At 44.3% G+C, this 71,816-nt stretch overlaps 2 protein-coding genes and 2 pseudogenes across 3 annotated transcripts; 1 reads left to right on the forward strand and 3 right to left on the reverse strand.

The window, feature by feature from the left end:
- Positions 1–1,203: 1,203 nt before the first annotated feature.
- LOC118726754 lies at positions 1,204–1,733 on the reverse strand (annotated as a pseudogene).
- A 19,327-nt stretch (positions 1,734–21,060) lies between these two features.
- On the reverse strand, positions 21,061–22,825 carry LOC118727043 (proline-, glutamic acid- and leucine-rich protein 1-like). The gene is given in 4 exon segments (XM_036452496.2): positions 21,061–21,203; positions 21,379–22,643; positions 22,646–22,697; positions 22,772–22,825. Coding segments are annotated over 4 exon segments (1,464 nt in total). The 3' UTR covers positions 21,061–21,110.
- Positions 22,826–24,710: 1,885 nt separating this feature from the next.
- LOC118727044 lies at positions 24,711–33,212 on the forward strand (annotated as a pseudogene).
- A 6,637-nt stretch (positions 33,213–39,849) lies between these two features.
- Positions 39,850–49,097, reverse strand: LOC118726749 (polyunsaturated fatty acid lipoxygenase ALOX15). 2 transcript variants are annotated; one of them, XM_036451873.2, is made up of 14 exons: positions 47,426–47,461; positions 47,037–47,241; positions 46,662–46,743; positions 46,424–46,546; positions 46,167–46,270; positions 45,823–45,983; positions 45,060–45,203; positions 43,462–43,671; positions 41,773–41,859; positions 41,506–41,675; positions 41,209–41,330; positions 40,536–40,636; positions 40,230–40,397; positions 39,850–40,123 (listed from the first exon to the last, which is right to left on the reverse strand). In XM_036451873.2, exons 1-14 carry the CDS (start codon positions 47,444–47,446, stop codon positions 39,944–39,946), a joined length of 1,878 nt encoding a protein of 625 aa, XP_036307766.1. In that variant the 5' UTR covers positions 47,447–47,461; the 3' UTR covers positions 39,850–39,943. The 2 variants fall into 2 exon arrangements, with proteins under 2 accessions (XP_036307766.1, XP_036307765.1); XM_036451872.2 differs by lacking the exon at positions 47,426–47,461 and adding an exon at positions 48,897–49,097 and having other exon boundaries at positions 39,851–40,123.
- Positions 49,098–71,816: the final 22,719 nt, after the last annotated feature.

Raw genomic sequence — 71,816 nt, forward strand, 5'->3', positions numbered from 1 at the left:
TTATTTCTGTTGTGAAGTTTTAAGTGTAATTCATCCTACACAAAATATTTGCAAACAGCTGTAACCAGCCTTAAACAATACACAGCAAAGCACCAAGCTTTAAATTGTTGCTTGAAGATTGAGCACAGAAAAATGTGGAGAAGGTCATTAACTGTGCAACAACAAAATGTAAGAAAATATGCACTTACATATGCATTGAAAAGGGAATCAATGTCAAGAAAGAAAATAATACATTTTTAAGAGAATTCAAAGTATGAACCCATAGCTTTTCTTACGATGATTTTTTAACTTTTAAGTTTTGAAATTTGCTGGCATGATTATGTAGACAAAGTTTAAATAAGAGAAAATGTCCCTGTCTCATTGTTTTCTAGCCATGATTATTATTTTTTATTTGTAATTACTAACATTGATTTAAGGGTGTTAAAAATTATCTGCCTTGAATGTCAAATAAGCAAGGTACACAGCTGCCCTTTGGTGTTGGCTGCAGCTAGAATGGCCCCTGTGACTCAAACTTCCCCTGGGACATTGTGACACAGTGACAGACCCTGCCCTATGACCCATTTAAGACCATAGATCTTCTACTAACCCACATAAATTTCCACTGCTCACCCCTCCCAACTCTAAGTCTATTTCAAATATGGCCACACCCTATCTGAGGAACAGAACATGTTGTACGTCTGGACCCCACAGATGCTAGCTCCACCCCAGAGCCCCACCATAACCTAACTTTATCAGGCAACCAGAGGCAGCTGCTTGCTTCATCCCTGAGACCCCCCACCTTAACTTTTTTTTTAATTGATTTCAGAGAGAAAGAAGGAGGGAGAGAAAGATAGAAACATCAATGATGAGAAGGAATCATTGATCGGCTGCCTCCTCCACGTCCCCTGTTGGGGGATCGAGCCCAAACTCAAGCAGTGCCATTGGGACCCTTCAATCTGCAGGCCCACGCTATATCCACTGAGCCAAACAGGCAAGGGCCCCACCTTAACCCTTAAACCTCAGTCCCTCACAGAGATAGGGCCATTAGCTCTCTGTAGCTCTCAGCCCCTGACCTCCCTTACAAAGTGAATAAACCTTTTTGGCTCAGTTACTCTTCTATGTGAATTCTTTCACAACCCGTGGCTTAAATTGGGAAAGCCATCAGAGCCCACATAGCACACTGCAGTTTCTTTTCTTTTCTTTCTTTTTTTTTTTTTTTTTTTAATAGAAATGAGATCACCTTTATACAGGCACAACCCAGACAATCAGCAAGCCCAACAGCAACAGAGGTCAGCTAGTCAAAAAGACCAAAGCCCATGTCATCATCAGACTCCTCAGATTCTTCTTTCTTTGCTTCCACTTTCTTCTCCTCAGCTGGGGCAGCGGCAGGACCTCCTGGTGGTGCAGCACTAGCTGCAGGGGCAGGACCACCAGCCCCTACATTGCAGATGAGATTCACAATGTTGACATTGGCCAGAGCCTTTGCAAACAAGCCTGGCCAGATAGGCTCAACATTTACACCAGCTGCTTTAATGGAGGCATTGATCTTATCCTCCATCACCGTCACTTCATGTCATGCAGGATGAGGGCCAAGTAGATGCAGGCGAGCTCTGAGATGGAGGCCATGGCGAGGGTGGGTGCTGGGTGAGCACTGCCAGGAGCAGTGCTAGTCGCCGGATGAAGTGAGGGCCTCACCCCAACACTACCTTAGCTTCCTCGGAAGAACCGAGCACCTTACCAGCAGCTGGGGGAAGGGGCCACACTATAGTTACAAAACACAGCTGCCTTGCTGACTTTCCTCCCCTTGAGTGACCCACTCTGTGTTCAGTCTCCTCCCTCTTAAGTAGACCCTTGTGTCTGCCTCAACCAAGTGAGTACAACAGAAATGATATCTGTGACCTCCAAGACTAGGTCATAAAAATATACACTCCTTTCCACCTATTCTCTTGGCACCCAGCCACCATGCTGTGAGAAACCCCAAGCTACACGGTGAGGCCACATGTAGGTGTTTCAGCTGATAATCAACCACTGGATGTGTGAGTAATGAAGCCTGCAAGATGATTCCAATTCCAAGCACAACCTAACTATAATGAGAGATCCCAAATGAAAACCACTTCACCCAAGTAACCTCCAGAACCATTAGAACACCGGAATTCTGGAACCGGGGTAGGTAAAGTTGACATTGATCCTGAACAAGAGGCTAGAACAGAAAGTTTTAAAATTTACACTGTATTGTGAGTAGGATAACATATTCACAGTTCAGAACCCAAGAGAGAGAAAACGTAAGTTGAAAAGTTTCACCATGTTAATGTCACCTAGAGCAGCCAGTATGACCTGTTTTTATCTGTTTTTATCTGTTTTTATCTGTTTTTCCAGAGATAATGTAGCGTATATCAGCAATTATGTACAAAAGTCCCTACTTTTCCCAAGAGGGTAGTATCGATATGTTATCACTTAACATAAGTCAATTTCACTAAGTCATGGGATTCACTCAGTATTGAGTATCAATTAGGTACTTGGCACTGATTTCTCATTAATATATGTATTTTTAAATAATGATTGGCCCACAGGAGGTTGCAATGATAGTATGAGAGGAAGGGAGTGACGAGGCACCTGTACCCTGTTTCCCACAATGCTTATATCTTACATGACTACAGTACAACATTAAAACCAGGAACTTGATGTTGGTACAGTGATTGGCATTTGTCTTACAAGAAGTAGAACAGTGAATGAAACAAAATCCTTGTTCTGCCTCTAATGGGGTTTAAATTTGCTGTGTTGTGTGTATGGTAGACAACATTGAAGACACTGAAGCATGCAAGAGACTGACATATTTCAGAGGGAAGGAGGGGTGTGTGGGAAGAGATTAACCAAAGAACTTATATACATGCTGGAGGTTCGGTGCATAAACTTTATGCATGGGTAGGGTCCCTAGACCTGGCCAGCAATCAAGGCTGATCTGTGGGGTGACTGGTGGCAAGATCAGGGGTGGGGGTGGGGGCCCCATTGGCACCTGTCTTAGAGGCGACTGGTGGGGCAATTGTGGGGTGGTGCTGGCCCGTTGGCTGGCAGGCCCTGCCACCTGCTCACTGGCTGGCGCCACCATCTCCACTGCCATTGCAGATCACCACTCACTGCAGGGCAACTGGTGGGGCGAAGTGGGGGGGTGAGAGGAGGGAGTGTACGATCCCCATTGGCACCCGCCTGGGCTGGCCTGGGGCCTGCAGGCTGGGGGAAGCTTCTGTGTTGGGCACCTGCCCCCTGGTTATCAGTGCATGTCATAGGAACAGGTTATTCCACTGGTCATTTTGCCATTCAGTCAATTTGCATATTAGGCTTTTATTATATAGAATATGCATAACTCATGGACAGACAATAGTGGGGAAAAGGCCTGGGGAGTGGGCAGGAGCAGGGTAGAGAGAGTTGATGAGGGGGGAAAAGGGGACATCTGTAATGCTTTTAACAATAAATAATTTTTAAATGGCACATCAATGCATTTTAATTTATATTCCTCTCCTGAGAGAGTTTGAGCTCTTTTCTCTTTTCATATGTTTTAGATCGCTGACTTTCCTTTCTGAAATGTCCATATGCTTTGTCTATTCCAGTGGTGGGCAAACTCATTAGTCAACAGAGCCAAATATCAATTGTACAACGATTGAAATTTCTTTTGAGAGCTGAAAACTGACTTCTGTGCATGGGCCACAAAGTTTCAATTGCACTGTATGTGCGCGCCTGCGCGTGGTATTTTATGGAAGAGCCATGCTCAAGGGGCCAAAGAGCCACATGTGACTCATGAGCCACAGTTTGCCGACCACTGGCCTATTCAGTTGTTGATTTATCTCCTTGTTTCATAGCTTTTTCTATAGTAGGAAAATTTGTTCCTTGTCTATATGTGAGTTACATTTTTTGGACAGTTTTCTTTTGTTTTTTTACTTTTTTTATTGTCACCAGAGGGTATTTTATTTTTAGAGAGTGGATGGATGGAAATGGGGGAGAGAGAGATGTGAGAGAGACACATTGATTGGTTGCCTCCCGCACATGCCTGGACCTGGCCAGGTATCCAATCTACAACCCATGTTTGTGTCCTTTAAAAAAAAAAAATCATGTTGCATTAGTGTTAGGACCAGGGGTTGGTCAGAAGCCTAAAGGGCCTTAAGCAGGAAGTTCGTGATGGCCTCAAGTGCTTCAAGAAAATTGCTGGGGCCCTAACCAGTTTGGCCCTAATCAGTTTGGATAGAGCGCCAGCCTGCAGACTGAAGGGCCAGGTTTGATTCCAGACAAGGGCATGTGCCTTGGTTGTGGGCCCATCCCCAGTAGGGGATGTGCAGGAGGCAGTTGATCAATGTTTCTCTCTCATTGATGTTTCCAACTCTCTATTCCTCTCCCTTATCTCTGTAAAAAATCAATAAAATATATATTTTTTAAAGATGCAATGGTATTGCAACTCCCTTTTCAAAAAAGTTGCTGCTGAGGGCTTAAAGGAAAATAGAAAACTGTTCTTGGAAACTGGAGGAAAAGAATTATTCATGCATGCCGAAACCAGTTCGGCTCAGTGGATAGAGTATCAGCCTGCGGACTGAAAGGTCCCAGGTTCTATTCCGGTCAAGGGCATGTACCTGGGTTGCGGGCACATCCCAAGTAGGGGGTGTGCAGGAGGCAGCTGATCGATGTTTCTCTCTCATCGATGTTTCTAGCTCTCTGTCCCTCTCCCTTCCTCTCTGTAAAAAATCAATAAAAATTTTAAAAATTAAAAAAAAAAAGAATTAAGCATGCAGGTGTTATGTCTCTACTACTGTTATGTGATAGTGGAAACTTTGTCCCCTGCAGTAACAAGAAAAGTGGGAAATATATCTAATAAATTCAGTGATCTAAGGAGATTTGCAGGCAAAATATTGAAAGTATCACCTGACTTCTTGCTGCCTATGATAAAATGCAAAAGAAAAGAGATAAAGATTAAATATTGCCTATGCACGATCCAGGACTTGCTGAGATCAAAATAAAGTTGTTTCTTATCTTAGTCACTCCAAATGACTGGCAATGCCAAAATTAAGAAATGGTTTTTGGGCAGAGTCAAATGCAGGACATTTTAAGGAAAGCATAGTCTGAAAATTGAGTGAAAGGTATAACTATTATTATAAAATTATTTTTTAATACCTCAGGAAGATTTAAGGTGGTGCTTCAAACAAAGGCCTTGTAAGGTTCTCAGGTATACCCAGAAAAATTTATCTATTAGAACAACAGGGCATTTCAGAATTTCAGGACAAGGAGTCCAAGCTAAAGAAGGGGTTATTGCAAAGAAATTTATATACAGATTTTTGTCTAATGGGTTGTATGATAATTAATGGCTACAATACCCACAATACCATATTTGGCCCTGACCAGATCTCTCAGCTGGAAGCAGATCCAGCCTGGTCTTTACAGTAATGATGATGATGTGGCTACGTACAAAGGACCTCCCTTTGAGGTGAAAGAGAAGGAATGCGTAGTGCTCAAGCTATGGCCAACAGGGAAATAAAATAAAATTTAAAGAATAAGGCTAAGAAACTAGTTACCTATACACATGGGCTACTGTTTATTGAAAGGAAAGGATGGTTTAAAAGAGAAAGAGCCTAGAACAGTGGTTCCTCGGAACATTGGTGGTCCATGAGGTCCAAAAGGTTGGCAACTGCTGGCCTAGAGGATAAATCCAAAAGCCACAGTGAATTCACAGGCAGTAAAACTAAACCAAATCTCATTAGCTATGCCTGAGAAACCACACCCAAGAAGCCTCATCCACATCTGGATGAGATCCTGGATTTTTAACTGATGCCATATGGAATGTAATTTGGGGAAAGAGTTGAATGTACTTTGCATATGGGAGGGATGTGACTTGTGATCAAAACATGGACTGGGACAGATTGTGTTTTCCAAATATTTCCGCAATAATATCCAAGATTTCACATGCTCTTTTGTAATACTGACACTACTGTCATCAAATGGTGGAATCTAGATTCCCCCGTCTTGTGTCTTGTCTGGACTTCTGTGAACGCCTGAACCAATGGACTACAATGGAAGTGATGCAATGTGACTTCCAAGGCTAGGTTAAATGTCATGCTCTTCCTTGCACCATGTTATCTTGGGCAACTTCCTCTTAGAACCTAGCCACCATGCAGTGAGGAAACCCAAGCCACATGAGAAGGCCACATATAGATGTTCCAGCCAACAGCCTACACTTGAGATACCAGTGAACAGGCAATATCGACCACCAGGCATGGAGAATGCAGAAGCCTTTGAGATGTCTCCTTCCTCAGCCACTGTCTGACTACAACCACAGGAATTCCCTAAGTGGGAATAATAGCTGAGCCACCAGAACTGTAAGATAAATGATAGCTAATGTTTTAAGTCACTAAGTTTTGGGATGATTTATTATCCCAATTGATAACAAACTTGCAGAAGCTAAGGAGAGGAAGACCTGGAGAGAAGTACTAACCTAGTCCTTGTATAAAAAAGGTTTGACAGAGAGGATAGGCCCCTTGCCTTATAAGAGACAGAACTATATAGGCACAAGCATATGGGGTCAAACCGCATTTGTCCAACAAATGGCATTCTACTTTGTGGATGTCAACATATAGGTGGGCCTCTAGCAAATCCAATATGGTGGTGGTGGGGGGGAATATCTTAGGTCTATGTTCTCCAAGTCACCCTCAACTGATATTTTTCCCAGTTTCCATCCAATATGAACAAATATATCACCATCAGAGATATATACTAATGCAGGTAATATAGATTTTGCAGAGGAGACATCATGGAGAAGAGTTGAAAAAATTTAACCCATTTCTAAACAACCATGAGGATCCAGGAAATAACACCCAAAAGTAAACCTTGGAGAAGAGTTCTGTACAGATCTTTAGGGGAAAAGAAAAGGAGTATTGGGCTGAGTCGAATAAGGTCCAGGATCATAGGTAAATATTGTGTTCTGTCTTCTCACCTACCTCTCAAGTGAAAATTTTGTGTAGTAAACTTGTAGTGAGAAAAAAAACTATTTTTTCAGGAGAGGATGTAACAGGATAAAGAGGTAAAGATTTTATTCTTATGGCAGCTGTGTAAATTTCTTATAAGGAATTACTTAAGAAGGTACATTCAGACTCTTACGTCCACAGATTTTTAAAGAAATCTTGAGAAGAACTTTGAGCAAATCCAAACCTTGGAATCTGGGGGGTGATCATAGAATTATAACCTAAAATACAAGTGGCCAGGAGGTTTCAGCAGACTCCCAAGCTACAAATAGACACAAAATAAATAAATAAATAAATGAATAAACAGATGAATTAATAAATCATTACAGCACAGTTATTGACACCTAGTCCCTCTTTTTTTTTAAAAGAAAATTTGACTCAGATGGTGTTGAATGGCTTGGAAATGAGGTAAAACTAGTCTTTATTTGAGCAGAGACTGTCAAAGCTGATAGTGCTAGTACATTCAATAACCAAAGCATTGTTTTGCCTCTATCGGTTAAAAGACAGGATACTTTATTTATTCAGTGAAACATTTAAAATGCAGGGGAAATTAAATACTTTTCTGTATAATTATAGAGAGGCAGAAAACTGAGGTTTCAGGAGATCTTAAGGTTTGGAGAGTCACAGACAATCAGATTTTAGAATCTGATAATACCTATTGGGCCACACACACCCAAAGTCACAGACTCATATACATATATACACATACAAACAAATGCTTAAAATATTGCTTACAATTTCAGCCTTGAACTCTAGGTTAAGCAGCCCTGTGGGACACAATAGTTAGAGGTTTCATCAAGCCAAGTTGCTATCTTGCGAAGCAATTTGTGTCTTATATAATACTGTGGTTAAATCATCTGCCAAGCCAACCTTTGTTAGTCGATCCCTTTAATATATTCCAAATAGAAACATTTATGAACAAGAATATGAAGGTATTTCTCCTGTATTGTACTACTGTTCATATATGGTGTCACCCTGGGCTTAATTTCCATTTCCTAAGACACTATATCACCGAAATGTAAAATTTAATGAAAGAAGCAAAAATAACATGAAAATACAAAATAAGGAGAAAGAAGATAGAGAAATGCTTAAACTGAAAATCAATGTTAACCAACTTAAATGTAAATTTTTAAATATCAATTTTTAAAATAAAAATGTAAAATAATTAAAATAAAATAATTTTAATATGTTTGTATTGATTTGAGAGAGAGAAAGAAGATGGGAGAGAGAGAAACTTCAATGAGAGAGAAGCATGGATTGACTTTCTCCTGCACACCTACCAATGGGGATTTGAGCCCATAACCCAGGCATGTACCCTGACCAGGAATGGAACCGGCAACCTCTCAGTCAACTGAGTGACACCAGCCAGGGCAACACCTTCCTGCTTTTAATTTTTATGGTTAAAAAATTCATGTTTTGTTTGAAATTCAGGCTATTTTTTAGTTCAAAACCTTTCTAAATCAAAAGAAAGTTAACTATTTAACTATAGAATATTAAGCTTAGACTTAAAGCTGATACCTAATAATTGGGTCTCTTGATTTAAAAAAAGAGGAAAAAAAAGAAAAACAGGTTCAGAGATTGAGAAAATAATCTGAACCTGTATTTTATTATAGAAGACGTCCTAATTTAAAAATCATCAAGAGAAACCAAGATGGCACCATAGGTAAACACCTGAAATTGCTGCTTCACACAACCAATTCAAAACTACAGCTAGCCAAGATCTGTTTGGCTCAGTGGATAGAGTGTTGGCTTGAGGACTGAAAAGTCCCAGGTTCAATTCCAGTCAAGGGCATGTACCTTGGTTGTGGGCACATTCCCAGAAGGGGGTGTGCTAGAGGCAGCTGATCAATGATTCTCTCTCATCAATGTTTCTAACCTCTCTCTCTCCCTCTCTGTAAAAAAAAATCAATAAAATATATATATTTTTTAAACTAGAACTAAAAGACAATATGGACTTTTTAGAACCAGAACCACAGGAAGGCTGACTGAGTGGAAATTCTACAACTAGAAGGAAAGAGAAAAGCACACTGAGACTCGAAGAAGGTGTGGAAGTAAAGTGCAGAGGTATGGAAGCTTGCATGCAGAAAGGGCTGGCAACTGAGTACAAGGTTGTCTTTCTCACTCCAGAGGGAGACATAAGCTCCTGACTGCTCTGAACTCCAGTTCCAGGCAAGACTCTGGGGACCCAGATTCATAGGGGGAGAAACTGGACTGTATGGCATCGGGTGGAACTCGAGGGAAGCTTTCTCTCAGAAGTGCTTGCAGTGATTACCATGGGACACTGAGACCCAGGGGCCTCTTAGGGCAGGGATGACTGGAAGCCATTCAAGTTTGCTCCACCCTGTTGATCCCCTGAGACTCCATCCCACCCAAGCTGTGTGCAGAGGCTTTGGCATATGAATGGTTTGGCTCTTTGCAATCTAAAATTACCTAACAAACTGCATCTGGGTCAGAGAGACTCAGAACATCCAAAAGAAGGCCCAAGGCCCCATAGAAGCTTGCATTGCTTCACAGCTGGGCCTCATCTGGGCACCTCCAAACCCCAAACAAGGAAGAAGAATATGCAGATCTCTCCATATCTCCTGCTGGGTGGCCTCTTAATAGCTCCTTAGAGATCCAAGAGCCAGTGTACCAGATGGTCAGAGTGGGACCATCCAGATTACAACTCCTCAGATCTATAAGGGACACACTCAGGGGGCAGACTCTGTGAGCACCAAAGCCCCACTGAAGCAAGTCTTGCCCTATAAGGGTGTCTCCAACACAGAAGTTCTCCCATTATAGACACAGCTGATTCTCACAGCCAATTGGTCTGGAAGTCAATTCCTCACAGTGATGCCAACAACAATCAAGGCTTAACTACAACAAAAATATGCACATATCCCACAAAGGGGTGCACCAAGAGTGTCCACCTCAGATAAATGGGGAGGCTGAGCCACTGGGCCCTATAGGACACCTAGCACACAAAGCCACTCTATCAACACAGGGAAGCAGCCAAAATGAGGAGACAAAGAAACAAGTTACAAATGACAGAAATGGAGGAAAACAATAAGGTGATAACAGCCTGGAAGCAACAATGTGATAACAGCCTTAATAGATTAAAGATTAAAAAAAAAAAGTAGCCCTGGCCAGTATAATGCCTCAGTTGGTTGGAGCTTCCTGCTGTTTACCAAACAATGGCAGATTGGATTCCCAGTCAGTCAGGGCACATACCCAGGTTGCAGATTTGAATCCCGGTGAGAGGCAACCAATCTCTCTCTCTCTCTCTCTCTCTCTCTCTCTCTCTCTCTCTCTCTCTCTCTCTCTCTCTCTCTCTCTCTCCCCCTCTCTATTTTCCTTTCTTTCTCCCCCTCTCTTTCTCCCTCTCTTTAAAATCAATTTTTTTAAAAAGATGAAAAACTAGATACATGGAGCAGGACAGAGCTGGGGTTATGAAATTCCCACCAGCAACTGAAGGCCCCAGCAGTTACCTGTGAAGACACAAGTGCAGAAGAGGACTGGACACTGAAGAATTCACTGACAATCCTCAAATGCAGAAGATCTTTCCCCCATCTGCACAGCCAGGCCATTGCCTCTGCCCAGCCCTGGAGGAAAGTAGAAGTTCACTTCTTAGGAACTCCAGGCAAGACTGAGCATGAACGAGAGTGCAATATGATCCTGAAAACAGCATACTGGGCAGGGAATTCCCAGCCCCACCACCCACCCAAGCCTCAAATGACAACATTTGCTGACATCTCATCTCTGACTGTCTATTATTGTGGGGGTTTTATGCAGGGTGAGCAAAAATAGGTTCACAGTTTTCGTATGGAAATAATGCAGTAATTAATAAATAAGAATAAACTGTGTTCTGTATATTCACAACTGTAAACCTACTTTTGCCCCAAACTGAATGAAACAGCAGAATCCAGGCTGAGATAAATGAGAGATAAGAGGACTCCTGTTTGGGGAAATGAGCATAACTTTGTGATCCCCGTCCAGCGTGATTCCATGTGTCTCCACACTATCTCTAACAGCTCTCTATTGGAGCTCCCACTGCATTCTATAACAACATGATTTCACTGCATTGTATTCATCTATTTACCTTTCTCTTTCCCAGGAAACAGAGATATCCTTGGAGATAGACCCTGTAGCTTTCATTTTTGTAGCCTCCAGCACGTAGCATAATGTGCAGCCTACAGGAAGTACTATTTCCATGTTGTGGAAGCAATCAGTGAACAGGTAGACAGATGGTAGGTGGAATATGACAAGTGAAAGCAAGCAACCTCCAGACTGGTTGACAGGGACCGAAATGATCAAAGTGTTTAAGAATTTAGATTCTTGCTGTCTGAGATCCTAAAATGTGATGAAAGCACTATGCCACCACATGGAGTTGACTGAGTTCTCACTATCAACCAGGAATGTGGTGGGAAAGAGATTCAGCAGTGGGCAGCCCAGAAATAAAGTCTCTGCTCTCAAGGTGCTTGCATTCTTTGGGAGGAGACAAACTCTAAAGAAATGCATATCCAACAGTATATATCGGGTGGTGATGTGTTAAAAGTCAAGGGGCAGGGAAAGGGCTTCATAATGGGAGAAAGGGGCAAAAGGCATGATTTCCAACAGCATGACCAAGTAAAGCCTTCAGAAACCTCACATCTCTGCCTCCCTGAGAGATGGCCCAGCCAGAGCCTGGCTTGAGTCTGAGGAGCACTGTCTCCCCCTAGCGGTTAAGACAGGAATCACATGCCAGGCTGAGGAAAGGCTGAAGAGCGACCCCTGCCTGGCAGACAGAAACCAGTCAGAGAACAGGCCAGGAACTGAGCTGAGCAGAAAGGGTATGAGGGCAGCTGTGGGCAGTGGTACAGAGCCTGAGCCTGTGCCCTCCTCTCTCCTCAAGGGCAGAATCTTTGGTTTGCCTCCCAATCCTCCCTCAGCTCTACTTCCCCCCCACCACCGCCCTTCTGAGCCAGCTCTCCTTGAGCACACTGATTGCTGACAAACACCCTGCCTTTTCTAGGCAGCACTGAGGTCCCCCTCTTACTGGAAGCTCTTCTTTTCTGGGACAACACGCTCTACACGTCCTCCTCACTCTTCTTCACAGGCACCTCTGGGTTCTCAAAAGGTGGTGTTATCTGGGTTCCATACTCAGTCACTTCTCTTTTCATTCCAGTCATATTCCCTGGGTGCCTTGCCCCCTCCCAAGTTTCTCTGCAGTCCTAAATCCCCTTTGCAAGCTCCAAACCCCACCTATCCAGTTGCCTACATGTTCTAAATTACTGTCAGTCTGTGAATTCCTTCTGAGAAAGATCTTAATTAATGTATTATTTCCCAATGCCTGTACCTGCTGGTACACCATCAGCACTCGATAAAGCCTAAAACTACTCCTATTTGGGCTACAGATCCTGCCATTTGGGGGTTAACCCAAAGGCCCATCTCTGGGAACTTATAAGCAAACAACTAGAGGCCTGGTGCACGAAATTCATGCACGGGGAGAGGGGGGTTTCCTTCAGCTCAGCTTGCACCCTCTCCAATCTGGGACGCCTCGAGGGATGTTCGACTGCCTGTTTAGACCCTATCCTGGTAGTATCTGGCCTAAACGGGCAGTTGGACATCCTCCTACAATCCAGGACTGCTGGCTCCCAACCACTGATTGCCTGCCCGATTGCTCCTAATTGCTTCTGCCTTCTAGCATGATCACGACCCTATTCACTCCCCTGCCAGTCTGATCAATGTCTAATTGCTCCCCTGCTGTCCTAATTGCCCCTAACTGCCCTCCCCTGCTGACCTGCTTGCCTCTAACTGTCCTCCCCTGCAGGCCTGGTTGCTCCCAACTGCCCTCACCTGCAGGCCTGGTGCCCTCCAGTTGCCCTTCCCTGCAAGCCTGGTTACCCTAACTGCCCTCCCTGCATGCCTAGTTACCCCTAAATGTCCTCCCCAGTACACCTGGTTACCCCTAACTGCCCTCCCCTGCTGGCCTGGTCACCCCCAAATGCCCTCTATTGCAGGCCTGATCTCCCCAACTGCCTTCCCTGCAGGCCTGGTCCCCTCCAACTTTTCTCCTCTGCAGGCATGGTTGCCTCTAACTACTCTCCCCTGTCAGCCTGGTCATCCCCAACAGCCCTCCCCTGCTGGCCTGGTCACTCCCAACAGCCCTCCCCTGCAGCCCTGGTCTCCTCCAACTGCTCTTTCCTGCCCGTCTGGTCCCCCCAACTGACTTCCCCTGCAGGCCTGGGATCCCTCCCAACCACCCCACCCCCCGCCAAGTATCCTCCCCTGCTGGCCTGATCACCTACAACTTCCCTCCCCTGCCGGCCATCTTGTGGTGGCCATCATGTGTCCACATGGAGGTGGCAATCTTGTGTTGGAGTGATGGTCAATTTGCAAATTACTCTTTTATTAGATAGGATAAGGACACTGACACAACCTACTGAGTGACATCAGGCAAAAGGCCTGGGTGAGGCAGCCAGCTCTTCCTCAGGAGACAAAGTGCCCAGGTGAGGCCCCGCCAGCTTTCAGCAAGGGTCCCCAAAACTGAGGCGTTCAGGACGGGGTGGGTGGAAGCCCTGCCCCAGACAGTAGACCTCCCCATGCCCATCATGGCTGCTACCAGCCCAGGGCACATTTCCTCCCTGTTCTCTTGGGCTCCAGCTCTCCTCCACACATTCCAAAGCTGATGGAAAACAAAACTAGTTCCTTCCTTTCTCAAAGTTAAACTTGAATCTCTGCTACTTAAAGAACAAAGCCCTAACTCCTGAGCCACAAACCCGCCCAACCACACCCTCTGCCCCCTTTGATCACCACCTGCCCACTCCAGCTCCAGCTCCAGCTCTTAACTGAAGCAGCCTAGAGGAGGCAGGCTCTCCTGAGTCCCGCACCTACCTCTGAATCCCCTTTCTGCTAAGCCACAGAATACATCTAGCATAACAACTCTGTGTCCCTCAGAAACGTAATAAACAGATCACCAAGGTACTTACAGTTATTTTTGAGGTAGGTCTAGAGCACACTCCAAGAAATCTCCAGAATAACCCTGATCTACTAACCTTTGAGGGTAGTTATTAACTGCGTGAATTATTTATTAAGGATCCTAATATAGGATGGGGCAAAAGTAGATTTTTAGTTATTTGTATGAAAAATAATGTTTCCTAGACTCACAAGGGTAAACCTACTTTTGCCTACCTGTATTCAGCCAACATTCTCATATTGTGAGAGTGTTAGAAAGCTTGTGCAGGCAAATGCTATCCCATCTCCATGACTATCAATCCAAAAACCCAGAGGGCAAATCTGACAGACCCTGTTCTGAAATGTGAACACATTCTGGCTACTACCAATTCTTTCTTCCCAAGGTTACGTTGAAACCCACCTTAATATTTTACTGTTGCCTTGACAGGTTTGGCTCAGTGGATAGAGTATCGGCCTGCAGACTGAAGGGTCCCAGGTTTGATTCCGATCAAGGGCATGTACCTTGGTTGTGGGCACATCCCCATAAGGGGGTGTGCAGAAGACAGCTGATCATGTTTCTCTCTCATCAATGTTTCTAACTCTCTATTCCTCTCCTTTCCTCTCTGGAAAAAAAATCAATAAAATGCATTTTAAAGAAATATCCTACTATTCCTATTCCTATCAGATACTGAAATATATCATAAAGCCAAAATAAGTCAGTACAAACAGGCAAATAAATGGAATAGTACACAAGGTCAAGTTATAGATTCAGCCCAGCTGGGTGTAGCTCAGGGGTTGTGTGTTGACCCAGGAACCAGGAGGTTACCAGTTTGTTTCCCAGTCAGGACATGTGCCCAGGTTGTGGGCTCGATCCCTAATGGGGGATGTGAAAGCAGCTGATCAATGATTCTCTCTTCCTCTTCCTTCCTCTCTAAAATATATATATTAAAAGATATAGATCCAGGGGAGAAACCAAGATGGTGGCATAGGGTAGACACCTAAATGCAGCCTACCACAACAAATTTGAATTTAGAACTGAAAAACAGGGGAAACATCACCCTCAAGCACCGGAAGGCTGGCTGAGAGGAGGCTCTACCATCTGGAAAGGAGAAAGAAGGCACGCTGAACCTCAGGAACTGTGAAGGTGCAAAGAACTGTGCGCACGAAAAGGCAGCCGCAGAGTTCGCTGCCGGCTTGCTTGCAGAGCGCAGAGAGGGAAGGCCGAGTTCGCTACCGGTTTACTCCCTGTGCTCAGAGAGGGCGGCCAGCTTTCTTGTTTGGGACGAAAACAGAATCACCCTATTGCACTGATAGACGACCCCAGACAGGGAGAGGCCAGACTGTTAGGCAGTGGGCAGAGATCTCTCGGAGGTGTGTGAAGCCAGCGGCCATTACTGCGGGACTCAGAAACCAGACCCTCATAGGGAGGGGCTGAATAAAGCTTGTCTGCACCACCTGAGACTCCGCCCCATCCAAGGGGAGCACAGAAGCCCTTCCAGTGGCTAGCTTCCTCGTTCGCTGCCAATAGGACTTTCCCAGGGAGCGGCAGACAGGAATTTAAAGCTTGTCTGCAATCAATTGTGAGGGATTCAACAAAGCTTGTCTGTGCCACCCCGAGACTCTGCCCCATTCAAGCGGAATACAGAAACCCTCCTAGCTGAGACACTTCTGGTTCTCATAGCCAATTGACTTGGAGATCAATGCGTCCCAGTTATATCAACAACAAGCAAGGCTTAACAACAAGACTGCACACACAGCCCACAAAGGGCTACACTAAGACTGTCCACCTCAGGTAACTGGGAGGCTGACTCACTGAACCATATAGGACAACTTAGCACACAAAGCCAGCCTACCAATTCAGGGAAGCTGTGAAAATGCCGAGAAAAGGAAATAGACCACAAACAAAAGAAATGGAGGAAAAGAAGAGACTGGATATAGAGTTCAAAACCATGCTTATAAGATTTTTCAATAATTTCCTAGAAAAGGTCGATAAGACCTATGAGGAGCTGAAAAGGGATCAACAAGAACTAATAAAAGATCAACAAGAAATAATAAGATATCAACAAGAAATAAAGAATGCATTGTCTGAAATAAAAAATATTATACAGAGTTCTAAAAACAGAATGGAAGATCGCAAGAATCAAGTCAAAGATTTGGAACATAAAGAGCCAGAAGACACTTCTCCACAGAAGCAAGAAGACAAGAGAATCCAGAAAGTTGAAGATAATGTAAGAAACCTCTGGGACAACTTCAAGCGAACCAACATCAGAATTATGGGGGTCCCAGAAGATGAGAGAGAGCAAGATATTGAAAACATACTGAAAGAAATAGTGACAGAAAACTTCTCCCACCTGGTGAAAGAATTAGACTTACAAGTCCAGGAAGCGCACAGAACTCCAAACAAAAGGAATCCAAAGAGGACCACACCAAGACAAATCATAATTAAAATTCCAAGAGCAAAAGACAAAGAGAAAATATTAAAAGCAGCAAGAGAAAAGCAAGTAGTTACCTATAAAGGCGCACCCATACGATTGTCAGCTGATTTCTCAAGAGAAACTATGCAGGCCAGACAGGAATGGCAAGAAATATTCAAGGTGATGAATAACAAGAACCTACAGCCAAAAATAATCTACCCAGCAAAGCTATCACTCAGAATCGAAGGCCAGATAAAGAGCTTCACTAATAAATAAATAAAATAAAATAAAAAGCTAAAGGAGTTCATCACCGCCAAACCAGAACTGTATGAATTGTTGAAGGGGGTTCTTTCAGAAGAGGAAGTAAATAAAGATAAAAACTATGAACAACAAATACATAACTATCAACAAGTGAATCTAAAAACCAAGGGAATTTTTTAAAAATCTGATGAACAATATTAACTGTTGAATATAATAGAATCAGAGGTATGGAAAGGGAGTGAACTGACGATTCTCAGGGAAAAGGGGAGTGGAGGGTGTGGGAAGAGACTGAACATAAACTGTGCACCTATAGATGAGGACAATGGGGGGTGGGGAAAGGGCAGAGGGTGGAGTGGGAACCTAGTGGATGGGAGCAATGGAGGGAGGGAGGAATGAGGAACATTTGTAATAATATGAACAATAAAGACTTATTTTTAAAAAAAAAAGGTATAGATCCAAATACATATAGGAATTTAGGATATGACAATGGTGGCATTTCAAAGTAAGAAATGATAGATTGCTTAATAAATGACAGTTACACAAAATAGTAAAGTCGGATCTGTACCTCATGCTTTGTACTAGGATGAGTTCCAAATGGATGGAAGATTTAAATGTAAAAACTAAAACCATATTAGAATTAATATTATCAAAGTATGGCATCATAAAAATACCAGAAAAAATGTTACCTCTTTCTAACAATCTCAAAATGGTGAAGGCTTTTAAAAAATATTACTCAAGCCAAAACCAGTTTGGCTCAATGGATAGAGCTTTGGCTTGGTGACTGAAGGGTCCCGGGTTCGATTCCGGTCAAGGGCATGTACCTTGGTTGTGGGCATATCCCCAGTAGGGGGTGTGCAAGAGGCAGCTGATCGATGACTCTCTCTCTCATCAATGTTTCTAAGTCTCTATCTCTCTCCCTTCCTATCTGTACAAAATCAATAAAATATATTTTTTTAAAATATATTACTCAAAACCCAGGAGTTTAAAAAAAACTTATAAATTCAATTAATAAATATAAATAGATCCAACATGGCAAAAAACCACATAAGAGTCCAAAGACAAGCCCTCCCTGGCCAGTGTGTTAAGTGGTTAGATTGTTAGCCTGCACACAAAGGTTCACGGGTTCCATTCCTGGTCAAGGGCACATACATCACTCTAAACAGTTTGGCTCAGTGGATAGAGCATCGACATGCAGACTGAAGGGTCCCAGGTTCAATTCCGGTCAAGGGCATGTACATTGGTTGCATGCACAATGTACATGCCCTTGACTGGAATTGAGCCAGTTGGAGATGTGCAGGAGGCAGCTGATCAATGTTTCTCTCACATCAATGTTTCTAACCCTCTTCCTTCCTCTCTGAAAAAAATCAATAAAATACATTTAAAAAAGAGGACACATACATGGATTGTAGGTTGGATACCTGACCCAGGTCCAGGCATGTGGGAAAAGCAACCAATCGATGTGTCTCTCTCACATCTCTCTCTCTTTCTCTCTCTCTCCCCCCTTCCTATCCCTCCTCTCTCTCTAGAAATAAAATACCCTCTGGTGACGATAAAAAAAAAAAAAAAAAAGTCAAAAGACAACAGAAAACTGTCCAAAAAATGTAACTCACATATAGACAAGGGACAAATTTTCCTAATATAGAAAAAGCTATAAAACAAGGAGATAAATCAACAACTGAATAGGCCAGTAGTTGGCAAACTGTGGCTCATGAGTCACATGTGGCTCTTTGGCCCCTTGAGCATGGCTCTTCCATAAAATACCACGGGCAGGCGCGCACATACAGTGCAATTGAAACTTCGTGGCCCATGCACAGAAGTCAGTTTTCAGCTCTCAAAAGAAATTTCAATCGTTGTACAATTGATATTTGGCTCTGTTGACTAATGAGTTTGCCCACCACTGGAATAGGCAAAGCATATGGACATTTCAGAAAGGAAAGTCAGAGATCTAAAACATATGAAAAGAGAAAAGAGCTCATACTCTCTCAGGAGAGGAATATAAATTAAATTACATTGATGTGCCATTTAAAAATTATTTATTGTTAAAAGCATTACATATGTCCCCTTTCCCCCGACCCCCATAACTCCCTCCACCCTGCTCCTGCTCACTCCCCAGGCCTTCCCCCACTATTGTCTGTCCATGGGTTATGCATATCCTATATAATAAAAGCCTAATATGCAAATTGACTGAACGGCAGAATGACCAGTGGAACAACTGGTCCTTATGACACGCACTGATCACCAGGGGGCAGGTGCCCAACACAGGAGCTTCCCTCAGCCTGCAGGCCCCAAGCCAGCCCAGGCAGGTGTCATGGGGACCTCTCCTGATCACCCCGCCAGTTGCCCTGCAGAGAGAGGTGACCTGCAATGGCAGTGGAGATGGTGGGGCCAGCCAGTGAGCAGGTGGCAGTGGGGGGCAGGGCCTACCAGCCAGTGGGCCAGTACCATCCCACAATTGCCTCACCAGTTGCCTCTAAGACAGGTGACAACAGGGCCCCCACCCCCACCCCTGATCTTGCCACCAGTCACCCCACAGATCAGCCTTGATTGCTGGCCAGGTCTAGGGACCCTACCCATGCATAAAGTTTATGCACCGAACCTCCAGCATGCATATAAGTTCTTTGGTTAATCTCTTCCCACACACCCCTCCTTCCCTCTGAAATATGTCAGTCTCTTGCATGCTTCAGTGTCTTCAATGTTGTCTACCATACACACAACACAGCAAATTTAAACCCCATTAGAGGCAGAACAAGGATTTTGTTTCATTCACTGTTCTACTTCTTGTAAGACAAATGCCAATCACTGTACCAACATCAAGTTCCTGGTTTTTATGTTGTACTGTAGTCATGTAAGATGTAAGCTAGGGGTGTCGAACTCAATCAGAGAAGTGGCCAAAATCTAAAATCCAGCCTAAATCGCGGGCCGAATGGTTTACTGAACAGTCATAAACTGTCATTGTGATGGAAACGCAGCAGAGTGCAGTGATGACAGTGCAGTGCGGGCCACATTGCAAGGCCTGGCGGGACGGATTTGGCCCGCGGACCTTGTGTTTGACACATGTGATGTAAGCATTGTGGGAAACAGGGTACAGGTGCCTCGTCACTCCCTTCCTCTCATACTATCATTGCAACCTCCTGTGGGCCAATCATTATTTAAAAATACATATATTAATGAGAAATCAGTGCCAAGTACCTAATTGATACTCAATACTAAGTGAATCCCATGACTTAGTGAAATTGACTTATGTTAAGTGATAACATACTACCCTCTTGGGAAAAGTAGGGACTTTTGTACATAATTGCTGATATACGCTACATTATCTCTGGAAAAACAGATAAAAACTGGTCATACTGGCTGCTCTAGGTGACAGAGCAACATGGTGAAACTTTTCAACTAACATTTTCTCTCTCTTGGATTCTGAACTGTGAATATGTTATCCTACTCACAATACAGTGCAAATTTTAAAACTTTCTGTTCTAGCCTCTTGCTCAGGGTCAACGTCAACTTTACCTAGCCAGGTTCCAGAATTCAGGTTTTTTACATTTTTAAAAAATCAATATTGCAAAGTTTCACACCTCGTGCCTGTCCTTGCAGTGATCCATAAGCCTTAAATGGCCCTCTCTACCTAAGAAAATAACAGCCCTGAAATTAAATCAAAGGGTGGGGAGGTGGAGGAGAGTCAGCTATCAAAAACATTTTAGAGATAAATAGGAAACTGGAACCTCACAATATAATACATGTAATATTTTATTGCTGTGACTTTTCTTAGGTCTGATAGTGGTACTGTGATAATGTAGAAAAAATGTCTTAACCTTGGGAATTAAGGTTGAAGAACTTGGATGTGAAGGATCATGATGTCTGAAAATTTTTACATAGCCCCACACAAAACATGTATAAACATATAACTGTGTGTTGATTACAGATTCAAGTACACATATAAATACAAGTCTATAAGTAGATACAGACATTATAAATGCTGACATGAGAAAATGTTAACAACTGCTTAACCTATGCAAAGGTATTATACTGTTCTATTCTTCTAACTTTTCTGCAGCCTTGAAATTTTTGAAAAAACAAGTTGAGGGAAATTTTAAAACCCCTAAGTTTCCCCCAAATTAGCTCAAACATCACCCCTCAGATTACACATACTTGGGACGTTACTCCCTTTTCTGCATTTCCAAGATCCTTCCCTTATGCTCACCCTTCAATAGACTGAGTGAGTGAAAATATCATGGGGCACCTACCTCCAGTTCATAGATTTCAATACCCTCACGTCTACACCTCTGGTTCATGCTCACACACGCACCCCAGCAGGGCCTGGAATATGTAGAACTGCTTAAAGGGATCAGACACAGGCCAGGAATGTCCAAATCTCAAGAATGGGTAGGAAGGCCTGGGGTGAACTTGTCAAATTCCTGCCAGGGAGGTGGTGACGCAGGCAGGAGGTGTGTGGGGGGGTGGGGGCAAGACACAATTATGGCAAAAGGCAGCAGCAGTGGTCCATGTCAAAGTACATAACTTTATTGGAAATGAGTGGGGGTGTAGGAGACGGCTAGGAATCAGGCTCTGTGACAGGTGGTGGCTTCTCGTCATCAGGGGGACAATCAATGAAGTCAGCCAGCATGGCAGCTGTGTCATCCTGCTCCTTTGAGGGACAAAGACATAAGATTCAAAACAGTCTCACACTCATACAGGAGTGGGGCAGACTTGGACACAGCCCTTCTCTAACACTAACAGCTGCAACCCCCTCTTCCCTCAGCCCGCCTCCTCCCTCTCTCACCTTCCCCGCCCAGAGATGCCTCCCAGTCCAGCCCACTCACCTTTTCCTGGGGAGGGGCCGTCTCAGTCTCCATTTCTTCAACTGCAGATGTCTCTGATTGGGGGCATACCCCATCACGCCCACTCTCAGTCCCCTCATCCAGCATGGCTGGCGGAGGAGCACAGGGCTCCTCTTCCACTAGCTCCTGAGGAGGTGGCCCTGCTGTGGGGCTTCCCCCTTCCTTCTCCAGCTCCTCCTGGGAGGTGAGCACCTCAGGGGCCAGTGTAAGTACAGTCTCAGCCCCACGCTCTTCCTTCGCCCCCTGCTCCTCCACTTCTAACAGCAGCCCAGGCTCTGGCTCTGGCTCAGGCTGCACCTTGGGGGACTCGGCAGGAGGAAGATCTGGAGGCACGCTGGTGGGTGGAGGTCCTCCTTCTTCTACCACCCCTCCGGCTGAGCCAAACTCCAACTCTTCCACCTCTTCCAACTCTTCCTCCTCCTCCTCCTCCTCTTCCTCTAATTCATCCTCCTCTTCCTCAAATTTCTTCTCAAACTCCTCCTCCTCTTCAAAATAGTCTTCCTCATCCTCTTCTTCCTCCTCAAAATCTTCCTCCTCTTCTTCCTCCTCTCCCTCTTCCTCTTTCTCCTCTTCTTCCTCTTCCTCCTCCTCATCACTGCTGTTGATATTAATTACTGTCAAGTCTTCTTCCAGGGCTGAGGGTCCTCCCCCACTAGGAGTTCCTTCAGGCACCAACTGCGGTGGTTGGAGTGTCACAGGGCCAGGAACAGGAGGGGGTGGAGGTGGAGGGAGAGGCCCCAGGACTGTAGGAAGCTCTTCGGGCTCCTCCTTGGCCAGTAGAGGAGGGGAGGCTGCTGGTGGCCCAGCTGGGGCAACAGGAGGTGGGGTGGTGTCTGAGGGGGGTGGGGGTGGCAGGGGCGGAAACCCCTCAGGCACAATCACCACACTGTCACCAGAGTCACTTTCTAAGGAGATCTCTACATCAGACGCCTCCTCCTTATCATAGTGCACAAAGGCTGGCCTGGGCACTCTCCCCCCGAAAGTTTCCTCTGGGGGTATCACCGGTGGGGGAGTGCCACTAGAAGCAAGGATGGGCTCCTCATTTGAGCCTGCCCGGTGGTTCTCAGGGCCAGGAAGGAGCCACGGGGGTACAGACACCGGGCCTGGGACAGAGAGGCCTAAGTGGTTGGCTGTGGCTGGAGGTTCAGGACGTGCTGGAAGCACTGGGCCTACCAGGGGCACAGGGCCAGCTGAGGGCATGGGATCTGGGAAATGAAAGGTTTGGGCCTCCGGAGGAAGAACTGGAGAGGTGTGAGGTAGGTGGGACCCATGGACTACAGAGGAGGATCCCGTGGATGGATCTGCCAGGAAACAATTCCAGCATGTCAGCAGGGCTGAATCATCTGGAAACTGCTAAACCACACCTCCCCCAAACCTGAATAGGATAATCCTTAACTGCCAGGCAGCTCAGAGCATCTGAAATCTGCATATTATTGCCTCCTGTTGGCCAAACACCTGAACAGCTGTAGATTATTCCCCAAACTGAAAATACTTCTGAACCCTACCCTTTTTTTTTTTAATTGATTTTGTACAGAGAGGAAGGGAGAGAGATAGAGAGTTAGAAACATCGATGGGAGAGAGTCATTGATCAGCTGCCTCTTGCACACCCCCTACTGGGGATATGCCCACAACCAAGGTACATGCCCTTGACTGGAATTGAACCCAGGACCCTTCAGTCCCCAAGTCGATGCTCTATCCATTGACCCAAACCGGTCTCAGCTGAACCCTACCCTTTGATGGATGACCCACTATTCTGCCTAGAAATCAACGGTCCCACTCCTGGGGCCACCCTCCTGGTTCCCTGCTGCCACGCTCCCCAACCATTCTGCCACTGACTACTGGCCATGGTCCCTACCTGGTTCTGCTCCCTCATAGAGAGCCCCTAGCAGACTGTGCAACGAGGCCAGCAGACTGTGTAGCTCCTGCTCCCAGCTCTCAGTGTGCTTCAAGCCCTGGGAAAAGCCAGCCCCTAGGGAGGGCAGCCAGGAATAACACTCACATGCCAACTGCAGAAGAAAGGTCAGAAGCTTGGTCAGATGGGAATGCAGCCCAGCCAGACACCCCCAGCGCCACCAATGCCAAGAAAAGATCAGACAGCTCTTAGGGAACATAGAAAAGGGATGAAAGGGCAGAAGGACACAGACGTTGAGCCTCTTGAGTATGCCAGCAGGGAGGGAATTGGGAACATGGTCCAAGCAGTACCAAGAGAGAATTGCTGCCCGGCTGGCATAGCTGAGTGGTTGAGCTTCAACCTATGAACCATGAGGTTATAGATCGATTCCAAGTCACGGCACATGCCCAGGACCCGGCTCAATCCCCAGTTGAGGGCTGCAGGAGGCAGCCAATCAATGATTCTCTCTCATTGCTGATGTTTCTATCTCTCCCTTCCTCTCTGAAATGAATTTTTTTTAATTTTTTAAAGAGAGAGAAAAATGCTAAGAATGAGAAGATAAGTTTCAACTCATGCCCATGCTTTCATCTGCCTCTTTTCCTTTACCTGCTGCAGCTGAGGGCTCAAGGCCTTCACCTGAGACCTGTCTTGCCCTAGGTTGTGGAAAAGAGGAAAAGGCTGGTGAGTCAGCTCCAAGGGCCAGAGACATCCACCTGTCCATTCCCAGTAGCAGAATCTAAACCTTGGTCTTTTCTCTTTCCTGCAGACACAAGCAGCAAAGCATTCTACGAGGTATCATCCTGGAAGCAGACATGGTCTCATGGTAGAAAGACATCCTAAAGGTCAGCTCTCAACCTCAGCCTCCCTGTCTGGTGGAAAAAGGTCTCCCATCCTCCAGGAGGAGGTCTTCTCCTCTCGGCCTCAGCAGCCCCTTTCACAGCGTGAGCACCCTGTCCAGCAGGTGGGCACGCTGAGCTGTGCGGGGCCTTCAGGAGGTTTCATCCAGGGGCACCCCATAGTCCTGGGTTGTCTCATACCCAGATTTGTCATGAGTTCTCTTGAAAAGACATCACACTCGGGGTTTGGGGCAACATCGGCTGCAGATTTATGAACATTAGCTACTTCTCCTTCCTCATCACAAGGAGGCAGACACCAGAAGTCAGGCAACTGTCACTTTCAGTTCTCCCTCAACGCAGGCACAGAAAGAGCGCTGTGCTCAGTGCCAAGCCTTCAAGTTCTCCTTCAGCTGCCTCAGGCCTGTGGCTTTGGGGGAAGTAGCTCAGCTCCCTGGTCTCTGTTAGTCATCTTTAAAATGGGAATAATGCCACCACCACCACCACCATTCCCATCTGTGGGAGCCAGGCCAGAGTCACAGGATACTCAAGGTCAATTAGAGAATGAAAGCCTTATTGTTACCATACCGATGGCCAAGGCCACTCTGATTATGGGAATCTTAATCAGTATATTCAAGGCTAAGATGCCATCTATACACAGGTGCAAGGACAGCAATCTCACTGTACACTGTGCACATGTGCCTTTCTGTAGCCAAAATATGATGTTACTATTGTCAAGAGTCCTTTTTGTCTAAGTACTATAATCCATGTGACTGACCAGCTAGAGTGGTTCAGAAAAGAGGAAAAGGCTGGAGAGGCTAGAGAGAGGCTCCTGAGACTGCTGAGGTTAGGAGCTCAGGGGCTGCTGCTATGTGAGGCAGTAGGTCTAGAGGCAGTGTATGGCTGCTCAGATAATGACTGGGTACAGAGGCTACAACCACTTTGTGAGAAAGATGTATTTATTCATCAACTTGTGTGCAGCTGCCTATTGAGACATGGTTGTGAAGAACTGTTTTGTCTGGTGGCCATATGACCACTGTCTCCTACAATAAAGACACACTCTTATACACCCACAACTTCTCATGGCTTCTTTGTCTACCATCCGGCATCCAAGAAGGTCCAGCCCCTGGCAGAGGGGCTCAGTCCTGATAGTTAGCATAGTAGGGCAGGATCAGGACCTGTGCTCCTACACTTGGACCAGCAGGCATAATGGAGCAGTGAGTGCTCTACACCTGGTGCTGTGAGCAGGATTTTGGAGTAAGTACTCCAAGAATTGAGTCCTGCTTTGATAGTTGGCGTAGCTGATAGCAGAATTCAGAAGAATATACGGACTCAGAGCAGCTGTGCTCTGACACCATCTCAACATGCCCCAGGATCCCTGCTTCCCACCTGGGGTGTTAGATCCTCAGCTTCCCTTCTCAGCCCCTCCCGGAAAAGAGAGGGTCCACTCGGTTCCTCTTCTTGGCCTTCCTGATCCCCAAACCTTCAGCTCCCAGTCTCAGCTCAAACCCAGTTTACCTGGAGCCAAACAGGGAACTCCCTTCAACAGCTTATGGTGTCTGAGAGTTAAAATAATGCATTGTTTCATAAATGGGAACATAATTATTTCCTCATCTTTGCATAGCCTTCGCCTTGAGCATCTCACAGAAACCACACGAGGGAGCGGGAGAGAGTGATCTTCCCCATGTCCTGTCCTGGCTAGCACGGGAGGGATGCGTGGGTGACTGTTCTTTCCAAAAGACCGTCTTCAAATTGAGGAAACATTCGTTCTGAAATAGCAAACATGAACAGAAAAAGGGAGAGGTGTCAACAGAAACTAGTATGTTTGGTGGAAAAAGAGCAGATATAACCCAAGAGAAAGCCTCGCCTACAAGTTCTGCCGAACCAGAGTGAGCAGAAGTGTGTGTGTGTGTGGGGGGGGGGGGGGGGGTGTAGATAATAAAAACCAACAAAGCAATCACTTTTTTAAAGCTTTACTCTATTTCAGACAGTGTACAGAGCTTTTAAATTAGAAAAATCCCATGTAATCTTCAAAACAACCTTATCAGATAGGTGCCTGTATCAGTTAGGAGTTTAAGGTTGGAAATGATAATATTCTAAAGAAACTGAAAATGGTTTAAACTGTACAGAAGCCTCCAGCCAAGATGGCACTTGAAGTCCATGCTTTGGGCTCTCCCTCTAATCCATGGCACTCAGAGAAAATATAAATTGTGAGAATGAATAGGACATAGCCACTGTCAAAAGCAAGACAGACATCTTTCTGGGCTCGATATAGAAGACAAAACCAAGAGGAGGTGCTGGCTCAATTGTAGGTGTGCTGGGATTGGTCCCAAGAGGCAGGCAGAGGTGGCCAGGAGCTTTAGCCTGTGGGGTACAAGGAACTACAAGTGTCACACATAAAGCAGGGGTTTTCCTTCAAACTCACTGGGCCTGGCAGGCCATTGAGAAAGGAGTTAAAAACCAACTGTGATGTACCCCGGCCCAGGATTGGGTTTGTTAAAGCTCTGTGACTAGGAAGGTGGAAGGAGGGAGGTGTAGTCTTCCAGCCAGGACCTGGGTAATCCAGGCAGGCTCTTAAATCCCTCCTATTCCATCCCCTCAGAGAACCCAAGCCTAAACTACCCAAATGAGACCAGGTCCTTTGATGGGGCCTCAGTGGCTGTTGGAGATGACTATAAAGGATGCGTGTAGGGGAAATGGATGGGCTTCCCATTCAAGATAATCCTTCAAAGCCAAGTTCCAAAAGACATGAGGCAGTCTAACACTAAGAAAGAAAGCCAGTTCTCAGGAGGCTAATTCACCCAAGCCAAGGTAGAGCAATAGAGTGACCACCAAATAACTGTTCTAGTTAGATAGGACCCACAAGAATAAAGGAAAAATAACATGAATCATAACAATAAGGAAATTTGGAGCCAAAGAAAATGGAAATGAAATAAGGGCAGGTATTGTACTTAAGCAACAAGATGTAAAATCAAGGAAATGAATGTCATGCAAGAAACAAAGGTGAACTCAGAAATTGGTAAAAACACATGGACAGATTTAATTGTTTGCTAAATAATTCTATTTAATTCTAATTATTGTATAATTACTAAATAATAATAATTTCTAGACCAAAAGACATGAGGTTCTGTGATTAAAGTATACTATCTGACAGAGAATAGAAATAGTAAATGATCTTTGATTTTCTCAGAAAAATTAATAGCAAAATAGAAATGCCAAAAAGTTAAAGGTCATTGCTAAAAGAACAATAATATAGTTTCCAAGTCAATGGGAGTAGGGAAGAATGAAGAAAAAAAAAAAAAAAACCTAACCATCTAATGACAGTTTAAAAGTAGGAAAATAATTCTTGGGGAAAAGGGGAGAAGGGGATATGGGAAGAAACTGAACATAAACTGTGCACATATGGATGAGGACAATGGGGAGTGGGGAAAGGGCAGAGGGTGGGGTGGGAACCTGGTGGAGGAGAGCAATGGTGGGGGGGGGGAAAAGGAACATTTGTAATAATATGAACAATAAAAATTTATTTAAAAAAATAAAATAAAATAAAATAAATAAAAAGTAGGAAAATAGCAGTAAAGAAAAACATAAATAATGTGGTAGACATAGTACAGCAATAATCATACAAAAAGGTTAGCAGGTTAAACTTATCCATTAAAGAACAGCTACTAGTTTAGATTTTTTTTTAATCCAACTACATGTTGCTTAAAAGTGGCAGAGAAAATCTGAAATAAAGAGAAAATAAATTAAAAAAACAAGACTAGGTAGATATTAAAGGAAAGCAATATTAATATGAGACAAAATTTGAGGCCAAAAAACAAGAGAAATAAAGAAGCACAATACATCATGATAAAACACACACACACACACACACACACACACACACACACACTTTCACTAAAAAGATATAACAACCATGAACTTCTATCATCTAAATATCCTGTCTCAAAATATTTAGAGAGTAGCCGAGACTGGTTTGGCTCAATGGACAGAGCGTCGGCTTGGGGACTGAAGGGTCCCGGGTTCGATTCCGGTCAAGGGCATGTACCTTGGTTGCGGGCACATCCCCAGGAGGGGGTGTGCAAGAGGCAACTGATCGATGACTCTCTCTCATCGATGTTTCTAACTCTCTATCTCTCTCCCTTCCTCTCTGTACAAAATCAATAAAATATATTAAAAAAAATATTTAGAGAGTAAAAACTGGAAGACTTACTAGAAAATATTGATAAATACCCAAATGCAGAAGATGAGTTTAGTGCATTCACCAGAAACAAATAGATCAGGCAATAAGAATATAGGTCATTTGAACCACATATTAAAAGATTGATCTAAATATATGATACCTTAATCAATAAAGAAATTTAAACAAAACAAAAAAATAAGATTGATCTAGGGAAGATTCAAGACAGCGGTGTAAGTAAACACCTAAACTGCTGCCTCGCACAACAATTCCAAAACTATAACTAAAAGACAAAATGTCTATCACCCAGAACCACGGAAAAGCTGGCTGAGTGGAAATTCTACAACTAGAAGGAAAGAGAAAAGAGCATTGAGACGGGCACAAATGCTAAAAACCTGAGGTATGGAGGTGCATGATCTGGGCTGGCGGCAGGCATTGCTCTTTTCAACCTGAAGGGAGACAAGCTCCTAATTACTCTGAAATCCAGTTTCTGGGGAGATGCGGGGGACCCAAACTCCTACAGGGAAAAGCTGGACTGTCTGCCATTGGGTCAGAAAGTGAGGGTGGCTTGCTTGCAGAGCTGCTTGCAGAAATAATTGTTTACTGCACTGGGGTTCAGGACACGGGGACGCAGTCTGAGACGCAGAAATGGCTGACTGGCAGCCATTGCTTTTGCCACGCCCTAGCCTAGTAATGCACTGAGATCCCACCCTGCACAGCCTACAAACCCACCCAAGCTCCAAGCAGTAGCTTTTGCATATGAGTGGCCTGCCTATCGCAGCTTAACCTAGCAAACTTGCACCTCTGGTCAGACAGCTCCAAAACCTCCAAACCCCAAGCAAAGAGGAGAAAACTGTAGTTTTCACTGTAGCTCCTGCTGGATGGCCTCAGACAGGGGCTGACCTGCACCTCATTGGAGATCCAAAGCCAGTGTACCTAGTGATGAGTGTGAGACACCAGATTGCAACTCCTCACATCCATAAGTGACACATTCAAGAGGCAGACTCAGTAAGCACCAAAGCACCACTGAAACAAGTCCTACACCATAAGTGTGTCTCCAGTGCAGTAGTTCTTCCATTATAGACACAGTGGGTCCTCACAGCCAAATGGCCTGGAGGACAGTTCCTCCCAGTGTATCAATAGCAATCAAGGTTTAACTACACCAAGACTTTACACTCAACCCACAAAAGGGTGTACCAAGAGTGTCCACTTCATGTTATCAGGGAGGCTGAGCTACTGGCTTCTATAGGTCACCTACCACACAAAGCCACTCCATCAATACAGGGAAGCAGCCAAACTGCAGAGACAAAGAAACATGTCGCAAATGAAAGAAATGGAAGAAAGCAAACTACTCGACAACATAGCGTTCAAAACCACATTTATAAGGTTACTTAAGAATCTTCTAAAAACTGCTGAGAAATTTGATAAGATATCCAAGGAGCTTAGTGAGACCTTCAAGGACCTTAATGAGAATGCCAAAAAATGGAAAAGAGCCAGTCATAAATTAAGCATACACTGTCTGAAATAAAGAATGTACAGAAACTCAACTGTAGATCAACATACCCCAAGAATCTAACTCAGCCCACAAAGGGGTGTACCAAGAGCATCCACCAAGAATCAAACCAAAGATCTGAAAATGAGGAGACAAAAAAAACAAAAGAAAAAAAGAATCCAAAAATATGAAGAACAAAAGGAAAAAAGAATCCAAAAATATGAAGATAGTGTAAGTAGCCTCTGGGACAACTTTAAATGTACCAACATCCCGATTTTTGGGGTGCCAGAAGAGAGAGAGCAAAATATTGAAAACCTATTAGAAGAAATAATGACAGAAAACTTTCCCTACCTGGTGAAAGAAATAGACTTATAAGTTCAGGAAGCACACAGAATCACAAACAAGAGGAATCCAAAGAGGACCACACCAAGACATATCATAATTAAAATGTCAAGGGCAAAAGACAAAGAGAGAATCTTGAAAGCAGCAAGAGAAAAGCCATTAGTTATCTACAAGGGAATACCCATATAACTGTCAGCTGATTTCTCAACAAAAACTATGCAGGCCAGAAGAGAGTGGCAAGAAATATTCAAAGTGGTGCAGCCCACCCAAGCTGCAGAGACTGACTTGCCTGGTGGCTGTGGGCTTCTCCACAACTCTCGCAAGTACCTGAAGTTAAAGAACTTCGAAGAAGATATCTGAGTGCACCGAGACCTAGATGGCTTCCTGGCATGGGCCAGCATCATCCTGAACAAGACAGCCACCTCGCTGGCTGAGGTACTGCGGGCCATGGTGCTCCTCATAGTCTACAACCCCCATACCATAGAGTCTGACTGCAATGTGGACATGCTCATGGCCATGCTCTTCACTGATGCTGAGGCTTCCATGGAAGGTAAAGTTCACCTGCTGTCAGATATCATCCAAGGAGTCACTTCCACAGTCACAGGGGTACAATACCAGCAGTCATGGCTCTGCATCATCTGCACCTCCAAGACCCTGCATAGGCGGCACGTGTGCATCAGCCGCCTGGTTCGCCCGCAGAACTGGGGGGGGGAAATTCCTGTGAGGTGCACTTCGTCATCCTGGTGCTGGCCCCACCCAGGATGGAAAGCACCAAGACTGCAACGGAGGTGGAGCACACCTTTGCCACCATGTTCTTGGACATCACTTTCCGCCAGAAACCCCTGAAGACCCACACAGAGAAGAATTCAAGGACGTCTTAGTACATCAGAGACAACTGCTCACCATAATGGGCCAGGGTCCAAACCCCAACACACTGAGCTATAGCAGAAACTCCAGCTTCCAGAAATCCCAGCATCCCCTGCAGCACAACGATTTTTTTCCCTGTGGGGAAGGGCATCCGTGAGGATCTCGCCTGCAAGTTCTCTGTGTACTCACTGGACTTCACTGATGGCATTATCGGGAAAAACAGGACTGTGGGCAAGTACATCACCACCACCCTGTTCCTTTACTTTGCCTGCTTCCTGCCCACGATTGCTTTTGGGACCCTCAACGAAGAGAGGGCCATCGGTGTGCAGAAGAGCATGGCTGGGCAGAGCATTGGAAGCCTCCTATATGTGCTCTTCTCTGGGCAGTCATTGGTGGTGCTGCTGACAACTGCACCTCTGGCCCTCTACACTCATGTGATCCGTGGCATCTGTGATGACTACAGTCTGGACTTCAACACCTTCTATGCAGGGGTAGGCCTGTGGAACAGTTTCTTCCTTGCAGTTTATGCCCTCTTCAACCTCAGCCTGATCATGAGTCTTTTCAAGAGTTCAATAGAAGATATCATTGCCTTGTTCATTTCCATCACATTTGTGCTGGATGCTGTCAAGGGCATGATCAAAATCTTCCAGAAGTACTTCTATGGCAAATATGGGAATCACAACATAGGTCACAATTCCCTGCTTAGCCTGCTGACCCTAGGCACCAGCCTCAACACCAGCTTCCAAACTGTCCTCAACACCAGCCTGAACTTAGAGAGCAGCCAATTAACTGAGCCACCGCACCAGGACACTGCCATACTCAGCCTCCTTATCATGCTGGGCATGCTCTGGCTGGGCTACACCCTCTACGAACTCAAGAAGAGTCCATACCTGCACCCCCACATGCGGGAGATCCTATCAGACTGTGCCCTGTCCATTGCTGTGCTCACCTTCTCCCTCATTGGCTCCTATGGCGTCAAGAAAATTAAGATGAGCCGAAACCAGTTTGGCTCAGTGGATAGAGCATCGGCCTGCGGACTGAAAGGTCCCAGGTTCGATTCCGGTCAAGGGCATGTATCTTGGTTGCAGGCACATCCCCATTATGGGGTGTGCAGGAGGCAGTTGATCAGTTTTTCTCTCATCGATGTTTCTAACTCTCTATCCCTCTCCCTTCCTCTCTGTAAAAAAATCAATAAAACATATATTTTTTAAAAAAATTAAGATGAGCAAGTTCCGCTACAACTCCCATGAGAGCCTGTTTAAGATGGCTGAGATGCACTCGCAGTCCCTCGGAGCCATCTGCAGTGCCATGGGCCTCAGCTTCCTGCTTTCTATGCTCTTCTTCATCGAGCAGAACCTGGTGGCTGCCTAAGCTAATGCACCAGAGAACAGGCTAGTGAAGAGCACAGCTTACCATTGAGACCTTCTGCTCATCACCATCATCAACACGTGGCTATCTCTGTTTGGGATGCCCTGGATCCACCCTGCCTACCCCCACTCCCCATTGCACGTACAGGCACAGGCTCTGGTGGAGCAGCGTGTGGAGAGTGGGCATGTCCATGAGACAATCATGAACGTTAAGGAGACACGGCTGACCAGCCTGGGCTCCAGCATTCTGGGAGGCCTCTCCCTCCTGCTGCTGCCCGTCCCTCTGCAGTAGATCCCCAAGCCTGTGCTCTTTGGCTTCTTCCTCTATATTGCCCTCACCTCCATTGACACCAACCAACTCTTTGAGCGTTTGGTCCAACTGCTCAAGGACCAGGCCTCAAACCCACTCACCCATTATTTCAGAGGAAGATACACTGCTTCACGGGCCTGCAGGGCCTGCAGCTGCTGCTGCTCTGTGCCTTTGGCATGAGACCCCTGCCCTACATGAAGATGATCTTCCCCCTCATCATGATTACCATGATCCCCATCCGCTACAAACTGCTGCCCCTAATCATTGAAGCAAAATACTTGGATGCCATGGATGCTGATCACTGAGCTGCAGACTGGCAGTCCCTGGCCACACCCTGTTGGTTGGTCCCTCGTAGTCTTCCTAGCCCAGCTGTGGCTTTTGTGGGGAAGTGTGGGTGTCTTGGAGTGCTGCTCTATGCTGTTCCAAAGGCCTAGGGCATGTGTGCATTGTGGGGGTTCCACGGAGCGTGCCTGCACTTCCATTCCTTTTGCTTTGGGTCAAAACACTGCTCAGGGCAGTTTCTGCCCAGGGTAGGACTAAGTAAGATGTATTTTTTTTTCCTTTTTTTTTTAATTTAGTAAATCTTTATTGTTCAGATTATTACAGTTATTCCTCTTTTTCACCCCGTAGCTCCCCTCCACCTTATTCCCATCCCACCCTCTTCCCTTACCTCCCCACATTGTCCTCATTCATAGGTGTATAACTTTTGTCCAACCTCTTCCCGCACCCCCCTCCCCATACTCCTTTTCCTCAGACAGTTGTTAGTCCACTGTCTGAGGGATCTATGACCCTGATTCTATTATATTCACCAGTTTTTTCTGTTCATCAGATTTTTAATTCACTTGATTTTTAGGTTCACTTGTTGATAGATATGTATTTGTTGTTCAGAATTTTTATCTTTACCTTTTTTTTCTTCTTCCTCTTCTTAGAGAATACCTTTCAGCATTTCACATAATACTGGTTTGGTGATGATGAACTCCTTTAGCTTTTTCTTATCTGTGAAGCTCTTTATCTTCCCTTCACTTCTGAATGATAACTTTCCTGGGTAGATAATCTTGGTTGTAGGTTCTTGTTATCATCACCTTGGTACTCCCGTCTGGCCTGCATAGTTTCTGTTGAGAAATCAGCTGACAATCATATGGGTGCTTCGCTTGTAGGTAACTATCTGTTTTTCTCTTGCTACTTTTAATATTCTCTCTTTGTCTTTTGCTCTTGGGATTTTAATTATGAAGTGTCTTGGTGTGGTCCTCTTTGGATTCCTTTTGTTTGGTGTTCTGTGCACTTCCTGGACTTATAAGTCTATTTCTTTCACCAGGTGTGGGAAGTTTTCAATCATTATTTCTTCAAATAAGTTTTCAGTATTTTGCACTCTCTCTTCTGGCACCCCCATAATTCTCATGTTGGTATGCTTAAAGTTGTCCCAGAGGCTTCTTACACTATCTTCAAATTTTTGGATTCTTTTTTCTTTTAGCTTTTCCAGTTGAGTGATTTTTGCTTCTTTGCATTTCAAATCTTTGACTTGATTCTTGTGTTCCTGTAATTTTCTGTTGGGTGTCTGGATAATATTTTTTATTTCAATCAGTGTATATTTAATTTCTAGTTAGTCCTTTTCCATATTTTTGAGGGTCTATTTCATATTCTCAAGGATCTCGCTAAATTTATCAGCCTTTTCTAGGAAATTCTTGAAAAACCTTATAATCGTGGTTTTGAACTTTATATCCAGTCGCTTGTTCTCCTCCATTTCTTTCGTTTGTGATCTGTTTCCTTCTCTCCTCATTTTCGCTGCTTCCCTGAGTTAGTAGGGTGGCTTTGTGTGCTAAGGTGTCCTATATGGTTCAGTGGGTCAACCTCCCAGTTACCTGAGGTGGACACTCTTGGTGCACCCCTTTGTGGACTGCGTATACAGCCTTGTTGTAGTTAAGTCTTGATTGTTGTTGGTGTCACTGGAAGGAACTGATCTCCAGACCAATTGGCTGTGAGGATCAGCTGTGTCTATGCCAGGAGACAGCCTTATTCGACTAGACTTGCAAAATTACAAAAGCCTCTGTGCTCATCTTGGATTGGGTGGAGTTTAAGTTGGAGCCTACAGACTTGGCTTCCCATCAGGCCTGCCCTATGAGGTTCCTGAGTCTCAGTGTTTCTCAGTGTCTTTTGGTACTCGCTGCAAGCACCTCTGAGAGAAAGGCACCCTTGAGTTTTGCCCACTACCAGATAGTCTAGTCTCTCCCCTAATGAGCTCAGAACTGGGGTTCAGTGCAGTCCAGAGCTTTTGTCTCCTTCCTGCTAAGGCAATCCAGCAGCACAGTAAACAGTCCATCCTCTGCACGCATTCACCTGTGTGCCTCCAGAGCTCTGCCTTTAGCACTCCCCTGAGTTTCCACCTTACAGCCCAGATTCCCTCTGTATAAGCCTGGGTCCCCAGGGTCTGTCCCAGAACTGGGGTTCAATGCAGTTGGAACTGGGGATCAGCACAGTCCAGAGCTTTTGTCTCCTTCCCGCTAGGGCAGTCTAGCAGCACAGAAAACAATCCATCCTCTGCGCACATTCACATGCATGGCTCTGGGGCTCTGCCTTTCACCACTTTCCTGAATTTCGACCTTACAGCCCAGATTCCCTCTGTATGAGCCTGGGTCCCCAGGTTCTCACCCAGAACTGGGGTTCAGTGCAATCGGAACTGGGGATCAGTGCAGTCCAGAGCTTTTATCTCCTTCCCGATAGAGTAGGGGTGTCGAACTCAATCAGAGAAGGGGCCAAAATCTAAAATCCAGCCTAAATTGCAGGCCGAATGGTTTACTGAACAGTCATAAACTGTCATTGTGATGGAAACGCAGCAGAGTGCAGTGATGACAGTGCGGTGCGAGCCACATTGCAAGGCCTGGCGGGACGGATTTGGCCCGCGGGCCTTGTGTTTGACACATGTGCGATAGAGAATGCCAGCCAGTCACTCAGCTGCCCCCTCCTCTCCAGCTCCATCCTCTCTACACACGCACACCATGTCTATATACCTTAGGCTTTTACAGCTCCTCTGATTTTCCTTCTGGTTTTCTCGTTCCTTCTAGTTGTAGAATTTCCAGTCAGCCAGCTTTCCTGTGGTTCTAGATAATGTCCATTTTGTATTTTAGTTGTATTTTTGGAATTGTTGTGCAAGGCTGCAGTTAGGTGTTTACCTATGCCACCATCTTGGTTTCTCCCCTGGATTTTTCTTTTGATAAGAGTCAGATGCCTGAAAGAGAAACCATTTCTTTGATTGTATAAGGAATTTGCTGTATGCATATTAAAGAATAAAACTCCTGCTATATATATATATATATATATATATATATATATATATATATGTATATTTTATTGAACGGGGGTTGGAGAGAGAGAGAGAGAGAGAGAGAGAGAGAGAGAGAGAGAGAGAAGCATCCTAATATATAAAATCCCTGAGTCGTGGGTAATGGAAGCTAAAGAGAAAATAAACAAATAGGACTGCATCAAAATAAAAAGCTTTTTTACAGCAAAAGAAACCATCAACAAAATAACAAGAAAGCCCACTGTATGGGAGAACATATTTGCAAATGTTATCACTGATAAAGGCTTAATCTCCAACATCTACAAACAGCTTATACAAGTTAATAAAAGGAAGATAAATGATCCAATTAAAAAATGGGCAATGGACCTAAATAGAATCTTTTCAAAAGAAGACAGAAGGAAGGCCAAGAGGCACATGAAAACATATTCAAAGTCACTAATTATCCAAGAGATGCAAATCAAAACGACAATGCAGTACCATCTCATGCCTGTCAGAATGGCTATCATCAACAAATCAACAAACGACAAGTGTTAGCAAGGATGAGGAGAAAAAGTAGCCCTCATGCACTGCTGGTGAGAATGCAGACTGGGGCAACCACTATGGAGAACAGTGTGGAGTTTCCTCAAAAAACTGAAAATGGAACTCCCATTTGACCCAGTAATCCCACTCCTAGGAATACTAGAAACACCAATCAAAAAGGATATATGCACCCCTATGTTCATAGCAGCACAATTTACAATAGCTAGGATTTGGAAATAGCTTAGGTGCCCGTCAGAAGATGATTGGATCAAAAAACTATGTACATCTATACAATGGACTACTATGCTGCTATAAAAAAGAAGGAATTCTTATCATTTGCAGCAACCTGGATGAAATTGGAGAACATTATGCTGAGTGAAATAAGCCAGTATATGAAAGAAAAACACCACATGATCTCACTCATATATGGATAATAAAGAACATTATAAACTGATGACTAAAAAGATAGCTACAGAGACAGTAAAGCAACAAACAAACTGTCAAATTATAGTGGGGAGGGTAGGGAGATAATAGATCAACCAAAGGACTTGTATGCATGCATATAAGCATAACCAATGCACACAAAACTCTGGGAGGGAGGGCATTTATGGGAAGGGGGGGGCACAATGGTAAGATATGTACACATATAATACCTTAATAAAAAAATAAATAAATAAATAAAATAAAATCCCTAAGTTGTAACCACAGGTCACCACTGAGGCTCAACCAACCAGAAGTCAGTCCTAAAATCAGAGCTGGGTTGCCCCAGCACTGACTGCTGAAGGGGCTGCGAATCAGGGCCAGAGAGGCCTGAAGAGGGAAGCAGGCACTGATCTGTTGCCTCTGTGGCAACTTTTGATCATCACTTGCCTCTCTCTTTCTCTCCCAGTCTGGCCAGCAGCCACTCCTCCATTCTATCCAGGCCTCCACTCAGGCTGCTGATCAGCCCTCCCTTTCTGATCAGGCCCTGTTGATAGGCCCAGAGATGCTGACTGGCATAGGAACAGACCAATCAGAACACAATTTGGGTGCTATGAGGAGCAAATGGCTGCCTAGGAGATGTAGGTTTTGATGTTGATTGACATAGGAACCAACCAATCAGAACCAAATGTGGGTGCTGTGAAGAACCAATGGCTGTCTAGGAGGTGGAGCTTTTGACGCTGACTAGCAAAGAAACCAACATATCAGAAACAAATTGGCCAGCAGCGGAGAGCCATTGGTGGCAAGATCAGGCCAGCAGGTGAGGGCAATTAGGCATGATCCAGCAGGCAGGCAGAAGCAATTATGCACCATCATGTAGGCAGGCAGAGAGGTTAGGGGTGATCAGGCAGGCAGGCAGAGGGGTTAGGGACAATCAGGCAGGCAGGCAGAGAGGTTAGGGGCAGTTAGGAGGCAGCAGTCCCAGATTGTGAGAGGTATGTCCCCAAATGGAGAGGGTACAGGCTGGGCTGAGAGAAATACCCCCCTCTATGCACGAATTTGGTGCACCGGGCCACTAGTTAATGATAAGAGAGAACAATCTATCAGCTTCCTCTTTCACATTCCCCACTGGGAATTGAGCCCACAACTGGGACATGTGCCTGACTCAAAATTGAACTGTGACCTTCTGGTTCATAGGTCAACAGTTATCCACTGAGCACACCAGCTGGTCTGGAATATAAATTTTTTCAGGCACATAAAACATATTATAAAAATTGACTTTGGCCCTAACCAGTTGGGCTCAGTGGATAGAGTATTGGCCTGCAGACTCAAGGGTCCCAGGTTTGATTCTGGTCAAGGGCAGGTACCTTGGTTGAGGGGCACATTCAGAGTAGGGGGTGTGCAGGAGGCAATTGATCAATGTTTCTAACTCTCTATCCCTATCTCCCATCCTCTCTGTAAAAAATTAAAAAATTAAAAAATCAATAAAATGTATTTTTATATTGACTTTGAAAAAAATAAATAAAATAAAAATAAAGTATATATATAAGGCAAAGGTAGTATTGATAAATTGGAAATAATTCATTTCACAGACAATAGGGTGATTACCCACTAGGGTGAGGAGGAACAAGGTACAGGGGGCAAGTGAAGTGAAAAGATGGGACATCTGTAACACTCTCAACAATAAAGGTTTAAAAATATTTATCCATAGATGATCATATTAAGAAACAAACTTCCCCCCTAGCTGGTTTGACTCAGTGAAGCATTGGCCTACGAACTGAAGGATCTTGGGCTCAATTCCAGCCAAGGCACATAGCCTAGTTATGGGCTCGATCCCCATTAATGTGTGCAGGAGGCAGCTGATCAATGATTCTCTCTCATCATTGACATTTCTATCTCTCTCTCCCTATCCCAGCTGCTCTGAAATCAATAAAAATATATTTGGGGGGATAAAAAAAAAGACAGAAACTTCCAAGTTTAATTTTTCAAAATTTAATAAGATACAGAAGTTGGAATTTATTAATTCCTTTGTTGTCACTCATTAAAAATAAGCACGAGATTTTTACTATCTTTCCCATTCATTATCTTTATTTGGAGCCTCCCGGCTGGGGACCTGCAAATGGTTTATAAGTATGGACCCCTCAGCCTAAAGCCCCATGGCCAAATCCCTCCAGCTGGGAGCAGCTTCTTCAATTTAACCACTTTACTTCCACGTATCATTTTCTAAGTGAGCCACAAAGTGAGAATTTCCATGTCAATGTGTTGTGTCTGGCTTCAGGACCTGTTAAATCCCACCGAGTTGAAAAGACATCCTATATACTGTTTTGCCAGTGTTTGATTTAGTAGAGTTTTATCTAAATTATTTTCTTTAATTAGTCTAAAATATTTTTTATTGTTAAACTCAAAATTATAAACATGTGGAGTATTATTGCCCTAATCCAAAGAAACAGTTGATATATGTGTGACTACTACCTGCCCTTTGGGAGAACCCAATGATGAGGGAGGAGGGGAGGACAATCGGAAAAGTGGGAGGGATAAGGAGGAAATGAGCCCCCTAGTGGTGAGTCTAGAGTAAAATGTGTTCACTGTGGACAGACACAGAGAAAAGGTGACTCTCTAGGGCAGCGTTTTTCAACCGCTGTTCCGCGGCACACTAGATGTTGCCTGGTGTGCCGTAGGTGCAGACAAGACAAGAATTTTATAATTTTTCACTATTTTGTTTACTTAATATTTCATAATAAAGTAATTATAAAATACTTTCTTTGTGTTTATTTGATTCCTATTCAAGAGAATTACTTTATATATAGTCAATATAGGCACAGAGTTAAATTTTTTAACATTTTCTAATGGTGGTGTGCCTCGTGATTTTTTTCATGAAACAAGTGTGCCTTTGCCCAAAAAAGGTTGAAAAACACTGCTCTAGGGAGGGTGGAGATAGAAGGGGGCGTGGTTGGGGACAGGAAGACTAAAAACTCTAAGGGATGGGACTGAGGGTTGGGGGGAAGAGATGCTGAACAATCACAGGCCGGGGTGCTCATATGGCCACACTGTTTTCCACTATGCTGGGTCGCAGGTACTCGTAGGGCATATCCAGCTTTGCATTCCGGATCTCAATTTCTTTATCCAGGACAGCCAGCTCCTCCCTGAACTTCTTCAGCACGGCTTTGGGCTCCGGGCCTGAAAAGTACTCCTCCTCATGCTGGCCCAGAAGCACCTGAGATAGAGACAGAAGCAGCTGAGAGCCTATGAACCCCAGTTGGGAGCCCCACACCTCCCCACAGCTGCCCCCTTCCTTAGGGACCAGGCCACCCGGCTCTCACTCTAACGGGCTGATGTCTGCCCAGTTGCCAGGTAATGGACATCAGGAGAGAAGACTGATGAAAGTTGGGCAGTGTTGCCATCACCGTCTTCAGTGTCACATCCTTGGTGGTCGGTGGGGGCTGCCGCATGGTGCCGGGTGCGTTAGGGATCCAAGCATACCAATCCAGCTAAGAAGAGGAAGATATCTAGAATGAAACTGCTAAGCATAAAAATCCTTTAACCACCTGAATACCCACACCCACCCCCACCGCTGCCCCCACTACCACTCCAAGTGCAAATGCCCACTGCCCCCCTATAACAAGTACCTGGCCCAGGTGAACGGAAGAGTGCTGGCCAGTGCAGGTGAAGATGCACATGGTGACAAAGTGGCAAAGTTGGTTTCGGGACTCTAAGGACATGGGAAATCCTGCAAGAGGTAAGGACAGTTAGAAGCTGGGAGGCCAGGAACAGAAACAGAGCTCAGAGAGGCTGAGCAGGAAGAATACGAGCGAAAAGAAAGGGTGTCAGGGACTCAGAGGAACTATTGTGGACACTGACATGAGCATGAGTTGTGGTAGGAGAAACGGGGACATCTTCTGGGAGGACCCTACTCAATGGGGTACTGGTATGGCTCACACTGGCTCACAAGAGTGAGATATGTTAAATTTTCAGGTATGTAGAAAGCTGGTGACATCACAACAAGAGCTATAGTGAAAATATTTACACCATGAAATGGGCAAATGCTACAAATCAGGGCTTTATTTCTTTATTTTTTTTCCACAGAGAGCCAGTTGTAAAGCATTTATGAGCAACCACTGGTCCCACTGCACCTGGGACTTAGCAGGATTCTTCTTGCAAAAGAACCTGAAAAGGCCATTGGGCATTTTAATAGGGCTTGGACATGCTACTGGGAAGTTTCATAGAAGCAGGGTAGATTCTGGGGATGTTCCCAAGAGGAATCATCCTCACTGGCATTCTCAGGGCAGGGACTCAACTCACCTTGGTCCTGGGCCCCTCGCAGGCCAATTTCAGTGATCTCTTGACACCAGCTCTGCAGTTCCAGGTCCTCTTTCACCGCGTTGTCCGTCTTAAAGTGAAGACTCACAATTCCCTCCACATAGCTGTCAAGGGGTTGGGCCAAGAGAGCTGAAGCTCACAGGGAGCCTCCAGGCCATGTGCTCCTTGCCCAGATGGCCAGGTCAGGGCACCCAGCCCTCCAACATAGGTCACCTGGTCTCTCAAGCGACTCCCTGACTGCCCACCCTCCCCCCAAGCCCTGCCTTCCCGTTGCCTCACCGATACATGATTTCCCAGAGCCGCAGAGCATCCTGAGCATAGTAAGAAGACTTGACTCCCAGAAGCCCCCGGTCAGCCAGGTCATCAGGGGGACACAATGATCTATAGGTTAAACAGGGTCCAGCGCGCCTAAGCAGATCCACATGGCCACCCCCACCGGTGCTTACCACCTGAGAAGCAAGGATGGGCAGGGTCAGGCAATTCCACCTGTCGGAGGCCAGTGCCAGATGGAGCATGAGCCCCAGAAGCCCCCTTCTCTCTTCATACCTGGTCAAAAATGCCATGTTTGGAGACCAGCCCAGTCCTGGCCCGCACATTAATTTCCATGGTGTATCGCAGATGGGGGATTATCAGCTGGAGGAAGAGAGCAGGGAAGAACAAGTCAGGAGAGACCTGTGGCAAGTTCCTGCAGAAAATTGAAAGTGAAGAACAGGAAAGGTGCCAGGTCTTCAGGAAAAGCAGAGCCATGAAGTTCAGTGGTCCCTCGACACCAAGAGTGTTCAGTCAAATTGTAATTCATTCCACAAACCATTGAATAATGGCTGCATAATGGGAAGAAATAATTCTCCTTCCCTTTTCATATTAGACTGTTCAAGTTCTAGTTCAATGTTTCTCAACCTTTTTCATTATCCACTCCTCTGCAGAGCCTTTTCAGATAGTGTTTTGTCTCCCCTCAACCATTGAAATTTTAATGCTGCACATAATATATCTGTTATGTTGTGTGTGTGTGTGTGTGTGTGTGTGTGTGTGTGTGTGTCCTTTATTTATTTTTTCATTGACTTCCGAGAGAAAGGGGATGGAGAGAGATAGAAGCATCAATGATGAGAAAGAATCATTGATTGGCTGCCTCCTGCCCACCCACTACTGGGGATTGAGCCCACTACCCAGTATGTGCCCTTGACCTGAAACCCTTTAGTCTGTTGGCCAACATTCTATCCACTGAGCCAAACAAGATAGAGCTGTATATATGTGCTTTATACATAAAATATTCTATGTTTTTGCACCCTAGAACTTTTCCATGGTTCTGGACTCACTTTCACCCCCTGTGAGGAGTTTAATTGCCTCCACTGGAATGCATGCTCTACCCCACCTACCTGCAGACCTTCCTCTCCTCCCTTCTCCCTTTTATCCATTACACTCACCTCCTTTCCTTTCCTCAAACATGCCAGGCTTGCTCCTGCCTTGGGACCTCTGCACTGTTCTCAGCTGTTCCCTCTGCCCAGGACAATGTGCACCTTGATCATCTCAAGGCTGGCTCATAAGAGCCTCATTCTCTATGTCATCTCAACATGGTAGCCTTTCCTAGCCACTCAGTCTGAACTCCACATCACATCGTTCTGCTTTGATTCTCTGCATTGCACTTGGCACAGCTGATCTGTCATAGTACAGTCTTTATTGGATGGTAGCCCAAAGTGGACATGAACATTTCCAAAATCACAATCATCTAGAATGGTTCTTGCAACATTGGAGGCACCCAAGAAGAAAAGTTAATGGGTGAATACTCAATTCAAATTGTCTGTTAAATAAAACAAACCGGCCACTGTTGTGGACCTGAGTATGTCTAACTGGTCTGTGTGTTACTATTTTATAATAGGACAGATCAAAACTGGCTGGAAAAGACTACTATGTTATTTGCTTGGTCTTCCCTTTTGAGATGGAATCCTCAGTCATTTGTGGGCACTGTCTATATACTGTATGTTCATCAATCTGTGCTTCATACATTGTCACCTCCCACCCTTGCATCCCCCACCTTGCCAATGAATCATTTCCACCTCCTTCGGAGGTGATGTCACCCTGTTAAAAATGCAGAACAAGCCACCTCACTCTCTTGCTCCCTTGTCTCTCATTGGTTGGCATTTCGCTTCTCTCTTAGATTCTACAGAGAGGGTACCTCCAAACATCGGACTGTGACATGGGGCAGAGGCAGAGGCAGGAGAGAAGGGGATAAGGTATTACCTTGAAGATAGGATGTATGGATGGAAGGCATCTCATGGTGGCCATAGCAATAACCTCAGCCATCAAATGTCCCCTCAGAAGATGAGAGAGAAGCTCGTGAAGCTGGAAGTCAGCACTACGGACCCAGCATTTGGCCAGGAGCCAGGCCATCGGGGGATCCGTGGGCAGGAAAAGTGTTGGTGGTGGGGATCCCGTGCGTGGCAATTCGAGCTGGAGCAAGGATACAGTGTGGGGAAAAGAGGATGAGTGCCCAGGTGCCCAGCAGATCCCCCCTCCTTTGCATATTTAACCCCTCCCTTCTTCCCAGATTTATTTAGCTTTCTCCATCTCACTGCTGCTACTCCCAGTAGCCACTATTCCTTCTCCTGACTTTCCTACCCACTCAGTGCATTAACATTGTACAAGCTGCTTCTGCTTCTGCAGAAGCTCCACTTCTACCAACTTCCTGGCCTCCACTTCCCCTTTCACTCCCCTCCGTGTGGAGAAGATTCAAACCTTCTGCTTCCTTTATCCCACACTTTTTCAGAAATTTCAGCTTCTCCCTAATCTTTCAGCACCATCCCTATTCAACAGATTAAGTCTCCAGTTCTCAGCTAGTAACTGGCTAGATGTAATAATTGGAGTGTCACCCCCTCTATAATAATGAAAACATAATATGCTAATTAGACCAGACATCCTTCAGGATGACCTTCCAGATGAACAGGGGCTGTAAGAGAAGCTTGGGTCCCGGGTGTCTGCCAGTGGCCAGAGGGAAGCCTGTGTCCCAGGTGCCAGAGGGAAGCCAGTGCCCCAGCTGGGTCAAGGAAGGTCTACTCTTGCACAAATTTCATGCATCAGGCCTCTAATTCCCTCATAATTGGCCAGACAAAAGCCCATCTGAGCACCTTTTCCTCTTTATTTGTCCTATTTCCGCAGGTGTCTTGCCTAACTCTTCCTTTTCTCTTTCCTTGAATCCAGGCCAGTTTAATCTTCCTCTGCATGCCCATATAGCTTTCCTCTGCACACCCACAGCTATTCTCCACAACTTGAGTCCATTACCCCCATCTTGGGCAATTGCTGTAGCATGACAACCTAATATCCGGATTAAAATCTCCCTTCTCCAATCCATCCTAAACAAAATGACCCATAGAATGTGTCTATAACATGGTTCACAACAGCCAACACCAACTTCCTATATTCATACTCCTTGATTTGGTATCCACTGCCCACTACAATCTGGGCCCTCACATTACCCCTCACCACTCCAGACCAATGGTCCACTGACAATCTAACTTCTCATACTCTGCACACATCAGCCTCACTGCCCAACCCATTTTCCCCTGGGAAGAGGTCCTGCTCCTTTGCCACAGCTATGCCCAACCCACCTCCCATGACCCCTCCCACACTCTCTCCACCTTTGGGTACTTCCTCAGTACTGGAGCACATTTAGATTTTCCCAGTCTCTCTCTCCAGCTAGACCGCACCTTTCTGCCTTTGCCCATTGCCTCCTATACTGCCATCTCCAGTGCTTTAGCACAAGTGAATCCTCAATGAATTTGGGTGAAGGGCTGAGCTGAGAGGGCCAAACACCAGGGAGCAGAAATCCTGGGTCCTCTCACCTGGATGACCATGGGCAAGAGTTTCCCATCAGGCTGCAGTTTCAGCATGACCAGAGGGGCAGCCAGGTATTGCTGGCTACATAGGATGACATTAGCTTTGATCCCATCCAGCAGGGAGAAGTCGGCTTCAAACAGCGTGCCTCCCTGAATGGGGGCAGAGAGTGAGGACTATCAGTATAAGGCATCTACTTCCCACCCTGATTCCCCAAAGGAAGAAGAACTAGAAGGAAACTAACTTATCTCCATCACCTACTTTGTAACAGGTAATGAATCAAATGCTATTGCTTCACATAAGTCTTACAAACACTTGAATTAAATCCAGGGTTTTGGGGTGGTTTTTTGTTTGTTTGTTTTTTAAGGAAATATGATAAAATAAGATAGATAACTTGCCTGAAGTCACACAGTTTGGAAACAGCACAGCCAGGGTTCAAACCCAAGTCTGTCTCACCCTATAATCCAGGAATTTTGTCTGTCCAACCCATCTGATTCTCTTACTACAGACTCCCCCAAATCCTTAGTACCAAGGCCCAGTTATTTCTTCATTTTGATTGCATCTATCACCCATCTCACACTCTTCCTCCACAATATGCTTTTCTCAGTTGAGTGGGAAGGCCATGTGGTGTCACACCCCCAAGATTTCCCCTATAGAATTCCCTCTTGCATCTGGGGGCAAATTGGGCTCATAGTGGGACCTGGAGCAGCATAAACACAGACCACACTCCCATTTCACTGTGTGGCCTCCTTTGGGCCATCATGTCCATACCTTCAGCTCCTGCTCCAGCTGGGCCTGCAGCTCCTCCATCCCTGAAGGGAACACTAGGCGGGCAGGAATGCCACTGGAGCGCCTTAGCAGCATGGGGTTGGCACCATTGAGAAACTGGTACCCAAATAAGGCATCCTCCTTCCAGGAATCCCTCACCTTCTCTGAGGGTGGCAGTTGTGGAACAGGCTGTGAGATCTGGTGCCCTGGTTCTTCTAAACCCCACCAAACCATTCCCTCTTGCATCTAGCCCACCAGAGAAACCAAACAACTCAGGTCTCCCAGCCCTGGTTCCCTAGATTGGGTGAAAAGGGTCCTGGGAGAAGTACTGAGATAGGAATACTAACCAGCCAGCTTGCTGTGGTCACACCAGAAGATCCTGTTGAAGTCATCCAGATCATTCCAGGGAACAAGAACATTTAGAGAGTCTTTGACAGCTAATTTGGCCAGCCTTCAGGTAAGGATAGGTGAAGCATTTGAAAGTTAGTCTCAAAATCACACATTGTAACTATCAGCACCCCCTTAGGCTAATCCAGCTCTGTTCAGTGCATAAGAGCCCCTGGATCAAGATAACTCCCTTTCCTCCAGCCCACACTGTTCTCACCCCACAGCCAGTGAAGACTCAAAGTCAGCTCTCTTGTCTTCCAGAAACCTCTCATCTTGCGGGAGGTCACATAAATTGTCCGCAGCCACATTCAGGATTAACCCATCCTTCCAGTTACCCCATCTGTGGTGCAGAAATGAAATCAGGCATTGATGCCAGGAAGAGCCAGGACTCACTGCCAGGTTGGGGGCGGCGGGGGGGGGGGGGGGGGGATTATCAGGGGCAGGGTTAGGCTAACTTGTACAGCTTCCTTCTCTCTTCCAGCTCCTCCTCCCTGTGTTTCTTGAACAGGCCTTGAGGGTCATCTACCAACGTGCGGCCTAGTGGAGGAAGGAGGGAAAGGACAAGGGCATGGACAATGAGGCTTCTCCTGAGACCCTTCCCCTGTCCCTGCCAGAGGTGCTTTCTCAGTTCACCCTTGAAGGGGAGGGGTGAGCTTTCAGCATCATGCCCCTCCCCATCCTGCTGCCAACTCCAGCAATCTACCTCTTCCCAAAGGAAAAAAGACCCAGCCCTCATGTTCCTGCCCTCACACCCTGTTCCCTCTCCTCCTCTCCCCACTCCAGCTTCTCTTGAAGCCCAGAGGCCTCCTCACACCCCACCCTGAGCTCACCTGTGCCCTCTGGGAGGCTCAGGATGCCACTGCCCTCCACCCAGCGGTAGCAGGGGAACAGGTACTCCTCCCCACTGGCCCCAGGGCCCTGCACGGAGATCCAGTTGCAGAACCAGGCGTCATCCTGTAGCAATTGCTTTTTGCGCATTTTCACAAACAGCAGGGGCCCTAGGTACTCCTTCACATCCTCCTGAAACTCTGTCTCCTGCAGGTAACACAAGAGGCTCAGCATCCAGGGCCATCACAGGAAGTAGAGCCTGGGACTGAGCCCAGCTCCGCGTCCTGGCCCTTCAGCTGGAACTGAGCCCAGCTCCCCGCCCTGGCCCTTTGGCTGGGCCTCTGGGAAAGCGCAGCAAAAATAATCAAACAGAGAAAGAGAGCACCCTGACCAGGTGTTCCCATGTCCCCATTATGGGTCATGGAGTTCTTCAGCCCGGGGTGAGCAGAGCAGAGAAGATGCACGCCTTCCTGCCCTGTCTCTCCTCTGTTCTCCTCTGTTCTCCTCTATTCTCCTCTATTCTCCTCTATTCTCCTCTTTCCTCCTCTTTCCTCCTCGTCATCATTGATCCAACCCAGCACTGAGCGGGGCACTGCCACAGGCGAGCCCACAGTTGCTCTGGGAGATACACTGTTGACCAGGCACTTACAGCCCAGAGACCCTGGCGCCCCCTCTGCTAGGTGTGAGCAGAGACCTCTGGGTGTGAAGGGATTAGCCAGGGAAAGTGAGAGAGAGGAAAGGTTGGAGAAATGCGTGCCAAGGAGAGGAAGCGAGAGCGTGGAGGGTGAGTGCAGCACAAAGTGCGTGGGAGATGAGCATGACTAGATCCTGAACAGTCTCAAGGGTAAGCCAAGAAGGTGGTGCTGAGAACCGGCAGAAGCCATTCAGATGTCTGTGGGGAGGTCTTATGAGGCTGAGGGTGAATTTCGATGAAATCGATCTGTCTGCAGAGGGGCTGGAAGGGCAAGAGAGGAAGCTGGCAGGCTGGGGAAGAGGAGGAAGGTGGCACTGGTGGTCGGGGGTGGGTTGGGCATCCGGACTCGGAAGCCAGAGATGAACAGGAGGCAGAATTGACAACGCTTGATTCTTGGTTCCAGGTGAACAGAGCGGGACGCTGGCGTAACACCTCCAGGAAGGCAAGGGGAGAGGGGTGGGGGTGGGAAAGGGGAGACCTCGCTTGGGCAAGTTCCTTTGAGGCACCTGCGGGACAGACTTCCGGATCTGGAGGTCCTGGAAAGAGCGGGGTGGGCGACGGAAAAGTGGGGATAGGAAACGGGGAAGAAAAGTAACAGGAGCCCGGGCCGAACCGGCAGATGTGATGAGAGAGGGGAAGGGATCAGGAAATTCAGCTCTTAGTTTCTCCTCTCCTCCCCGCCTCGGTGGAAAAGGTTCGAAATAGAGTTTCCGAATGGAGGCAGCATCCCTCTCCAGGTAGCTCAGTAGGTTAGAGCGTGACCTGACGCCCCAAAGACCCAGGTCCACCCCCGATTAGGACACATACAAGAACAAAATCTGGTCCTCTCCTCTCTCTCTCTCTCTCTCTTTTCTCTCTCTCTCTCTGACCCCCATCTTTTTCTCTCCCTCATCCCTCCCTTCCTCTTTTCTAAACAAAATAGAAGAGCTCAGAGACATGCAGCTGCTGCAGGATCTCCGCAAAAAGAGAGCGCTCTGTGAAGGAGGGGCTGCAGGAGCATCCTCTCCATCCTAAGGAAGCCAGAGGGCGCTCTCTGTGTGCCCAGCTCCGCCCAGCGCGGGCCTCTTCCCAGGTAGGTGAGGTCCTCCTGGACCTCTTCCCAGGTAGGTGAGATCCTCCTGGGCCTCTTCCCAGGTAGGTGAGGTCCTCAGGGTGGGGGCCAGCTCACCTTGCCCCGCGCGGGCCTCAGGCGCCCCCGGAGCGCGGCTTCCCCGTGCTGGCCCACCAGCCACAGCTGCACCTGGTTGGCGGAGCCCGCGAAGAGCGAGGACCCAGTGGACACGCGGATGCGGTAGACACCCATCTTCCACAGAGAAGTTTCGTGCCTTCTGAGTGGGAAGAAGAGTGGAGGTGCCTAATAAAAGGGCTCAAGACCCCGCCCCGCCCCGCCCCGCCCCCCAAAGCCTTACTGGGAAATTACAGAAGAATTGCAAGGCCTCCATCAACCCGATTCTGGGCAGCCCAGACCTGGGCCCCAGCTCAGGAAGGCAGGCACTATGTGGTTTTGGGTGCAGACCCTTATCTTTGTGGGAGGAAGATGGAATGAGGAAGCAGAGACGTTTGGGGCAGAAAATAAGCAGGAAGAAGAAATTGACACCTAGCCCAGCAAGCAGGTAGAATGTGTGTGGTAAGTCCCCACCATCTGAACACGTAGACACACACACACACACACACACACACACACACACACACACACACACACACTGACCTCCCAGGTTGGTTCCCCCCTGCCAATGGTCATGCTTAGGGCTGTAGGGGTGGATGAAGAAGCAAGGAGGCCGGGTCTGCACCTGAGGAAGGTACATTCAGCCACCAAACTAATTTAACCAAGTGGGAACGCTTGTGTCTGTGCCCTGTGCAAGGCTCTAGCTTACAAGTCCTGGCCTCTCTGTTGCCTTCAGGATGAAAATTAAATTCTTTTTTGTTTTTTGTTTTTACCTTTATTGTTGAAAGTATTACAGATGCTCCTTTTTCCCCCAATATCCCCTCCACTCTGCTCCTGCCCCCTCCCCAGGCCTTCACTGCACTATGGCCTGTCCATGGGTTATGCGCACATGCCTGTATGCTCTTTACTCTCAGGGAAGTCACAAACAGTTCTGATAGGGCAAGATGTCCATTCGGAGGGGCCTCTACTGGCTATGTTGTGACTTTTTGAGAAGCAAAGACTAAATAATAAATAAGGTTACTTGCAATAGATAAATGTAACTTGTTAATAACCAAAAATCAATTGATTAATTAGTTGCAGTTAATCAAAAAAAAACATTTTAAAATGGTTCAAACAATAAGGAAAGGTTATTATTGCAGAAAAGAAGCAGCCCATAGGACAGACTGGCTCTAGGGTTGTTTGCTCCGGGGCTCAACAGCATCAACAAGAAGCCAAGGTTTGCCTGGTTGGTATAACTCAGTGGTTGAGCATCAACCCATGAACCAAGAGGTCCCCTGTTTGATTCCCGGTCTGGCACATGCCCAGGTTACCGGCTCAATTTCAAGTAGGGACCATGCAGAATGCAGCTAATCTCTCTATCCCTCTCCCTTCCCCTCTTTCTAAAAATAAATTAATAAATAAATGTAAAAATTAAGTTTAAAAAAAACAAAAAACAAAGGAGGCCAGGATTTGTTTGTTTTTCTGTCTTTCCATCCTTCATGAGTCAGCTCCTCAATAAAGTACCTCCTTAGCAAAATGCCTGCTACCACCTCAATAATCCCCTAAATACATAGCAACATCCATTTGGAAAAGAAGAGCCATTCCTCCTGTGCCTCTTTCTAAGAGCAGGGGAACCTTTCCCAGAAACCATCCAGCAGCTGCCCCTCACCCATCTTTGGCCAAAACTGAACACCAAACCCAGATCCTTCAAAGAGGCAAAGGAAATGAAAGCACCATGAGCAGCCTAACCTTGCCAGGATTTATCCCTGAATTACATGAGGAAAGATGAAGACACAAACATATTTGGGACCCACCAATAAGCAAGAAAGGACAAGAGCCTGGGAGTTAGGCACCGAGAGTGTCTGTTACAATTAGTTTGTAAAAGGCATAACTTCATGATAATATTACAAAGTAGTTACTGTAAACTGTTACCAAAAAGTATACGAGTGATTATATTAGGATTTTCTAAGGTTTTTTAAAAAATTTAATGTGAGGCTTTCTTTTTTTTTTAAAGAGAGAGACTAGGGACTTTTTTTTTTTTTTACAGGTTTCAGTGTTTTTATGTTAATAGCCCTTTTTCTAGACATAAATATAAACATATAAAATAATATATATTCCAGATTGTGATCATATTACTAAACAATATGAAGTTAATGTAACATTAAACAAGTCTTAAGCCCTTTTCTTGGGTTTCTTATATCATCAAAGTCCAAAATTCATCTACCTGTGAGCCTTTACCTTCCCCCTTTTCTCCCCCATATGCATGCAACTCCTAAACTAGTCTAAGGGGTCCCATGAGATTTGCAACCAGGGGAGCAATGGCCGAGGTAGCTGATCCCAGGGCTAACCCCCTGGACCTGTCCCCAAGGTCCCTTTTTCTCTGATTCTCCAATGAGCTAACAGCAGCCACCAACTTGGTTCACTTCTTTCCCATGACATTTCCAGCCAAAGCAGCCCCACCTAGTCTCGCTCCTGGTTTTGTTGTTGTTGTTGTTGTGTTGTTTTGTTTTGTTTTGTTTTGTTTTCTATCCTGGGTCCTTCCTTGTTTCATGTCCCTAATTTTAATAAAATACTCTCAGATAAAATTTTAAAAATTCATCTACCTATCATCATCCTAACTCGTGTGGTAATAAAGGAGTTGTTTTTAAATCCCTTTTATCAGCTAACTAGAGAAGCCTCAGGGCTAGGCTTTGCATCTTTAAATATGACAAATAAGTGTGACAAATCATTCAGCATCTTGGTGTTTTTATAGTTAGACAACTTAAATCTTATTCATTCATCTACCTGCTGAACTGTTCCTTTTTCAGAAACATAGATACCACCTAAAAACTTTCTGATATCCTTGTTTCAACTGTTGTGTCTTGCTCAATCAAAGCAGCTGAACTTGATACAATTTAAATGTGGTTTCCTTCAAGAATTATCTCATCTTTCTGGGCTTGAGATACTGAGCAAGCAATGCCTGACCCTATCTGAACTCATCGGGTGTATTTTTTGCCCAAGAAACATCTAATTTCAACATTCTCCTGAATAACCACAAGTGTTAATAGGGAAGTGAGTGTACACAGACCTCATCTTGTAAGAGAAGCCCAGTGGAACAGCCTTGATCACGTATTGTACATGACTACATATCATGTGGCCAGTTCCTTTCTATTTCACCACAAAATACATCCTTTCACAGTGATGTCCACATTTTCTGGGATGTCCACAGAGTGATTGCTGAGAATGGTCTTCATCCTCATAGTAGATATGGCACAGAGAGGGGTTTTTTTTTTATAGTTTTTCAAATTTATAGGAAAGTGACTATTACTAATTATGAGTATGTGTGTTTCTTCTAAGTACATATATGTTTATAATGAACAGATATGTGTTCATTTTCACTGCTCAGTGGGAAAAAAATGAAAACAAAAGATTGTGTGTGAGCTAAATAGTCCCAGAAAAAAAATAGGAAGTGTTCCAAGATCAGTACATGTGGCTACATACACATGATAACCAGGTAGAAAGGAAGTTTAACTGGTTAATCAGCATTGCTCCTATTCCAGGATCAAGGAGAAAGAGGGTCCTGAGATGCTGGGTGAGCCAAATGTCCTAAAGATGGGCACAAATGTGCAAACACAATCCTCTCTCCCAGGAGACAAATCTACTAGATGGCCCTTAACCATATGGCATTACTAACATAGGCATAATTTTAAACTAATGCTAACAAGGTAAGTCACTATATCATAATGACAGAACAAGGGGTTCCATAACTCTGCCCAAGTGAAACCAAAGGCATACATCATTATAGATGCAGAAACTACAAATTTAGTGGAAGACACAAACATTAAAAGACTTATTAAGGTAACAGGATAAGTTTTACTGGAACAAAGATAACTCCTTGGCAGATTCAACAAGCTTGAGAGCCCAAAGCATGGATCAACCTGCTGAGAAGCCCAATTCTATAGCCAGGTATATATGAGTTTCTGAGACAATGTTCTTTGGGGGTGCAGGGAGTCTAACAATTTTTCAGTGACATTAAGAAAACATCAAAAGACATATTTGAGCAACCTTAAAAAAGTATCTTCTTCCCAGAGAAAAGTAATAGCAAGTAGAAACCATGAAGTAATGAACTAAGTCTACAGTGTTGGTATCTTAAAATAAATTTAAGTGTAATGACAGTACATATATGTTTATAATGCTTATAACTATTGTATTTTTTTGTTTTGTGTAGTGTTTAAAGAGTATTCAAATAAACATATTAAATTTGTAATTGCATTTGTTATTGTTTAAGGAAATTGATAACATTTGCAATCACTGTTTAAATATTAAAGTTTATTTATTAAAGTTCTATTGATAGATGTATGTTTAATAAATTGAACATTTAAAAAGTACAAATAGACCTCCCTTGCTCTCCAGCAAAGCGTCGCTGAGTCCTCCTACTCGGTGAAGATCAAGGTGAAGACCAAACCACCATGGCTGGCACTAGCCTGGGCCCTCCATGCCCACACATCCTGGGCCTACTCAGCAGGCCCAGTCTACTCTCTGCCTGTGACCACATGGAGGTGGCCGAGGACTTGATGATCCCTGCCACCCCAGGGCCTGTGCTTGTCCCTCCAGAAGTACAGGCAGCCCAGATCCTGTCCCAGGCAACCCCAGCTCCCTCCCCACAGTCGCTGGGAACCTGGAGCCAGGCTGGTGCTGCACCACCCAGGACCAGAGAACGTGGATGAGAAATCCCCAACTGAACGTCTAGAGCACCTATCCTGTTCGTTCTCAGTCATGAATGAAAGTTAGCAATTCTTTAAGGCCCGAAAGGGAAATAAAAGATATTTCATGCTGCAGGGAGGATTCCCTGTGACTTCTGCCTACCATCCATAAAATACCCATCCTTTCAAGTGAGGTGATTGAGACCCAGAATTTAAGTGTCTTACTGAAGGACATTTAGTTGGCCAGGTAGAGGTAAAATCTAAACCCAGCAGGTTCCTCTCCAGTCTCCACCCTGTGTGGTCCTCTGGTTAAAGACAGCATAAGACCAAGTCTTTTTTTTTTTTTTTTTTTTTTTTTTAAGGGAGAGGGAGAAAGAGAGAAACATCAATGATGACAGAGGATCAGTGATCGGCTGCCTCCTGTACACACACACACACACACACACACACACACACACACCTCCACCAACTAGGCATCGAGCTCTCAACCTCAGCATGTACCCTGACCAGGAATCGAACTATGACCTCCTGGTTTATAGGTTAAAGCTCAATCACTGAGCCATGCCAGCTGGGTGAGAGTGAGTCTTAATGAACACCAGACCTCTGGGGAAGCCAAATGCTCTGTGATTACCTGTTCTTACCTGTTGGAAAGTTTGTTCTTGTTTTAATTGGCAGTTCAATTGCTATAATCTCTGGGGAAAGACACCTTTCTCAGAACCTGTGACTCACCTTGACTAACACTATTGAACAAAATATTCCATTGTTCACCTACTTGTGGCCTTAAGCGGGAAAAGGAAAAGTTAATAATAGGTAAATCAAGTAGGGCATCTAAGTAAGTCAGTTTTATTATTGTTATTAGCTAGTATTAATAAAGAAAATAAAGAAAAGGGAAGTTGGACATTGTAAGTAAGCATGGCCACCTGGGAACCTTCAGAAAGCTACATTGTTCCTCCAAGGAGATTAACACCTCTCCCTTTCTCCATCAGATACTGGATTGTTAGCAGAAGAGAAGAGGGAAATAGGCACATGCACAGGTGGTGCAGGGGAGGTGCTTACCTGTCAGTCTAGCCTGGGGAACAATGTGTTGTCTAGGCAGCAAACCCCATTGAAAATCTGCAAAAGTTAGTTTGAAGAAGCTACAATTAAAATCCCTAAAAAGTTCCCTTAATCTTGTTCTCTCTTGTTCTGTGACTCCTGCTGGCCTGTACGGACTTCACATGCAGTATGCTGGACTTGACTGGACTTTAATTATAGAGCAGAGCTGAAACTGGTTTGGCTCAGTGGATAGAGGTCCCGGGTTCAATTCTGGTCAAGGGCATGTACCTTGATTGCGGGCACATCCCCAGTAGGGGTGGTGCAAGAGGCAGCTGATCAATGATTCTCTCTCATCAATGTTTCTAACTCTCTATCCCTCTCTGTAAAAATCAATAAAATATATATTTTTTAATTATGGAACAGAAACTGTGGGCAATGGGCTTTATTCTGGCCCTGCTGAAGACATGGTTAGACTTTTGCCAGGGTGTGATGAAGGGAAATGGGACATTGGAAGTCCAGGGTTTTATTCCCACCCAAACAAATAATCCTTATCCTCCCAAGCTAGTCTCAGGAAATTCTTTTCCTCATGACATCTCAAGAACTCCACTTCCACTGAAAGTAGTTTCTCTTAGCCTAAAAAACCAGAAGGCTGCTGAGGTACATGAGAATGTTATACAAGACCAGAGAGCCCTAACTGGTTTGGCTCAGTGGATAGAGCATCGGCCTGCGGACTGAAGGGTCCCAGATTTGATTCCGGTCAAGGCCATGTACCTTGGTTGCAGGCACATCCCCAGTAGGTAGTGTACAGGAGGCAGTTGATCAATGTTTCTCTCTCATCAATGTTTCTAACTCTCTATCCCTCTCCTTTCCTCTCTGTAAAATTCAATAAAATATATTTCAAAAGGAGGACGAGGAGGAAAAGGAGGAGGAGGAGGAGGAGAAGGACTAGGAGGAGGAGAATTAGGAAGAGGAGGAGGAGGAGGAGGTGGAAGAGGAGGAGGAGGAGGAGGAGGAGGAGGAGGAGGAGGAGGAGGAGGAGAAGGAGGAGGAGGAGGAGGAGGAGGAGGAGGAGGAGAAGAAGGAGGAGGAGGAGGAGGAGGAGGAAGAGGAGAGGGAGGAGGAGGAGGAGGAGGAGGAGGAGGAGGGGAAGAAGATCGGAGTAAAACCAGGTAATGCTTAGAGAAATGGAATTACACAGCTTTATTATCCCAGCAGGCTCAGAGGAATCTGTCTCTCAAATTCTGAGCAAAAACATGAAGGAAGCTTTCCCCTTTTATATTTTTCTAATGTCTTTGTCTCCCAAATATGGCGCTTCTGGTCCCCTTTGCAAGTTCTTACAGAGCCCCATGTATGCTTAGTAGTTATCTTGCAGGGAGAAGCCAGGAACAGCAGTGGAGCAGTTTGAAAAGTCAGAGAGTTTAGCTCATTTTCCCTATCATTAGAACAAGCATGTTTTACAGGAGCCCATAATAGCAGAATTAATTCATAGACAAAGGACTGTCAATATCTAGTGGAAATTTCAAACAGCAGATTTTACAAAATAGAGGTTACTATACTTCAAGAAGAGTCCACATGATTCTGTGCGATACTTTCTCAGTGGCAGCTGGACACAGATACAGTAACAAAGAGTAATTTGTTCAAGTTTACCCCCCAGTTCCACGATCCATGAACCAACATTCAGGAAAAGAGACAGAGAAAACTAAGAAAGGGGAAAGCTGCAGAGGCCTCAAGGTTATGTCTGAGCCCAGAGCCACAGAACCATTGCTAAAACCAGGATGGCCTATTGGGGAGGGTGAGAGGAAGGGGGTTCTTCATCTCTCAGCAGCTCAGTTTTTTCCTTGGCCTAACAGTGATCAGACCAAATAGGGTCTAGCATGGAGCCACCTTGCCTTGTTCCAAGTCTAGCTCCACCTCTTTCCAGCTGAGGTAGAGCTAGCATTTTCGTGGCAAATTATTGAATGTCTTAACATCTCAAGGCCTTAAGTTCCTTCATTTGTAAAATGCAAGAGACTAATAGCCCCTACTTAATAGAGCTATTGTAGGAGTCAATATATTAATATTCATAAAGCACCTTAGAACAGATCTGTCACATAGTAAGCACCATTTAAGAGTTCTTGTTGTAATCATTAGCATTATGTAGTATGTGCCTATTGAATGTGTATGTTGATAGGCATAGTCTGTCTTTATAACCAAAAATATATATACACAAGTATTTGTGCAGTGTTCTCTCCATGGACAAAAATATACCCAAACTTTAAAATTTCTATCAACAATAAACATAGAAAAATATCTAAAAGTATGTACACCAAAGGAATAGCAGAGATTGTTGCTAGGGAGTGAGAAAAGGTGGGGAGAATGCTTTCATTTTTTACCTATTTTGGAATTTTTGGAATTTTTTACAGAAGCATGAGTTATTTCTATAATCTCAACTTTTTCATCTTTTTTTGTCAATAATATCTTTATTACACTGTCAGCTGGGCTAGTCCAAGACTGCTTCCACTACCACTTGGTGTCTCAGCTAAGAATGCCTGCCTCAGTTCCCCCTGGAATCCCACCATAGGCACTTGCTGCTGCTGAGATCGCCTCAGGTTCAGCTGACATCATGGTTGCTCAGTAAGGCTGTCTTTTTATACCTGGTGTGTGCTGTTCTGTAGTCCGTCTCAAGTGTAAGTGTCCCTGGCCTGCTCCACTGTGCTGCGGGCAGCTCCTCAGAACATCAGGCATCTCTGGTGGCTGCTCTGCTCAAATTTTAATCTGTAACAAAATTAAAGGCTATAGATGCTATTTTTAAAAAGCATTAATTTTAAGGGAAACCCCAAACTGAAGTTCAAGCTTTTTTTATTTTATTTTTTTGTAAGTGAAATTCTGAAAGATTAAAATGTGATGAATAAAACTCATCATTTGTAGAAATGACACAAAATTAGTAATTTTCTTATGGACCAAAGGTGTGGTTGAAGAGTTGTAAAGACACCCAAAGTCATTCAGAATCACTTGTAGGTAGTTTCAGTGAGATTAGCTTATGATGTAGTTAAAACCTTGAGAGGTAAAACCCAGGTCTTTGTCCCCTTTTTCAAATAAGGATATCTATACCAATTATCCTATGCCTGTTCCACCATTTTATATTGAGAGGAAGGGACAGATGGCATTTTCCTCAGTTCATGGATCTTAAGAAGGAGAGGAATTTCAGTCAAATCTATGCTTAGGGAACAGCTGTATTTAAGGAAATGCACTTGAGAAATGTCATTCATACCTGGGCCTAATTTATTTTTATTTTTTAAACATCACATTTATTTTTCTTTTCTTTTCTTTTCTTTTTTAAATCCTCATCCAAGGATATTTTTCCCCTGATTTTTTTCCTTTTTAGAGAGAGGGAAAGAAAGAGAAATATCTATGTGAGAGAAATACATCAATTGGTTGCCTCCCACATGATCCCTGATGAGGGCACAGGACAGGAAGAAGCCTGCAACTGAAGTATGTTCCCTCAACCAAAATCAAACCCGGATCCCTTCGGTCCAAAGGCCAATACTCTATCCACTAAGCCAACCCAGCTAGGACCTACCTGAACCTAATTTAGATGGTAAAATTCTGGACTTCAAGATGCTGCTATTAATAATAGGTTTGAAGTTTGGGGTACCTTGAGACAGGGAGTAGGGGGTGAGTATTTTGCAAGTGGGAGGAACATGAATCATTAGGGACCAGAGGACATACAGTGGTAACTAGTCTTCATAATAGCCTCCAGTGACAGTCATGTCCTTGCATAGTATCCTCCCAAATCTCCCAAATTGTATTGTGGTTGATCTATGAGCTAATAGAAATTCTCTCTCTCTCTCTCTCTCTCTCTCTCTCTCTCTCTCTCTCTCTCTGTCTCTGTCTCTCTCTATCTCTCTCTCTCTCTCTCTCTCTCTCTGTCTCTGTCTCTCTCTATCTCTGTCTCTCTCTATCTCTGTCTCTTTCTCTGTCTCTCTCTCCCTTCCCTCCCTCCTTACACGCGCCCCACCCCCCCTACCCCCATTTCTGGGAGAAGTCAGCCACCATGTCATAATGATACTCAAGAAACTCTGTGGAAAAGCCCATATAATAAAAAATTGAGCTCTCTGTCAACAGCAAGAGAGGAACTGAGACCTCTAGGAACTGAGTTTACTATCTAGGAAACAGATCCTCCAACCCCAATCAAACCTTCAGATGATGGAGCCCCAGCTGACATCTTGACTAACACTTCATAAAAGACCTGATCTAGAACCACCTAACTCTCGGAAATTGTGTCAAATAATGAATATTTGTTGTTCTAGAGTCTAGAATCTAGACCACTGAGTTTAGAGGTAGCAGTAATGCAGCAATACATAATAAATAACAAATATGGTTGCTGTACTTATTTTCTGAATTCCTGAACTCAGAAGCTTCTGTAAAACTAAGAAGTATTCATGATGACCTGACTTCTTACAAAATTAGTCCTCATGTGTTCCTGCCAACCTTGCTCATCTAGTTTTGAAAAAGAAGACCTCACGAAATCCATGGAAGTGCTGTTAGAAAATGAGTCGATCAGCAAAGCAATTGACAATGTTGATATTGGAAGAAGAACCATCCACCTGAGATAATTCAGGCAGGGGCTAAGCAAGGTTCCAGGGCAGACTGTCAATAAGCGACATATTGGTTACAGTCAAAGGAGCAAGCTTAGACAATCAGCAAAGCTTTTCTATGCAGTTGATATCCACATATAATTTTTCCGCCCTCCTCTGTCCCCATGTGGGTCCTGTGCACTGACAACAAATGGTGTCCTCGATTTAAGGGCAGAGACAGCCCCAGATATTGATCCTATTTAACTCCCAATGCTCACTTATCACTCTTTTCCCACAGCCCTCATCTATGCATAGAAGTCATTCCTAGTCCCTTTATGTCCAGGCTTTGAAATTCAAAAATCCAAAACCAGGGCTCAAGTGCAACAGGCACAAATGAAATCATGGAAGTATTAGGACCATATAAACCCGTATGTTAATTTTGTGTTTTATAAGTATTATTCCATCAAAGTGGAGCTCAGCAATGTAATTTAATGAATTACAGTGTTCCTAACAATCATGGGGGAAAGAAGCAGGATATAAGATAAGGCAAATATTTCATAATTTTTAGAAGCAGGGTATAAGATAAGGCAAACATTTCATAATTTTTAGAAGCTGGATATAAGATAAGGCAAACATTTCATAATTTTCATATCAGGCTGAATGCTCTGTGTTGCATAATGTGGTTCCTCAAAAAAACCCTCTGGCTCTTCTATACAATTTATGAAATGTTTGATGTTATTTTAAGTGAAGTAACTGTATTTTGCATCTAAGTTTACTCAAAAGCCATCGGAGACACCATACTTGGAGTTGGGATGACAGGTAAAAGGTATGGCTATTAGTCTGAAGAGTTCCACAGAAATTTGGGGAAAACTTTTGGATTTCCCTAGGCCATGGACATTTGGGTAGGGGAGTAAGGAAATTTCCCCTAGAAAAAAGGGACAGGGATGTTCCTAATTAACCATTATATTACATTTGAGGTCCCATCATGGATAGTTTGGACTAGGGTGGTGTAGTCAACTGCACAACTGAGCAAGAAGTGCATGCTCCCCAATGCTGCCCAATTTTGGATAATGTATGTCAGGATATTGATGCTAATCCCACAACAAGCCGCTATGGTCCAAAGAAATCCACTGCAAAGAAAACAGGAACCTGTGTAACTACATTGAAACTAGTCATATGGTCTTTGGGAATAATTACACAATCTATGGTTGGATGTTACAGTGATAAGCTATATCTACATCATTACCTGAACTTAGAGTTACTCAGCCTAAGAAATTCTCTGGTGAAATAACTGGTGGCAGAAGACCTCAATGTCTGGTGTTTACTAGCCTCTAGACACCCCATTCCTTAAGAGAGTAGAGCTTTTCAGGAAGCATATTTGATATGCTTGAACTTGATCAGTCTACACTCTGTTCCTTCTGCTAGAACAGGATTCCATTATCCAGTTGAAAGACATTAGGTTGCTTATATTTCTCTGGTGGTTACAAATAAAGCTACTATAAAGATTTGCACACAGGTTGCTGTGTGAACAAAAGTATTCATTTCTCTTGGGTAAATATCTAGGTGTAGGATCTCTGAGTCATATGCAAAGTGTATGTTTAACTTTATAAGAAACTGCCAAACAGTATTCCATAGTTGTACCATTTTGCATTCCCACCATTCATATGTGAAAATAAACAAAGATCACCCAAATGATGACAAACAGAGGCTATTTACTCAGAGTTTGCTACATAGCAAGGGAGTCAGCCACCATCACTTGCAAGCTAACCAGAAGCAGGGTGTCCTATGTGATTGGTTGGGAAGCCCTTTTGACTTTCTCTGATTGGTCCTAAATTGGAAACAGGAGCAAAAAAAATAGAGAACTTGGCAGTTACTGTGCGGGGTCAATTGCTGCAAAGGTTGAGGTTTGGCTTCCTGGACTGGTTGCTGCAGAGGTGTGGTTTGGCTTCTCTGCTACTTGCTCCAGAGGTTGTAGGTCAGAATTCTATATTTTCATATGATTCTGGTCATTGTCCTTTTGATATTCTCTCACTAGCAATGTCTGAGCATACCAGTTGCTCTGCATCCTCATCAGTACTTGGTATTATGAGCTTGGGAGAGATTTATGGGGTCTTTTTAGCCATTCTAATAGGTGTATAATAGTATGTCATTGTTGCTTTAATTCATATTTTGCTAATGACTAATTATACTGAGCACCTTCTCATGTCTTTATTTGATTTTTGTTTATTCTCTTCCGTTTCTGCACTAGCTAGGACTTCTAATATGATCCTGAATAGGAGCTCTGAAAGTGGACAACTTTCCCTTGTGCTTGCTGTTAGGAGAAAGAAAATGGTATTTCATAACTAAGTATGGTGTTAGTTATACATTTTCAATTTCATCAGTTTGAGGAAATTCCCTCCTACTCATAGTTTGCTGGTAGTTACCATAAATGGATGTTATCGCGTGATTTTTTTTATTGTTGTTAATCCTCACCGAGGATATTTTTCCTTTAACTTTTAGGATGAGTGGAAGAGTGAAAAAAAGACAGAGAGAAACATCGATGTGAGAGACATTGATTGGCCTCCTGCATGAGTCCGACCAGGCTCCAGGCATGGGGAGAAGCCCGCAACAAGGTACATGCCTTTGACCAGAATTGAACCTGGGACACTTGTCTGAAGGCCAACACTCTATCCACTGAGCCAAATGATCTAGGGATGTCACATGCTTTCTTCTTCTTTTTTTAATATATTTTATTGATTTTGTACAGAGAGGAAGAAAGAGAGATAGAGAGCTAGAAACATCGATGAGAGTTATCGATCAGCTGCCTCTTGCACACCCCCTACTGGGGATATGCCCGCAACTAAGGTACATGCCCTTGACCGGAATCGAATCCGGGTCCCTTCAGTCCCCAAGCCGACGCTCTATCCATTGACCCAAATCGGTTTCGGCTGTCACATGCTTTTTTCTTCACATAGTAAGATGATCATATGATTTTTTTTTTCCTTAGCTGCTAAGATGTTAAAATGTATTGATTGACTTTCAAGTGTATAACCATCCTTGCATTCCCAAGATGAACTCCACTTGAATGTGCAGGCCCCTAGCCCAATTCGCAGTTATATCCATCTGCTGCTTATTACTGGTCCTAGTAAGCTTCACAGCACTCTCCACAGGGCCACCGATAGATAGCTGGCAGAACGCAAATGGGCCATCAAGCACTGGACCGTCCTCACCAGCACTGAGTCTCTACAGCTGCCTGCTGTACTCAGACATTGTTATCTGGGAGGATGGAGTGCAAGAATTTTATGTAGTCATCACTGTGTACTTGGTTATCTCCTCAGCCAGGGCTTTGTGAGGGTGATAGATTTCCATTTTGCCTTAGAGACCGTAGTTAAGTGGCAAATTGTGAGTCATGCAGATTTGATGAGGCTTCATTGCGTAGCTTTGTCCATAAGAGTAATTTCCAGCATCCTATCATAGAATAGTAACTGACTTTCTTCCTGGTACCCTGAGTCTGTACCATCTTGCTTGCCTCCTTCCCTCCCATTCATCTATCTGATATTGTGATTTTTTAAAAATATATTTGTATTAATTTCAGAGAGGAAGGGAGTGGCAGAGAGACATAGAAACATCAATGATGAGAGAGAATCATTAGTCAGCTGCCTCCTTCACACCACTATTAGGAATCGAGCACACAACCCTCACAAGTGCCTTTACCGGAATCAAACGAGGACCCTTGAGTCCACAGTGGCAGCAGCAAAGGTATGATGGGTCGTCACCTTCCCCTGATCACCAAGGCTAGGTTAAATGTCATGCTCTTCCTTGCATCATGCTGTCTTGGGCTACTTCCTCTTAGAACCTAGCCACCATGCAGTGAGGAAACCCAAGCCACATGAGAAGGCCACATATAGATGTTCCAGCCAACAGCCCACACTTGAGATACCAGCGAACAGGCAATATTGACCACCAGGCACGGAGAATGCAGAAGCCTTTGAGATGTCTCCTTCCTCAGCCACTGTCTGACTACAACCATGGGAGATTCCCTAAGTGGGAATAATAGCTGAGCCACCAGAACTTAAGATAACAATAAATGATTGTTAATGTTTACGTCACTGAGTTAATCTTTTAAAAGACTAACTTCATGTTTCAGTTAATGTCTTAAGTCATTAAAATGATTGTTAATGTTTTAGATCACTAAGTTTTGGGATGATTCATTATCCAATTGATAATTGGAACAAACCTTCAGAAGCCAGGGAGAGGAAGGAGAAGAAGGCCTGGAGAGAAAAGCTAACCCAGTCCTTGTATCAAAAAGGTTGATAGAGAGGATAGGCCCCTTGCCTTATAAGAGACAGAACTATATAGGCACAGGCATATAGGGTTAAACCGCATTTGTCCAACAAATGTCATTCTACTTTGTGGCTGTCAACATATAGGTGGGCCTCTAGCAAATCCAATATGGGGGGGGGCAGATTTTTTTCCTGTCTCCATCCAACATAAACATATATATCACCAGCAGAGATATATACTGGTGAAGATACTATAGGTTTGGCAGAAGAGACATTATGGAGAAGAGCTGAAAAAATTTAACCCATTTCTAAACAACCATGAAGATGCAGAAAATAATACCAAAAATGAGCCTTGGAAAAGAGTTCTGTACAGTTCTTTAGGGGTAAAGGAAGAGGAGTATTGGGCTGAATATTTACTTAGTATTTACTTATTGGTCCAGGAGTATTTACTTAGTATTACCTTATTGGTCCAGGAGTCATAGGTAAATACTGTGTTCTGTCTTATCACCTACCTCTCAGGTGAAAAGTCCACAGGTTTTTATAAAGAAGTCTTGAGAAGAAATTTGAGCATATTCAAACCTTGGAATCTGGGCCAGGGAAGTGGAGGGGTTGGTCATGGGATTACAATCTAAAATACAAATGGCCAAAAGGTTTCAGCAGACTCCCAAAGTACATATATAGTAGACACAAAATAAATGAATGAATGAATAAACAGATGAATAAATAAATAATTACAGCACAGTAAATGACACCTTTCCTCTCTTTTTAAAAAAAAGAAAAATTGACTCAATTAAAGGAAAAATATCCTTGGTGAGGATTAATAACAATAAAGTCACAGATACATATACACACACACAAACAGATGCTTAGAATATTGCATACAATTTCTGCCTTGAACTCTAGGTTAAGCAGCCCTGCAGGACACAATAGCTTTGTCAAGCCAAGTGGCTATCTTGAGAAGTAATTTGTGTGTTACATAATACTGTGGTTAAATCATCTGCCAAGCCAACTTTTGTTAGTGGATCCCTTTAATATATTCCAAATACAAACATTTATGAAGAAGAATATGAATATATTCCTCCTGCATTGTACTACTGTTCATATATGGTGTCACCCTGGGCTTAATTTCCATTTCCTGAGACATTATATCACAGAAATGTAAAACTTAATGAAAGAAGCAAAAATAACATGAAAATACAAAATAAGGAAAAAGAAGATAGAGAAATGCTTAAACTGAAAAATCAATGTTAACCAACTTAAATGTAAATTTTAAAATATCAATTTTTAAAATAAAAAATGGAGAAACCAAGATGGCTACATAGGTAAATACCTGAAATTGCTGCCTCAAACAACCACTTCAAAACTACAACTAAAAGACAAAACAGAAATCATCCAGAAACACTGGCTGAGTAGAAATTCTACAACTAGAAAGAAAGAGAAAAGCACACTGAGACTCAGAGGAGGTACAGAAGTAAAGTTCAGAGGTACAAAGGCACGCATGTAGAAAGGGCTGGCAACTGAGTATGCAGTTGTCTTTCTCAACCGAGAGGGAGACACAAGCTACCGACTGCTCTGAACTCCAGTTCTGAATGAGACTCTGGAGACCCAGACTCATGCGGGGAGAAACTGGATTGTCTGTCATTGGGCAGAACTCAAGGGCAGCTTTCTCTCAGAGGTGCTTGCAGCAATTACCATGGGAAACTGAGACCCAGGAGCATCCATTGCTGTTTGCTCTGCCTTGTGGATTCCCACCCAAGCTGTGTGCAGAGGCTTTGGCATATGAATAGCCTGGTCTTTGCAATCTAAAATTACCTAACAAACTGCAGCTGGGTCAGAGAGACCCAGAACATCCAAAAGAAGGCCCAAGGCCCCACAGAAGCTTGCATTGCTTCATAGCTGGGCCTCATCGGGGCACCTCCAAACCCCAAACAAAGAAGAGAAACCTGCAGATCTTTTTGTATCTCCTGCTGGGTGGCCTCAGGCACAGGCTAAATTTCCACCTCCTTAGAGATCCAAGAGCCAGTGTATCCAGTGGTCAGAGTGGGACCATCCAGATTACAACTCCTTGGATCCATAAGGGACACAATCAGGGGGCAGACTCAGTGAGCACCAAAGCCTCACTGAAGCAAGTCTTGCCCCACAGAATGTCTCCAGCACAAAAGTTCTCCCATCATAGACACAGCTGATTCTCACAGCCAATTGGCCTGGAGATCAATTCTTCCCAGTGATGCCAACAACAATCAAGGCTTAACTACAACAAGACTGTGCACACAGCCCATAATGGGGTGCACTACACTTCAGCTCAGGTAACTGGGAAGGCTGAGCCACTGGGCTCTATAGGACACCTAGCACACAAAGCCACTCTGTCAACACAGAGAAGCAGCCAAAATGTGGAGACAAAGAAATAAGAAAGTAAACTACTGGATATAGATTTCAAAGCCATGGTTATAAGGTTTTTCAAGAATTTTCTAGAATCTACTGAGAAATTTAGTGAGACCCTTGAGGATATGAAAAAGGACCAATTAGAAATGAAGCATTCATTGACTGAAATAAAGAATAATATACAGAGATCCAACAGCAGACTAGAGGATTACAAGAATCAAGTCAAAGATTTGAAATACCAAGAAGCAAAAAACACCAAACTGGAAAAGCAAAAAGCAAAAAGAATCCAAAAGTATGAAGATAGTGTAAGGAGCCTATGGGACAACTTCAAGTGTAACAACATCTGAATTATGGGGGTCAAGGAGAGAGCAAAATACTGAAAACATATTTGAAGAAATAATGACCAAAAATTTCCCCCACCCAGTGAAAGAAATAGACTTACAAGTCCCAGAAGTGTACAGTACCCCAAATAAAAGGAATCCAAAGAGGACCACGCCAAGACACATCATAATTAAAATGCCAAGAGCAAAAGACAAAAAGAGAATCTTAAAAGCAGAAAGAGAAAAACAGTTACCTACAAGGGTGTACCCATACGATTGTCAGCTGATTTCTCAACAGAAACTATGCAGGCCGGAAGGGAGTGGCAAGAAATATTCAAAGTGATGAATAGCAAGAACCTACAAACAAGATTACTTTACCCAGCAAAGTTTTCATTCAGAATTGAAGGGCAGATAAAGAGCTTCACAGATAAGAAAAAGCTAAAGGAGTTCATCACCACCAAACCAATATTATATGAATGCTGAAAGGTATTCTTTAAAAAGAGGAAGAAGAAGAAAAAAGTAAAGTTAAAAATTATGATCAACAAATACATATATATCAACAAGTGAATCTAAAAATCAAATGAATTTAAAATCTGAGGAACAGAATAAACTGGTGAATATAATAGAATCAGGGGCAAAGAAAGAAAGTGGATTGATAATTATCAGGAGAAAAGGGGTGTGGGATTGCAGGAAGAGACTGGACTAAAATTGTACACCTATGAATGAGGACAGTGGGGTGGGGGGGAGGACAGAGGGTGGGGTGGGAACTGGGTAGAAGGGAGCTATGGGGGGGGAGGGGGGAGAGAAACAATTGTAATAATCTGAGCAATAAAGATTTATTAAATTTTAAAAAAAGAAAGAAAGCAGAGTATGGCTCATGAAATAGGGTTGTGTAGAGATTCCCTACAGCTTGCCTCAAACACAGAGCATGCAATACACAAAATAAACACACAAAAGCTTATCATCTGCCCTTCTTACTCCACAAGTGACACATATGTCCACTCTATATTTTTCCTGAGAAAGCTGGCCTTTATAACCAGGATGAAGGCACTGCTTCTCAGTCCAAAGAGATATTGCAGATGCTTCAAAAACATGGATGATCAAACACACCTTTATCTCCATCCCCTCCTAATGACACTATAATGGCAGCAGTACAGACAGACCAGTGTGGCTCAGTGGTTGAGCATCAACCTATGAACCAGGAGGTCACGATTCAATTCTGGGGAAAGGCACATACCCAGGTTTCAAACTCAATCCACTGTGTGGGGTGTATAGGAAGCAGCTAATCAATGATTCTCTCTCATCATTGATGTTTCTGTCTCTTTCCCTCTCTCCCTTCATCTCTGAAATCAATAAAAATATATTATAATGAAAGCAGTGCAATTTTTTTAAAACATGTAAACCCACAAGAATAAAAACAGCAGGAGATGTGGCAACTACAGATGGGTGTTGTTAATAAATTCTATCACCTGGAAGCAATAAGGTGATAACAGCTTTCATAGATTAAAGATGAAAAAGTAGCCCTGGCTAGTGTAATGCCTCAGTTGGTTGGAGCTTCCTCCTGTGCACCAAACAATGGCAGATTGGATTCCCAGTCAGTCAGGGCACATACCCAGGTTGCAGATTTGAATCCCAGTGAGAAGCAACTGATCTCTCTCTCTCTCTCTCTCTCTCTCTCTCTCTCTCTCTCTCTCTCTCTTTCTCTCTCTCTCTTTATCCTTTCCTGTCTTTCTCACTCTCTCTAAAATCAATTTTTTTAAGAAAAAGATACATGGAGCAGGACAGAGCTGGGGTTATAAAATTCCCACCAGCAATTGAAGGCCCCTGTGAAGGCACAAGTGCAGAGGAAGACTGGACACTGAAGAATTCACTGATAATCCTCAAAGGCAGCAGATCTTTCTCCATCTGCACAGCCAGGCCACTGCCTCTGCATAGCCCTGGAGGAAAGTAGAAGTTCATTTCCTAGGAACACCAGGCAAGACTGAGCACCAGAGTGCAATATGATCCTGAAAACAGCATACTGGGCAGGGAATTCCCAGCCCCCAACCCGCCCAAGCCTCAAATGACATTTGCTGACATCTCATCTCCTGCTGTCTATTATTGTGGGTTTTTATGCAGGGTGGGGAAAAATAGTTTCACTGTTTTTATATGGAAAATAATACAATAATTAATAAATAAGAATAAACTCGTTGTTTCGAGTATTCACAACTGTAAACATACTTTTGCCCCAACCTGTATGAAACAGCAGCAGCCAGACTGAGATAAATGAGAGATAAGAGAACTCCTGTTTGGGAAAATGAGCATAACTGTGTGATCCACATCCTGAGTGGTTCAGAGTTTGGGATCTGGAGAAGTGCTGTGTGCAATTACAGAGATGAGACAAGAAATAATAATTTAGAAATACCGGGGCCCAGGCAGGAAGCCCAACACAAGGAGAAGGACTTCAACTCGTGCCCAGGCCTTGCCAACCTTTTATTCAATTTTGGACACACATCTAGCCCTTAGTCAGGTAATTGCGGTAACAGACAGACTTTCTTAAAGTTCAGGTAATATTAGAAAGATTTACTCTGAAATTATTTGGTCAGGAAATTGCTTGACTGTTGTCTAGACTAAACAATCAGTGCACAGCTCTGGCCATTGCAGGGCTGAAAGTTCACCAGCTTTCCAGGCTCCTTGTTTACACTTCTCCAATAGTGAAGACAATGAGTGGCTTCCCACACATAACCAAGTGAAATGACCTACACATACTGGCTTAAGGGTCCTCCCATAGAACAGTCAGGTCCCACCTGATCACCCTCAGCAAAGCCCTCCAGTAGAACAATCCCATTGGAAGATGCACACAAACTTCCCATAGAGCATCTCCTAAGGCTTCCTTTTAAAATGAAAGATAGACAAACATCACCAGGTATATGAGGAAAGATTCTGATGTGAAATACAGAGACTGAAGAGAAAGGGAACTTGTAGAAGAGAGATAAGAGGGGACTGAAGAGAACATTTTTGAAATTATGGTTAACATTGAAAGAGAGATAAGAGGTGATATTGCAGCTAAGAAACAAAACCAGGAAACTGTTTTTTAAACATGGAGATTAAGGATGGGCCCTTGATAATATAAATGTGATAGCAGACACTAAAGTTTCAAAAGAAGGTTTTGAGGAGGAGTTATTGAGATCTCACAGAAAAAGACAAAGAAAAGACTTCGTGAATGAGAGAAGAGGGGGAAAGGGTAAGGAAAACTTATAAAATAAATAAGAAATTTTTCTAGAACTAAGAGCATTAGTTCCGGATTGATACAACCCAATAAGTGCCAACAAAATGAACACAAAACACATAACCCAAGACATCCCCAGGGAGGAAGGGAGAGAGATAGAGAGCTAGAAACGTCGATGAGAGAGAAACATCGACCAGCTGCCTCCTGCACAACCCCTAACGGGGATGTGTCCGCAACCAATGTACATGCCCTTGACCGGAATCGAACCTGGGACCTTTCAGTCTGCAGACCGATGCTCTACCACTGAGCCAAACCAGCTTCGGCCAGAGAGATTTTTTTTTAAGTCACATAGTGAACCCAAATGGTATCAAACTCCTCAATAGCAAAATTGGAAACCAGAAGTGGAACAGTGCCTCCAAGAAATTTGAGGAAAATTCTGACCCACATACCTGGCCAAATTGTCAATCAAATGTGAAGGTAAAGTTCTTTTCAGACATACAAGAAGTAAACCATTTTACCTCCTCTAGACCCTTCCTCAAGAAGCTACTGGAGGGTGTGTACCACTGTCCTAAGGAAATAAGCTGAGAAAGAAGGCATGGGATCCAGGAAACAGAGGAGAGGCAAAGAGAATTCGCAAGGATGATGGTGAGAGAATAACAATTAAAAAGCAGGTCTACAGAACAATCTAGAGCAGTGGTAAGCAAACTCATTAGTCAACAGAGCCAAATATCTACAGTACAACAATTGAAATTTCTTTTGAGAGCCAAATTTTTTAAACTTAAACTTCTTCTAACGCCACTTCTTCAAAATAAACTCACCCAGTATTTTGTGAAAGTGCCACACTCAAGGGGCCAAAGAGCCACATGTGACTCATGAGCCACAGTTTGCCGACCATGGATCTAGAGTAAAGCAGGAAGTACGCCCCAATAATGAATGAATGAATGACAAAATTTTACTTTGATTAAACTTGGCCAGGTGGCCCAGTTGGTTGAAGCATCGTACTGTACACCAAAAGGTTTGGGGTTCAATTCCAGGTCAGGGCACTTACCTAAGCTGTGGGTTCCATCCCTAGTTGGGACACATATGGGAGACAACTGATTGATGTTTCTCTATCACATCGATGTTCCTCTCTCTCTGAAATCAATAAAAAAACATCCTCAGGAGAGGATTTAAAAATAGATGTGAATTAAAATTTTAAGATGTAGAAATATTTTTAAAGTTATTGTACAGATGTCACAACAAAAGATAAGGAATAAGATGGATTTCTCCATTAAATCCTCTCTGCCCAATATTAGTTCATGTGTTTTCTTCTACTCCTGCTTACAATGCCAACTAATAATGACATAGCTATAAGAAATGCCAAGGTTTCCTTTCCTGCTGCCTGATGTCCAGTCGATGCCTGGCTTCCCAAACCATTCCTTTATATTTCATTCATTTCACAAACAAAATGAGGACAAACTGTGTTGTTAAAAGAGCAATTGTGCCCTGGTCAGTGTTTCTCAGTGGTTAGAGCATCAGCCCACACACTGAAAGTTTTGGGTTTGATTCCTGGTCAAGGTTCAATCCCCAGCCGTTGTTGGGGTGTTTGTGGGAGGCAACCCCCCCCCTCTCTCTCTCTTCCCTTACTTCCTTCTATTCTCTCTAAAAATCAATGGAAAAATATCCTCAGGTGAGTATTAACAAACAAACCCAAAAAAGGGAGCAATTGTATCACCTATTAAAGTCTGACCAGTAAGTTCACAGGTCTTTTTGGGTGCCAGCCTCACTGTTCTGCAGAAACTGAAGTGACACAAGAACACTAGGGTATGTGTGTGTGTGTGTGTGTGTGTGTGTGTGTGTGTGTGTGTGTCTTCATTCCAGTGGCCAAAGGCTCCTGCCTTGATGACTCTGTGTGGCCTGATGAGAGGAGAGAGATGCTTGGTGGGAGCCTGATAGTCTATCAATCCTGCCACAACCTGGACTGGATGGCATTCTTGTTTAACAGGTATCTTTTTAGTCGAAAGTTATAATTATCTGTTAGTCGGGATTATTCATGCTTTTGAATGAAGAGGAAGGAAGAGGTAACTCCACAATCTCATGCTTTAACAACCAAGCAGGAGTCAGCAGAGGTGGTCCATGCCATAGAGATCCTTCTAAGGCCATGAATGGACATAGGTGGGGGTCAGGAAAGGGATGAGGCTCAGGAATGGGACAATTGGCAGAGTTCAGATCAGAGAAGAGACAATGGTACCTGGATCTTAATGGCATTAAAAGGCTGACACAAATGGCTCTCATGGACGATAGTGAGACTATTGAGGATATTCAAATATGAACACATTATATAACAGTATTCTCTCAATTGTTAAATTCTTAGCTGACAAAACACATCATAATTATGTAAGAGATTGTTATTAATCAAGCAATACTGTATAAATATTTAAGGGTGTGGAAGTGTGTAAGAGTAATATTATATAAGTATTTCAGGGTGTGGAATTATATAAGGGATTATAAAGAATCATA

The sequence above is a fragment of the Pipistrellus kuhlii genome, unplaced genomic scaffold (genome assembly GCF_014108245.1).
Source record: "Pipistrellus kuhlii isolate mPipKuh1 unplaced genomic scaffold, mPipKuh1.p scaffold_m20_p_23, whole genome shotgun sequence".
NCBI classification, from domain to species: Eukaryota; Metazoa; Chordata; class Mammalia; order Chiroptera; family Vespertilionidae; genus Pipistrellus; species Pipistrellus kuhlii.

Excerpts from the sequence above, each read along its gene's own strand:
- LOC118726749 (XM_036451872.2), bottom strand. The coding sequence starts at position 49,031 with ATGGGTGTCTACCGCATCCGCGTGTCCACTGGGTCCTCGCTCTTCGCG. Across the intron at positions 43,672-45,059 it reads TCTTGCCCATGGTCATCCAG|CTCGAATTGCCACGCACGGG; the intron begins GTGAGAGGACCC and ends TCCTTGCTCCAG. Across the intron at positions 41,331-41,505 it reads CTCTGGGAAATCATGTATCG|CTATGTGGAGGGAATTGTGA; the intron begins GTGAGGCAACGG and ends ACCCCTTGACAG.